At 32.7% G+C, this 62,585-nt stretch overlaps 2 protein-coding genes and 1 non-coding gene across 3 annotated transcripts in view; all 3 read right to left on the reverse strand.

The window, feature by feature from the left end:
• Positions 1-1,901: 1,901 nt before the first annotated feature.
• LOC119836714 (facilitated trehalose transporter Tret1-like) lies at positions 1,902-30,305 on the reverse strand. Its single transcript, XM_038362147.1, has 6 exons — positions 30,241-30,305; positions 29,984-30,024; positions 13,216-14,003; positions 4,896-5,061; positions 4,385-4,572; positions 1,902-3,106 (listed from the first exon to the last, which is right to left on the reverse strand). Coding segments are annotated over exons 2-6 (2,208 nt in total). The 5' UTR covers positions 29,985-30,024; positions 30,241-30,305; the 3' UTR covers positions 1,902-2,041.
• Positions 30,306-30,626: 321 nt separating this feature from the next.
• Trnag-ucc lies at positions 30,627-30,698 on the reverse strand. Its single transcript has one exon. It is a non-coding gene; the product is annotated as a tRNA-Gly (tRNA).
• A 6,989-nt stretch (positions 30,699-37,687) lies between these two features.
• Positions 37,688-62,585, reverse strand: part of LOC119836766 (facilitated trehalose transporter Tret1-like) — a 65,270-nt gene continuing 40,372 nt past the window's right edge. The window contains exons 2-5 of the mRNA XM_038362223.1: positions 57,614-57,778; positions 54,664-54,823; positions 44,118-44,305; positions 37,688-40,070 (exon numbers count right to left, since the gene is read on the reverse strand). Of these exons, the coding sequence (XP_038218151.1) occupies positions 39,039-40,070; positions 44,118-44,305; positions 54,664-54,823; positions 57,614-57,715 (1,482 nt within the window). The 5' untranslated portion in view covers positions 57,716-57,778 and the 3' untranslated portion in view covers positions 37,688-39,038. The remainder of the gene's footprint in view (positions 40,071-44,117; positions 44,306-54,663; positions 54,824-57,613; positions 57,779-62,585) is intronic.

The raw sequence follows: 62,585 nt of genomic DNA on the forward strand, positions 1-62,585 counted from the left end.
GTAATAAATGTTATTTGCAGTTAACAATTTTCTTTTTTCTTTATTACAATATTTATGGCAAGACTAGGTATTTTATAGTTTTCGGCATAACTTTATTGTCATATGTTTCAAATGTATAATATTTAATATAATATAACTGTGTCTAACGGTCATTTAAAGGAGAAAGATACACATTTAAACAAATCGTCTTCTTATCGAATTAATTCGTTTTAAAAAATATTATAGCTTATTCATAGCTTGGATTTAAATATACGTTTTTTTTCGAAGGTTTATCAAACGGTTGCACTGTTTTGGAGTATTATTGGAAGAATTATATTAAATATGTGAAATTAGTTGAAAAACATATTTCCTATGCTATAACTAATATGTATACAGTGCCGCTAATATCGGAAAAAGGTACGAAATAAATTAATAAATATAATGTACATGTCACCACGGCATAAGTACTGTTTATTGGATGTGATGTGTATAAGATGATCTTTAAGAAATCTCACAATAATGCGAATTTCAGTTTCATTTCCAATGAAAATACACAGTAAACTTGTATTCAAAGATTCCGTTTTCTTTACCACTACGTTGTAATATTTTAATTTCAGTCACCAATAACATTAATAGTATAGCAAGTGGACTTTTAATTTCGTTATTGGTTCATATAATTAAACGAACATTTTACAATCGTTGTAATGTTAAAACGTACCCAGTAACGTAATGTCAATATGCCTAAGCGGGATTTTAGGTACACTATCATTTATCTTGGATCATAGATGTGTGAGTCAATTTTATTAAATATTCTAATATATATGATTCATTTTGTCAATTGAAATGGAATAAACATATGATCACTTATATGATCCAAGATAAATGATAGTGTTAAATCCCCCCAAGCCACCCCTTTGCATAGCGTACCATAATTGTTTTTTGTAACATCCAATATCTCTGCAGTGTTTTTCCAAAGGATTGTACGAATACGTCTAGTATACAGTATTTTATGTTATATACTTCGCATTCGATACCTAAAATTGTTAATTCTTTATGGCGATATCGAATGTCTATAGGGAGGAAAATACTTTCATATATTATCTACATCAATATGTAATATAAGCCTACAGTCTAAACTTTATTGTCTTATTTATTGTCACGTTATTCAATAGATTGAAAGCTCGATTAAATAGTTATAAGGGTTAACGCATAAAGATTCTCATTGATATAAGATAACTGTGAGATAATTTCTCGTTAAATATGAATTCGCATATGTTACTCAACTCTGCAGTTGTGTGTTTTTTGAGCCAATAAGCGATTAGAGATATATTTCGTGTAGCGCTATTGGTCCCCGCGGTGCTGATACCCTCCGTTCCTCATACCTCACCTCTAATGAGTCCTATAGATTTAAGGCCATCTAAGACGTGTCTTTCTAAATACTACTTTGACTATTTTTCTTTTTCAAAGTTGAGTAACTGAGTAACATTTGAGATTTCGTTTTTCTAATTGTTTTAGTTAATCTAATTGGATTGAATTAAAAATAAAAGTATGGCTTCTTTGTCTATTAGGAATATAGCTAATAATTTAAATAATAAAATTGTATATTATTGGACAGCTAAATAGAGAAGTTATTTACAATTTTTTTAATATATATTTTTGTTGGTATTTTTTTCTAATTTTTTATTGTAACTGAGACGTGTATTTAATAGTTCAGGGCTTTTAAAATCAATTTGAAATAAGATATGATAAAGGGATATGTAAGTATTTAACTAAGAGTTACAATGGTAGTAGATAAAAATTGAGTCAGTATTTAATTTACTTAGCACAGCCAGCATTTTGCAGTGGACTCGATAGTTTAATCTAATAATTTTCAAAAAGATTTGTTTTCACTGATCGAAATTTATCATATTAATTTAGATGTGTCTTTAAGGGATATATTAATAAATTCAGATTGTATATTTTAAATCGAATTTCTAGAAGCAACAAATATAAATTCATATTTAAAGAAAATCGATAATGAAAAATAATGGATCAAACGCAAACGGCTAATGGCAGTGCCCAATTACCTCTTGGGGCTTAAACTTTGGACATAATTGGGGTCCATTTCATCCAAATCTCTACCCTTTGTCTCCGGTACACAACATACGACAAAACAAAGCCCTCCCACACTTATAGATGCATATAACCAAAATGCCCCATACAATCCTAATGCTTGTTGAAAATCTACAAACGTTTTAACCCCAACAAACGCGCAGAGGTAGCTAAATGCTGTAGCCATAGCACTGCCAAAAGCCCTGTATTCTAAAGGGAACAGTTCACTGATCAAGAGCCATGAAATGGGACTCATTCCCAAAGAAAAGGCAATCGTGAAAACAAGCACACACAATAGGGGGATCCAATCGTTCTGCCCAACGGTCTGATGAAACATGACATTCTGAATTCTCTGATTCCTATGAACCTCTTCGTAATAAGCATAACTTCCGAAACCAGCTAAAGCCATGGACATTAAAACAGAGCTGACTATAAGGAGTGGAAGACGACCGACTGTGTCTATTAGAAGACCAGAGAGGCATGATGCCAACAATTGTACAAAAGAAACAGCTATCGCAGCTCCGTGAGGATTCATACCTCCGAAGGTTTTTCTGAAAATCGGCACAGCGTAGAACGAAAATGCATGTGCTCCAGAGAACCTCTGGAACATCATTAGCCCACACGTCACTAGAATAGGTCCAAGAAGTCGATTCATCGTCCTAACGTCTAAAGAACTTATCAACTGGCTGCTAGACATTTGACTCTGTCGCTGACTGAAATTCTTGCTAGCCAAAACATTGGTGCGTATAGTCGCTAACTCCTGGGCTACGTCTGAGTTTGGACCGCGTAACCATAGCAAGCTCTTGTAGGCCTCTTCGTCTTTACCGATTAGCACGAGGTAGCTCGGTGTTTCTGGGATGTAGAGGACCGTACAGAATAATAGCAATGGAGCAGCTGATATGCACAAGGCTAATTGCTGCCAATCCAAGTAGGCTCCTATGGTGAAGCTGAAGAGAACTCCAAGATGGCCGACCACCTTCAGCACAGCACTGAGACAGCCGCGGATATCTGGTACGGATATTTCACTGATGTACACCTGAAATTTAATAAGGATAAATCTGTAATTTCCATATTTTTCTATACTGCATAGTATTTGAGAAATTTTGAAAGAATAGAAAAAATTTGATCACGAGGCAGGATCAAATTTTTTCTATTCTTTCAAAATTTCTCATTTATAAAGCATTTCAATGCTATAAAACTAAAAACTAAATGCATAGTACTTCTTAGTATTATTTATTATGTTAAGTTATTGGTTAGCTAGTTCTTATATTATGTTAAGTTTTTACTAATAATTCTGATTTCAAATCGTAGCATAAAAATTTTATAGTAAATGAAAGATACACAATAATATGCTAATATTGTTGTGTATCTTTCATTTACTTTTAAACCGACTTTAAAAAGGAGGAGGTTATTTTTGGTTTTGTTATCACAGAATTTTCGATTGGGTGAACCGATTTTGATAATCTGTTGTTGCTGATAGCTGGTGCCTCCCATGTGATCTCATTTATATTTGCTAGTTCTGACAACTGGGGGGCGGTTTTGTTTTTAGTTATATTTTTTCTTTTTTATTGCAACAAAGCAGCCTATACAATTATATTATTGGGTTACTGCTAATCTAGAATTTTCACTTTCATATTGTATTTGTAGAGTTGTTTATATTCAATTTGATCGAGCTGCTGCAAACTCCTATCAATAAACAAATTTGAGGATCCGTATGGGTTGAAATCGATGTTTATCATTCCTAAGTCCTTTACTCACTCTCTAATTAGGAATGAGAAAGCCCTGATAAACAAATACACACAGAAACTTTTTAAATTACGCTATCTCACCAACGAATTCCCTAATACAAAGTTTGAAGGCTGGAATTAAGGCTCAAGCTTTGTATAAATAATAACCTTATCTTGTAAAACTTTTCCTTTTTGGGGAATTTTATGAAATTAGTCAACGGGACTCCGTAAGGGAATTCCGGAGAGTTCTAGAAAGTTCTTATAATCAATTATGGGTGGGGTGTGGAAGTTATTGCTTTTAATGTTGTCATTACTTACAGTAGCTGTATAAGAATGTGGGCCAATTTCCTTTCTGTAATTGTTCGAAAATTTTTAAGACTCTACGTTTAATGGAGATATTCATTTCTAATAAAGAAAAGTAATAGGTTTTTTTAATATATTTTTGACGATGAGGCTGATGTTATATTTGACATCAGGTATTACACTTCTAGATTGATGTAATAAAAACACTTGATCAGTCGCCCGCTATTACATATAAAAAACACTACAAACACAAATAATTAAGTTGTTGATAAAACGCACGTTACCTGCGATAGCATAGTCAGTATGGAGCAACAAAAACCTCCCAAGAAAGCAGTTATGCACATCATTCTCACAGACGTGGCCAGCACAGTTAGAAGCCAGGATAGACTGCAAGGGGCTGCAGCTAGTGAGAGCACGCGGCGTCGGCCGTGTCGCATGGCTGCGCCCCCAGCCATACCACCGAACAGTGCCCCTGGGGAGTCATTATTAAATAATTGACAAATAAACAACTTAGACTTTTTTCTTTCGACACACATACATACTTCATAAAAATCTGTTCTTGATTATAGTTTACAGGGTTTTGGGATGAGAAACTGGTACCTTTGGTAGGTTTTACATATTTTCAAATGAAGCACTACCACAGATTAATAAACAGTAATCGAAATACTACATTAGAGTATATACTAGTAAAAACAGATATAGAGTAAAGTTATATAAATAAATTTTAATAATGTCTTATTGCAAAATCAGATTAAATATTTCTTTACGTAAATTCTAAGACGAAATATTTCTCACCCAAAAAGGACAGTGACGCCAGCCACGATGCTTGTTGGTCTGTCAATTGAAAGTCACGTCTAGTCGCATTTGCTGGACCCTGGAGTGATGCGATTGCTGGGGAGCTGTAGCCTTTACCTAGACCCGCTGAGAACGGCGCTAGGGAGACTGCTAGAGCTGCTATCACCTAGAAATATTGATATAAAACATTACAAATAAAAGATATTATATATTAGATTAATTATTAGTTGAATCTAATTGGAAATGACACTTTGAAGCACCACAATAATATTGAATTCATATCCACATACATAATGTTAAGAGATCAGTGGACCATCTCTCGATAAGACTGAAATCTTAATGTTAATAAAACTTAATGGTATAAGATACCATTAAGTTTTACCATACCAGGTTTATAATTTAAACAATGAAGACATTGTTTAAATTATAAACCTTTGTATACTGATAACAGAAACCTGAAGTGTTTGTTTATTTATTTCAGTGTTAATCTCAGGATCTACTGCATCTTGCAAAACTCGTTCACCATTGAATAGACCAGTACGTGAACCCATATATATATAATATTAATTAAACACTTTCTACAAAGATTAAAGGTTCCAATTGAGTAGGTGTATAGTTTATTTAAAAAGATAACGGATTCATCACCCCCGTTTACAAAATAAGTACATAACACCTAAAAGAAATAAAAACAAAAAGAATTCCCTGTCACGTACGCTACGTGCCTAAACACTGATGGATTCTGTTTGTCGCTCCTTTAGGTGCCAATGTGCTTAAGATAACTGGTGTTGGTCGGTGTGTGGCACAGTAAATTATATATTGTACTAGCTGGAGCCTGTTACTTTACCCGGTTACAATGTAGCCCATATATTAATCTAGACTATGCTCTATCTCTGTAGCAAATTTCATTCACATCCCAAATGAGGTTATTGCTAAAAAGAGAAACAAATATTGATACATTTTAACAAACTTTCGCGTTTATTATATTAGTAGGATACGGGGCACTTATAGGAGAAAAATATAGCCTATGTTACCGAGTGAAGATTTGGCTTAGTTTTTTGTAAATATTTATCAAATCGGTCGAGCTTTTTTTGGTTCAATCGTTACCATAAATATGACCCCTTTTTTAAATAAATATTGTATATAATTTGAAATATCTTCAAAAAACTGCGATTATTGTAATTTGTAAGCAGTATGTTATAATATTTTCTTGTGTTTGAAATCTCGCGAGTATGATACATTTAGAAAGTAAAGACTTTTTAACGAATTTTAAACGCGATTTATTCATTATATTATTAACTCGACGTTTCGAACACTTTTCAGCGAGCGTGGTCACGGAGAGACTCGTCTGTCTGTCTCCCCGTGACTACGCTCGCTGTAAAGTGTATAAATATTTTTTTTTTAAGTTTACAATATCTCGGAATTAACAATTTTACGGTGATAAATGTCGCAATTGTAAAAGGGACGTTTTTTAAACAGATTTCATTGTGTAATTATGATTGGAAGTATATATAAGTTTACATTAAAAATACAATAATTTTTGATCAACTCTTGTATTCATAATTTATGAATAGCTGGTCCCAGTATTAAATTTTAGAAGAAAATAATTTTCGAACTCATTTTCGAAAGTAATTAATTATGATCAAGTTGGGAACTTAATGAATTTTAATTAACATGCAATTTATATAGCCTATATACAAATAGGTCAATAACCTTTCCGTTAAAATTTTTCCTTCGAAAGCATCGTTAACCCTTTTAAAATTGGATCCTTGAGTTCGGAAACGTTCGCAGAATTATTAATTTTGGATACGCCGATTTTACTGGGTAAGTGCGATCAAGTACCTACTCCATTATAAGATGTTTTTTGTTGTTGAGTTTTGGTGAATTTTTTTTATATTAGTTTGTTGTTTACTTGCGAACTATATACCTATTCACATAATTAAACTTGTCTATATTAATAGCTTATATAAGTTAATTATTATTTTCGACTGTCATTTTACCATAAAATTATTTAAGTAACCTAAAATGTTTGAGATGGTAAAGTATTGCAAATGATTTTAATTCAAATTATGAAGTTATTTTTATGTATGTGTCTTGATGACTTTTTTTTATGTCATAGCGGGCAACTGGGCTGGTGGTTCGCCTGATGGTAAGCGATCACCACCGGCCATGAACATTCGCAGAGGTAGTGCCTCTGCAAAGGTGTTGCCCGCTTTTAAGGGGTAAAGGAAAAGGAAAGGATTAACGACTGGAAAGAAGGAATGGACTGGGACGGGTGAGGAAAAGGAAATGGGCCTCCGGCTCCCCCACTCACCGTACGAAACACAGTGGCATGCCACTATTTCACGCCGGTTTTCTGTGCGGGTGTGGTACTTCCCCGGAGCGAGCTGGCCCAATTCGCGCCGAAGCGTGCTCGACTCCCACAATAAATTGATGACTGATTATTATTACTAGTTTGTGTGCTAGCGTTATAGATCCTGTGTTTTTTTTCTTTACCTTATTACGTTCTTAAGGTGAGAAATGCATAACTGTAGTATTAAGAGCTAGGCGTAAAAGTACTTTAATTTCAAAACAACAAGCGCTTTCGTATACTTCTGTATCAATATTTCTATCTTCACAGCTATCGGTTACCGCGTCCACATTTCCCAGTGCCCGTAAACACGATGACGTAAGCAATTTTGAACTTAACCGGGTCAGACGTTAATGCATCCAAAGTTCAGCCTTTTTCACGATAATTCGCGTTTCGGACGGAGTATAACGAACATTGAAACGTTATTATTTTGCGAGCGAAATTAATAGCATTTGAGGCTTAATGGAGTTATAATATTCGTCGTTAATTGAGACGAAATATTTCAGGGGCGTTGAAAGTTTAAAGCACTTTTATAGGCTGGCATCAGTGAATTGCTAATCATCATCATCAGCCCATGCATGTTCCCACTGCTGGGGCACAGGCCTCCTATGAAGGTTCAGGCCATATCTCACCACGTTGGCCTAGTGCGGGTTGGCAGATGTCACATGTGGTCGAACTTTTGATTCTCGGACACGCCGGGTTCCTCACGATGTTTTCCTTCACCGTTAAAAGCAGTGATGATGTTATCCACATGTGCAGATAAATTGAAAAATCAATTTATTTCCTGCGCACTCGCCTGGTCTCGAACCCCGACTTATCGATTTTGAAGTCTGAGGTTCTCACCACTGAGCCACCACTGCTTTTTTAAATTGAATTGCTAATGTATCAGATTATCAACCAATATATTAATAAGGCAATAATAACGTTTATTCTACAAGCCTGTGCCGATAAATTAGACTTCGTGGTTGGTATTCGACCTACTCTCTCAAACGACCCTCACATACATTCTGCACTACGGAACAGAAATTTTTGTTCGTGACCCTGCATGTATTACTATAAAATATATATAGATTTGACAGATCTGTATTAAAACAACGATATTTTATAATAAGTATTAAGCGATACATATAGATGAAAACTATAAAACGTAACTCGCAATTATGTTAAAATAAAACCCCTTAAAATTTTCACAGCTACATATTTTAATAAGACCACATGGGATTCAGCATTCAAATGAAAAAAGATAATAATCAAAAACAAAGAAAATTTTAGTGTCGAATTCAGAATCTCCTCCTTTTTGAAGTCGGTTAAACAGACAACCCATTGTTAAAAAGCTGAAATTTTTATTTTTTAATTACTTACAAATTTCTTATTCATAAGCATGTGGGATACCACATTCATACATTTTCTGTAGCTAGAAACTGTAGCACTTCTAGGTTTGATCTTCGATATAGTATTTTTATTTACATCTAGAAGTGATATCAATGTCAAAACATTAAATAATGGAAAATTTTAGAATGATGTAGAAAACATCGCGAGTCCTACTAAACCACCACTTTTTGTGTTTGTTTTATTTATTTTTATAAGCGAATGAAATAAGGGTATTATTATAATTTTCTGTAATCACCACTGCCTATTTATATAGTAAACCTAGTCTTCATTACATTATTTAAGCACTAATATCACATGAGCTGAAATGACTCATTGTGTGACTAGGCAGGCGGTTACAATGTCAATATAATTTGGGCTTCGTTTGAGGCGATATGAGACATAATCAAACATATGCTAAGAGAAACTAATTTGACTTCAAGGAGCTTTAATAACCGACTTGTGTGTAACTTGGTAGAATTAGATTTATAGTAAGACAAGCCTGCCGTTAACGCGAAGTAATATTATATTATATGTGACTGAGCCTGGGTTAACCCCGGGCATAATCCTACTAATATTATAAATGTGAAAGTTTGTAAGGATGTGTGTGTGTTTGTTGCTCTTTCACGCAAAAACTACTGAACCGATTGCAATGAATATTGGTACGTAGACAGCTGGATAATTGGAATAACATATAGGCATTTTATCCCGTTATTCCTAGGGGATACGGACTTACGCGGGTGAAACCGCGCGGCGCAGCTAGTAAAATATCAATTATAGTCCTACACGCCAAAGGACACTATTGAAAACAGATTAAGTTGTTTTGTTAACAAACAATAGACAAGAGATGAATATTTTCTCTTCTCAATTGTTTTTCTGCTTTAGAATATCTTGTATTTAGATTTGATTAGGTTGGGAAAGTTGTAGATTTTTTACTTCTTCTTTTGTAAAAGTTCAAGAGCCAGATTCCACGTAACATAATGATAAGTTTCGATTATTGTAAAATTTACGTAGAAAGGGTCAGCCGTTTTAATCGTTTTGTAAAACTAGAATAAACGTTTTGTTTAATTTTTAATTCACTTATTTTTTGAAACCGCACACAGCTCGGATAATATTCGTAGTTTACATAATTATGCAAAGGTCGTATTGCTAATCCACAAAAAAAACAAATGTATTTCTACAGCTTCTGAATAAGTTTATAAGCGTAATTAGATTTTATGTAAATTAAATTGATATGTATTCACATAATTCAATTATGTGATCTGTTAATCTATATCATTAATTTGTGGCTTAGACATTTGATTAAAACATGTTTTATAATATAGAATTATACATCCACTCAATTAAAATAAAAGAAAAATAAAACAGAAAAAGGTGTAAAATGCTTTAGATTATCCATATGCTACTTTGATAATGCGGAGAATACATAATGCCACAAATTTGATTCAACAGAAAAAATACAAAAACACCTCTAAATATTTCTTTTAATTATAAAAAAGTAGGAAGACTAAATTCTGTTTAGTCACGTAAAAATATAAATTTAATGGCATTTCTTTACCTATAAAACAATTTCTAGGAAAGCTGTGGAACTAAGATTATTATTTCAATTAGCGCGCTCTCATAATTTCAAAACAAAAGGCAGACGTCCAAAGGCAAATTGTATACAAAGTTATGAAGCGTCTGACCATAGCTCGCATTCATCGTGAAATAATTCCCTTAGGAAGAAATCCGGTAAGCGCTGGACTTAGTGGTTACTAAAGACTGAGCCGCGCAAGCAGCGTTTATTGAAACGATTCTCTTTACGCGGTACGTTCCGTCAAAGTCAAATCAATTTTACTGTTTCGTTTCGATAGATTGTTATCTTAGGAAATCTTACGAAATAGTGCGTTACATTGTAATTATAACGGATTACAGTTTGTCGACAATTTTGGAATTTGATACATTAAAATATAACAATCTAACTGTGTATAAGGTGAAATCTTGGGTAAATAATTCTGTTTAGACTAGTATAGTATTATGTCATCTGTAGTTTACATTTAATTACTCTAAGGTTTAGTGAGTGACAGGCTCTTTTTTACCGCGGTCAAACATCTCATTCCAACGTGAACTTCCTTTGACCATCTGGCGTAGTTGCGGGCGAAAAGCAAGTACGAGAATACATGTAGAGAGTAAGCCCACCACGCCCAGTTTTCTAGCTGTCATGTCATATGAAAGAAAGAAGAAAAAAAAGAAATAAATTTATTGTCTATAAAATAAACAGCACTGCACATACAAAAAAAAAGTAAAAAAAAACTCTATAAATAAATTTACAATCAATATCTACACTAAAAACTATTACACTAAAATAAAACTAACAAAAACAAAAAAAGAAAAGAGAGTAAAAATAGTACCATATCATGAAACATGTCAGAGAACATTCTGAATCTTTCTCATGTTAGTGATAAAAACACAATTTTTTCACCACTCTTTTCTAACTACGTATAGTGAAAATCATGAAATAATTAAAACACCATCGACATGTGACTCCTCTAAAATCGCTGTCCGCTTTCTCGCACGCTAGTTTAATGGCGTTGACCTAATTATTAATCTGCCACTAACAGAGAGAATAAATCATTTCTGCGTCAAATTGTAACTTGATGAGTCAATGCGATTGGGGATCTGAAGGAAGCTTACATCACAACTATCGTCAGAATCAGTTCTACTTATAGAGACCCAAGTTATGAAAGAAAACCGACTTTAGTAGCGATATTCCAAAAATAACCTAATTCCTGGTTAATGAAAATTATAGAGTGTTATACAATTTGAATTTGTTTATTAAAATTGTTGCTATGTGTTATAGTTGTTTGCGTAATAACCTATATTTGAAGTGAAGTTTTATTCAACCTCATTAAATAATTATTGAATGCAGGTTTAAGTTAAACGTGCTCAATAAAATTTTAGGTTGTAACTTGTGGTATTCTATTTTCTAGTAATATATTAAACTTTTCATGGTCGGATGCATGGTATTTTTCATTTATCAAATACAGCACCACCGCAAGAAGCCTGACTTTCAAATGAAAACCGCGTTAAAATCTAGCCATTCGTTTTACAATTACAATCACACAAAGAGACAAACATAAGCATACACGCACACACACACAACATTTAATTTTAAAAATATTAAGTCATCAAGTCAGGTTGGCCAGTTTTGGTCTCAGGTTAACAAAGAAAAATTTTGCCTCACCTCATCGGTCAAGTAAAAATCAATGAAGATTACGCTCCGCCCCTAATATCAGATAAATGTTAAGTCAACACTAAGAAATATGTCGTAAGATTACGTATTTATCCCGCCTAATAACTTATAAAAACTATCGAATAAGTTATGATATTATTTATATTATATGCTCGTATATATGCAATACTATCCTACTTCCTACTAATAATATAAATGCGAAAGTTTGTAAGGATGTGTGTGTGTGTGTTTGTTGCTCTTTCACGCAAAAACTACTGAACCGATTGCAATGAAATTTGGCACATATACAGCTGGACAACTGGAATAACGTATAGGCAACTTTTATCCCGATATTCCTACGGGATACGGACTTACGCGGGTGAAACCGCGGGGCGCAGCTAGTATTGTTATAATAGTTACTAGATCGTGTAACATTGCGAATGATTTTTATCGTTGTTCAAAAATTGGGTAGGTTAAAATATAGATTTTAATGTACTAATACTTAGTGATTTAAACGGTCGTGTATTACATAGTGATTACATAGACCCTTCGGTCAAGGACGCATCCCAACTCAACATCGGGTCGGCTGATACCCGTAATTATCCCCATCTTGGCTAAAGTTAATGGCATAATCTATATAAATATGTTTGATAATCACTTTATATGTCATAATGTTTGTATCGAAAATAGCTAAATGTTAACGGGTGCAGATACAGCAAGTTATCTTTGATTTGACGAAAGATTTAATTAGACTGTTGGATATTCATTGTTGACTACTTAAGCGCTATGGGTGTTTTATTGCTATCTTTCTAAATCTTAAATGTCAAATATGGTGAAAGCTAACGATAGTGAATATTACTGTAAAGGTGTATATTAAACTAGCTGCGCCCCGCGGTTTCAGCCGCGTAAGTCCGTATCCCGAAGGAATATTGGGATAAAAAGTTGCCTATATGTTATTCCAGCTATCCAGATATCTATGTACATGTGTAAATTTCATTGCAATCGGTTGAGTAGTTTTTGCGTGAAAGGGCAACAAACACACACACATCCTTACAAACTTTCGCATTTATAATATTAGTAGGATTATTTTAAAGGTTTCACTAACGGCACTCTTCATTTCAAAGATGAGCTTGTGGCATTATAATTATGGTTATGTCATAACACGTCGTAGAAAGAGAATGTTTTGGTAGTAAACGTTTATTATACAAAAAGGAATAAGGTTCTATATATCTTTAAATGAAACGTAATAATTGCGAAACACTGGCCATCTTCTCAAAATGATGCCAAAACTGCAAATAGCTGTTTCCCTCAACTTTTCTTGCCAACCGCAAATATGTACAGCTTAGCATATAATATAATATGGGTAAAGATAAAATCTCAAGCGAGATACATACCTGGGGCAAATGCCGGTATCTGCGCGGTGCCGGCGTCTCTGCAGATAAGCACTTTCCGTTCGGAACTTTCACTGTATCATCCTTTTTATCATTTAGTATCGGAATATTATGCTTCTCGAAATAACCGTTCTGTATCATTTGGTCCAAGGAGACCTCTAGCTCCCTAGCTGCTACGGTTTTCTTCCCGCAAACTGGGTCATCGACCACCATTTTCTGGCAACCAGACACCTCGGAGAATTTCACGATTTTCTTCGTTTCATCCTTCTTTTTTCTCTCTTTTGGAATGTCTGTCGTCCAATACCGTACGTTTTGTTCTGGTAAACGAAGAGGCTTGCAGACAGCCACATTTTTCGGCTTTGCGTATTCAGTTCTGCGTTTATTTCGTTCATAGTCATACGGCTCGCGCGGTCTCCTTTCTTCAATTCTAAAGTCATAATAGTCTTTCTTATATCTTCTTTCGTTGTATTGAGGTCTGGGTAGTGAGTTGTATTTAGTATAATTAGTTGGTAGGTTTAAGTATTCTGGTCTAATTGGTCTGAATAATGACAAACGGCCCTGCGCTTCGTCGAAGTCGGAATATATGTCTTCGTATACGTAACCGTTTCTACGTGGACGTTCGATTCGTTGGAACCTTTCACTTCTGTATCGGTGTGGTTCGGAACGGTTTACTTCTGACCGGCTTGCTTCATAGCGGCTGGGCTCGTAGCGTCGTCTTCTATCATATTCATAGTCAAAATCTGATCTTCTGTCGTACAGTAACCTTTCACGCGACCCGGCCATCCTGCACACTGAAATAAAAAGAATATTTAGTTAAAAATATATAATATTACACTTCTTATGCACTTGTCATATAGTTTGTCACTTTATCTTTTTTAGTTATGTTATATTTCAATCCTACAATTTGTTGATAACACAAACAAATTTCTCTCTCGTATACTATGAATTGAAAAGTAAATGTGAAATTTAGAACAATGTCGAAATAATTCACTAAATGCGAGCTTTCTGTTAAAATAACGAATCGAATAAATTGTACTCGAAATTTATTTAGATTGACAATTTGCTTGAGTCAATGGCCATTTAAGAAGTAAGATATTAAATTTAAAGCCCCTGGGGTTTTGGAGTATTAATACAAAATACTTCTTGATAAACGAACAGCTCAAGTTAATGACAGCGATTTGACTGGATGCTGTTGAGGCTTCCCAATTATATATCGTTTATTCTTATGAATTTAACAGGATTCTATTACAGACGAAATGACACAGTTATAGGAATAATATAAGCACAAAAAGATTATATAATTCCTATAACTGTGAGGTTAAATGGGGGGTTAAACTACATATCATCATCAATCCATTTAGTTCCCATTGCTAGGATACATTCTATTAGGGTTCAGGCCATAATCTAGCACGCTGTCCAAATGCGAGTTGGCAGTTTTTAGCGTAATATTTAACTTTTTAAATTCCAAATGTTCTCTGATAGTAATAATTATGCTTTCAATGTTAATAGGCAGTCATACATAGCATTTCATTTTAAACAATATATCTACGCACAGTCATTTCAATAAGCAACGAAAATTACCTGTTCTTTCATAGTATTGACGATTAATTTATAACATCACAACTACGTACTACGAATTTTTTATTTACCTACATACACGTGTAAGAGATTTAGCTATAATGCATAAGTAAATCAAGTTTTTCGATATTTAGTGTTTAATAATATATTTATATTATGAAATATATATATATATAACATTTGCAGAGGCATAAGGTCCATGGCAGACCTTACGCCTCTACAAATGGATTGCCGACTTAAATTGGGAAGGGATTAAGAAAGGCGAGAGGAATAAAGGAAAGGAATGGAAAGGGTGAGGAAAAGGATATGGGTCTTCGGGTATATTTTTGCACCTTTTTTGGAACCTTTCAATTTCAGTTGGTGACCGTAACCACTGAACCACTGCTTCTCCAGTATATTTATTTAATTCAAAGTTTCGGTCCGATGGGTCGGAATGTGAAATTAGTGTCGCATAACGGTAAACCTTGAAACTTTCGTGCGGAATGAAGCGAATTTTTTGCGTTGTCGCGACTCTGCCAAATATTACAATTGCTATATTATATGTAGCATATTAAATAAAATATGTGACCATTCTTGTGTGATTTTACTTGTTGTGATTTACATATATAAAGCATTAAATTACTGTCAGAATAGATTATCACTAGACAAGGTAATTATCATTTTAATAATCATTCAATTTAAAAACATTAAAAAAAATTAGACTACACGGTTGACCCGTGTAGAAACTTTGTAATAAACACAATAAAATTTTTAATAATATATGATGAACGTATATGAAGTAATTGCTATTTAATATGCATATTTTTATAGAATTTTCTATGTCAATCACGTAAAAGCTGGAACGCAGATTTTTAACAAAATTTTACATGGTGATACACCAAAATAAGATTAGTTCTAGTGTCATTGTTCATACATACCGGGGGAGGTGGGGGGGGGGAGGAAGTTACAAATATTTAATTGAATGACGTGTCGTTGCATAGGTCTATAATACAGAATAGAGGTTTAAAATTAGATTTTTAGCTAAAATAAATACTTGTCGAGATATACGCTCATAGCGTCCTCATGCACATGAGGATGATATAATCGTCTTTGAAAATACACGAGTTACAAATTTTGTGACGCACACGAGCTAAGCCTATAAACACAAAAAATACACTTCTCTAGCAGATATTTAAGCTACCATACTGTCTATTGTTTCAAAATTAAAGTAGCTTTTTCAGTAGCTGTTTATTGTTATTTTAAGTAGTGCACGATTTTTTTAAATATCCAATGCGGAAAGTAAATCTTTATAAACAAAAATGAATCGTCAGATGTGTTACCGAGTGTAAAACTCGAGAAGGGCTCTGAGTTAATATTTTTAACGCTTTTGATGAGGCACAAGGAAGGGTCTTATGGAGAGAAAAAGTGTTTAACGTACCACGGAAAAAACCGGGGCGGCCCTCTAGTATGATGTTACAGTTTTCGAAACTGAATTCAATAAACTCAAACAAACTGCATTGTAATCGTCTTAGGAACTGTCAAACTCGCGGAGTCTATAGTCATTGGCCTATTTTTTGTACCACTTCTTATAAAAAAATCGAAATTGGTCCAACTAGGGAAATATGCATTCATGTATAATGTAGGTAATAATACAGTTGGTGTAATAACATCGCAGTCAACGCATCGCTCAATGAATTAATTTGCAAGCGAAATGCAATTATTGCGAGTGGTAAATTCAATTGATTTAACATAATTGATAACAGCCAACGCTCTGAGCGGATGCAAACCGTTTTATTAGATGCCAGGGAAATCTGGAGCACGTTTAGAATAGCTCGTATTTCCAGTATATATCAAGCACTAACTTGTCGCCCGTGGCTTCGGTCACATAATCAAGCAAATTCATATGGGAATAAATTAGTCAAAAAGGTTGCTGTTGGTATCAGCTATGCTAAGGTATGGACTAAGCTTGCCAGAGCACCTATGGTACAAGCAATCTTTAATTTGTTTATAGTTAATATTTTGTATTGCTGTCGCATTGGGCGTGTCCTGTAATAGCAAGTGATCATTTTAAATAAATAAATAAAAACACACCTTCGCATTTATAATGTGTAGCTTTCCGCACGTGTAGTCAAAGGAAATTCCCATCGGAATGAGATATGTGATGTCACTGTGGGAAAATATCGCTTATGTCACTCTCTCGCCTCCTAACTATCCAGACATAAAAATCATTTCATAAAATCGCTCCGACGCGACGTGAAATAGCGACGTAGCATAGTCGCATAATTATAACAATATATCGAATTAAATACATTTATAATCATGTAAGTTGAGGCGGTATCCATTTTGTTCGATAATTATTAGAAAATTGTGTAATACATTTCTTTATTATTTTAAACAAGTCTTAATTAAATATACAAATAGCTAAAATTTGTCCGACTTAGACAGGGTCTAGACAATATCACGATTTGTATCATAATCTTAGAAAATACTGGTCCGATTTGAAAAATTCTTCCGGTGTCGTATGGTCTATAGAGTATGGAGGAAGGCTATATAACTTCAAATACGACGTGAGCGAAACCACGGGGCACATTTAGTTATAACGACTAAATGAATAATATAAACATAACTCTTTATGTATAAATGTGAGATATCTAAGTATTCGCGACCCTTCTTCTTGCTAGCCATAATAAAACATATATTATGTGTAATGATACCCCAGGTTTTCATATAGTTACTACGATATTTTGTATCAGAAGAAGAATAAAAGGGCCTTCTCCTTTCTACTTGACACTGACTAATTCTTCTTGCCATAAGAGATAAAAAAAGAGGAAGGAAGGAATATCCTACGAGTAGTATTGGCAGATAACAGTAACTAACAGCTGACCCGGCAAACGCTGTTCTGCCTCACTCCTATCATTAAGGGGTATGAAAAATAGACGTGGCCGATTTTCAGACCTACCCGATAAGCACAAAAAAACATCGGTCCAGCCGTTTTGGACGAGTATAGTAACTGATATTGTGACAAGAGAATTTTGTACATATAGAGATATTACTAGCATTGGTGACCCTACGTGCCTAATGCTATAATAATCCTACTAATATTATAAATGCGAAAGTTTGTACGGATGTGTGTGTGTTTGTTACTCTTTCACGCAAAAACTACAGAACCGATTGCAATGAAATTTGGTACGTAGACAACTGGTCAACTGGAATAACATATAGGCAACTTTTTATCTCAATATTCCTACAGGATACGGACTTACGCGGGTGAAACCGCGGGGCGCGCCTACTATGCTATAATAGTATAATGCTATAATCACGATACGTTGTATCAGGTTTTCGAAGCATTCAAAGGAAAAATTGTATGTATGAATAAATTCATTTTTACACTCATACGATTCTGAGATCGTAAATCGAGGCGTGAGGTTGACGAGCTAAAAATGATCTTTGACGGGACAACTAGTGTTGTACCTTGTCGATGTTTTTAAATAGCTCATTCTTTGATACGTAAATGTGTTGTTGTATAAATATTATGTTTTGGTACATAGAGAATAATATTGTTACCAGAGAAATTAATGAGAAATCTATTGTAATGACTTTATAATATGTTAGTTTTTCTCTAGTGGTGCGTTTATTGGATATCGACGAAAATATGCAGTGTTTTTTTTATTTAAAGTATTGTAATTACGAATTACAATATATGAGATAACCTGATAGATATCACGTGCATTATAAATTGACATCAGGATAATCCACACGAATACCAACGATTTGATAGACATATAATTGCGCACATGAAAATAAAATGATAAAAAAGTGCGCAAGTAATGTTATGTTTGTTGTGAAAAAACGACATTTTAGAAGTCTTTTTGAATTTCCGAATATATCGATGAACAAAACAGGACAAATTCACACAGACAAATATAGAACCACTCTCAATTTGTAAGTAGGTTAAAATACTAACAGACTGTCAACTAAATATCGATAGATACCGCACGACGCTACAAGTGTCGCAGTGCAGTACGAATCTTTACGTCCGATAAGCCCCAACAAAGCATTTCCTAAACGGATGACGTTATTCTGAAAATCATATTTATATTGGGAACGGCTGAACATCTGCTGGTTATATTCAAACAAAGAGGATCACAGTATTTTCTTGTGTTTGATTTTACGCGAGTATTATACATTTAGAAATTAAAAACTTTTTGACGGGGAGACGTGACCACGCTCGCTGGAAAGTGTTCGAAACGTCGGGTTAATAATATAATGAATAAATCGCGTTTAAAAACCGTTAAAAAGTTTTTAATTTCTAAAAGAGGATCACATTTTATTATTCGAACGTACAAAAATATACTGGTTATTCATCATCATCATCATCATCATCCTGTTAAACCTATGCCTATTTTCATTCCTATTACTTAGAAGAGTCCAATTCGTATTCTGTTAGGTTAATCTTAATATAAAAGGGACTGACTAACTGATATATCAACGCACAGCGGAAACTATTAGACCGATCGGACTGAACTTTGGTATACAGATATAAAAGAGGATGACTACATAATAGCCATAATAGTGGACATGATGTAGGCATCCGCTTAGAAAATTCCGTTAGTTTCATGATTTCTACCGCCGAATGGGATAAAATAGAGGGTGATAGTTTACAACGAAAATTTATTTTAACCACGCAGGCGAAGCTGCGGGCAACAGCTAGTGTTATTATAAAACCATGCTGGTTGAATCTAATGTCTACCATCGGTTATGAAAGTATTTGATATAACAAGGTTTTCTTAGATTTACCTGTTTGCTTGTATGTAACCATCTCCTTTAGACACGATTGCAACCCTCCTTAAACGGACCGATTTAATTCAAACTCTGTACACGATCAAGAATCTATGATAATATAATAATTTCAATTTATTTTATCATCCTGATTAAGATTTTTAAGATAAAATAAATCGTGTTTTAGTACTTTAAACTATATTTAAAACATGCCTTTAAGTGTCACCGATAAATAACAAGAGGAGGAAGGAAGAAGGAAGCAGAATTAGCCATAATTAAAATTGCCACCCAAGAGTGCCTCCTACCTCGTTATTATTATCCTTCGCCGATGTGATGGAGCAATGTGAAATTTATTTAAAATCATACATACATATTAATCGCTGCTCGTGTACTCGAAACAATAAAATGTTGACTGTTATTTGTTCTAAACTCCGCTTTAAATTAACGACCCGAAAGCTTATTTAATTACATACAGCTTAGTTAATGCTGTGCTAGCTATAGATATGTGGGTAAAGGTAGTTAGCTCAAATGTTACATTAAGCTTGGTTAAAGACAATTTAAAACAAATCTGTGTAGATCTGACACAATTTTTTGTCTGACTTACAATATTGGTTAAGATAAGGAGGCATTTCCTTTCCCTTACCCTACTTAATTCTATCCTTTATTCCTCACGGCAATCCTTTCGTATTACCATTCCATTTAAAGTCATCAATCCATTTGTATAAGTGTAAGGTCTACCAACTATCTTACGCCTCTGAAAATGTTCATGGGCGGTTTTACCGGGTAAAATAATAAACAATATGTTTATCCAGACTATAATCTATCTGTATATCTATGTACCAAGTTTCATGAAGATCCGATCAACTCTTTTTGTGCAAAAGTGTAAAGATCATCATCATCATTACAAAACGCGTATATTTATTTATTTATAAAAATCTCTTGCCATTACAGGACACGCCTGATGCGACAGCGATACAAAATATTAATATTGGAGATTAAGGCAAATGTTTAAGACAAAACTATATTTTAAACATTCCAACCGCTAAGAGATAAGCTTTTCTGCATACAGGTCAAGGTTACAAGATTTGGGAAGCGTACGTTTGACTGTCGTGTACTGGATTTATAGTCATCCAGTGATTATACGATAGTGAAAATTCTATTATATATGTTAAACTACAATTATTTATACGACGATGTTATTTTCTTTCGATAATAAAATAACAATCAATAAAATATTTGTCCCTTCATCTGTATTTATCTGTTAATGCCTGCAATATCTAAATATTTAAAAAGGAAAAAATCAGTTATAGTCGGCAATGGAGTTGGTGGGTCGCCTGATGGTAAGGGCTATCACCGCCCATGAACATATGCAGAGGCGTAATTAATTAGCAGAGGTGTATGTATCTGCAAATGGATTGCAGACTTTAAAATAACAGACAGAATAATGGAAAAGACTGGTCAGGCTAATGATAATCGATTAATATAGAAAAAATAAGTAAGAAAAATAAACCTCAACTCTATGTACCAAACAAACAAGTAGACTTCGCAGTGTTAAGAGAATTGAAGATGGCAATGCTCTTCTTAACCCAGTTTATGTAAGATTTTGGTTACAAAGCACGTTCGACCTTAAGTTTTAATTAGGTTATGATGAGATCACTAATAATGCCTCAGTTCTATTGTAAGAAGGTCAAAGTTACTATTTTAGTTTTAGATTATTTTTAAGAACATTTTTCAAGGATATGGTACAAACAATAAATACAAAAATATGAAAAGATGGTAATCACAATAGTAAAAAAAATTGAACAGTACTAATTAAACAATACAATACAAATACAATCTATTGTGTATAATATGTCTACATACTTATGTAGAAACAGAGTGGCATACAATCTATGATAGAGATATACAATGGGCGAAATAAATATCATAAACAAAGACAATAGCAATTATGGTATAAACTAATAGTAAAGTTAATAAAGAGGCCCATATCCTTCTCCTTACCCTTCCAAGTCCTTTCCTTCATTCCTCTCATCAATCCTTTCTTAATCCCTTTCCAGCTTGAAGTCGACAATCGATTTGTCGAGGCGTAAGGTCTGCAATCAACCTTAAGCCTCTCTAAATGGTCATAGGCGGTAGTAGCGTTTACCATCAGGTGATCCACCAGCTCCATTGCCGACGATGACATAAAAAAATAATAAATAATAATAACCGAAACAGCTGTGAGTTGTCCAATGTCAAAATATTGACTTATATATTTTGAATAAACGATTTACACCTGTATCGAATTAACCTAAATCACTAAAAATGTCCTTAAAAGTGTTAAAATTTGACCCGTATTTTTGTAAGTTGCTTTTTCGAGGGAGATCAATTTCCGATCTCCTATCTTCAATAAGGATATTTAAATTGTGCCTTTTAACTTTCCTACAAGATTTTTTGCCCGCCAACAGAAATAGCGCTTTCAAGCGAATTCAGGATAAGGAAATCAATTTGTTATTTGACTGTTCTGCGTTTATTCCCTACTGAAATGTGCTTTAACGTCTAAAGACTTTTTATGGAGCGCCGTTATGCCGCTTCATATTAATTTTTCTTTTGCTACAATTAAATAGGCGCTTTTTAGTAGAGAATTTACATTTCTTTTTTTTTTAATTTCCATCACATTTATGAAAACAAACCAGTCTCTAAAACGTGTGTAATCATCTGTCATTCTATGAGTTAACAACTCAATTCTAAACATTTATTCATTCAACTAGATTTTCTTCAGTAGAGCTTTTGAATCGTCAAAATACTGAAATATACCTCATTCGGAGAGCAGTTGCTACAGAGAAGAGCCGGCCCGAAACTCTGTAGTTGCTGTTTTAAAACTATCTCAATTATATATGAGATATATAAGATGATATTGATGCCAAAGAACTATCCTGTGGTTCTTACCCACAATATTTTATTCACATACCGCTCATTCATTAATTCCTGAACTAATACATTTTTCATATAGGTTTTAATTTTTAACAAACCTCTAAATGCTTTAATATTAACAGGATTCTATTGAAATAGCCTTGACCCATGAATGTTATTTTTTTAGTTTAGGAGCCGGAAATTAATACATAAGGGTTGTGATGAAAATATAGTGAATGTAACAATAACAAATTAAATATATATGAGCGTGAATGTGCTTGCTATGTCGAAGAACGGACCTTTTTCTGACCCCTATCACTTGGTTGCACTGTTGGTATACGTGTTTGTTGTACATAGGGGATAAAATGTTTTTTTAATTATTAAGAAACTCAAAAGCTTGCTAGTACTATAGCTAATACTATTTATTAACAATATCAAAATTGAAAACAGGTACTTAGTCCTCTAGTCACAATAACCTAGGCTTACATAATCAAAAATTTAATAACTCAACTGGCCTAGCGGGTCCGATAGGCACGTCAATTAATAAAATGCCATTTGGCAGGCGTGTCGTCGCACTGCGACAGTAATGCTGTCTTTTATACGGAAAATATTATCAATATAAGAACTGACGAGATGCTTTGAGAGAAGTCTTAGACTCTATCATTGAAAGGGTATATACCAACGTAGTTGGAAGTGGTATCGGGTGAGTTTGAAACCTAGATGACGTGGTCTTTAAAGAAGATTAGTAAATCAACCTTCTAGTACTTTCTGATAGCCTTTATCAGAAAGTACCAGAAGGTTGATTGTCTTGTTCATGTTCTAGCTTCGAAAGCAAATCCTGAATCCTATATAGAAAAAATTGGCAGCATTCTATGTAGTATGCTCCCTATGCTTTAATTCAGCACAAATTTTCTACATACACTACGCAATTTAAAAGTATCTGATTTGAGACATATTTAATAATTCATGATAATTTAAATGTTGAAATTGAAATTGGAAGGTATCATGGAGACGATAACTAAATAGGTTCAAGGGCTATACATATAATACACAGTATATCTTTCAGTATTCCTGCTCTTTGGTGCAGGCTTGACAAAGCACTCTAGAACCATTAAGAAATAAAAATACAGCATCGTATTTAATGTCGGGGAATTCAATACGTAATTCAACATTTCTTGATTGTAGTATTGTTTGTCTTTGAAAACTTTGTTCTCAACCTCACAATATACCCGTTATTATTCTTTCAGTTTGTTTAAAACAAGAAGAACGAAAGTTTTTAATAATATTTAGATGCCCATATAAAATATAAAATAATTGCAAAATAGTTTTAGTCGCAAAAGTCGTAGATATAAAAGGCAATTTTGATATTACATGTGTATAGCGTAAAGCAGTGATGGCTCAGTGGTGAGAACCTCGGACTTCAAAATCAATAAGTCGGAGTTCGAGACGAGTGTGCAGGAAATAACCTGATTTTTAAATTTATCTGCACATGTGAATAACATCACCACTGCTTAAAACGGTGAATGAAAACATCGTGAGGAAACCAGCATGTCCAAGAATTAAAAGTTCGACGACATGTGATATCTGCCAGCCCGCACTTGGCCAGTGCGGTGGGTTATGGCCTGAACCCTCATAGGAGGCCTGTGTCCCAGCAGTGGGAACATATATGGCTGATGACATAGCGTGACAATAACACACACTATTACACTACGTAAATAACAATACATTTCCCCGACGAGTACAATCTGGAGGTCTTCAAGAGAAGAGTGAAAAGGTACCTGCTAGGGGAGCGCGCTCCATCTTAGACCACATTTTAGCTTACCATCAGGCGACATCGTGGTCAAGCACTGCACTTATTATAAACTAGCGGCCCGCCCGGGCTTCGCCCGTTGAACATATATAGCCTCTAGCCTTCCACAATAAATGGGCTATCTAACATTGAAAGAAGTTTTCAAATCGGACCAGCAGTTCCTGATATTAGTGCGTTCAAACAAACAAAATTTTCAGCTTTATAATACTAAGTATAGATATGAAAAAAGAAACAAAAGGATTATTAGAATTTTTGCTAACAGTTTGTTATTCTAGTGCAATCTGAACTTGTGTGACATGGGCAAACTACACACAAAGACGTCGCTTTTTCAAATTTCGACATTTTAGCCGCGACCTCGGCCGGTCCGAAATGCTCCCAATGTAATATATCTTAAAGCGATCGGGTTCGTCTTACATTTTATAAGAGAATAGTTCCCAGTTGGTTTAAGTAAATCGCCTTTATATTCTCTTGTAAGTTTATCCTATTAATATTATAAATGCGAAAGTTTGTATGGATGTATGGATGTTTGTTACTCTTTCACGTAAAAACTACTGAACCAATTGCAATGAAATTTGGTACGTAGACAGCTGGATAACTGGAATAACATATAGGCAACTTTTTATTCCGATATTCCTACGGGATACGGACTTACGCGGGTGAAACCGCGGGGCACAGCTAGTTTGTCATATATGTATTGCAGTGTTATTCCTTTGCCTTCAAACGAATCTATATTGGAATAAGACAATATTGTGTTACTCACACTAAGTGAAGTCAAGTATAGCGGAGTTATAACGATTTTTTATGAATATGTCAAATATTTCAAGTATGTCGAATATGTGTAAAATGTTAAACTTATCAAATATGTCAACGTAGGCTATGTAAGTTTGATTTTTCAGTCAACTTAGTTTGTAATTTTAGGCCAATAATTTTGGAACTGATATTAATGCAAAATCATACTAGTCCTACTAATATTATAAATGCGAAAGTTTGTAAGGATGTGTGTGTGTTTGTTTGCTCTTTCACGCAAAAAATACAGAACCGATTGTAATGAAATTTCGTACGTAGATAGCTGGACAACTGGAATAACATATAGGCACTTTTTATCTCGATATTCCTACGGGATACTGATTTGCGCGGGTGAAACCGCGGGGCCCAGCTAGTAAAACATAAAATTCCAACAAATATCTCAATAAATGCGGACGAGATCCCCTCGGTAGCTAATCCCACGTACTTTAATATTTTAAACTTCGGGCATCGAGTCTTATCCCGAAAACGAAGACTAACTTCCATTATCGATATCATCAATAACAAATTAACTATATTTTCCACAATATCAATCAACCGAACGAATCAAAGCAAACGCGAACAATCAATCAAACAGCCATTAAGATTGGCATCGTTCAATCGATCTAATTTCAAACTGGCACGTCTGGGCAGAATTACGGTTCTTAGCTTAAACTTATAGAAATCTAGTTAAATCTAATACTATCTTATGGCAACGGCTTCGCTCGCGTGGTTTGACAATCGCTATTTGCAAGTACTTTGTTAAATATTGTTAATAATTCATATAAATTGAACATTATATAGAGCAGCAAATAATTTGAACGCACACACACACAGAAATATGTACATATGCTGCACACACACATAGTATCCGGAAATTATTGGATCGAAGCGGATGTAACCGGATTATTCCGGATCACCTGCATACGCTTTTAGTTTGATTTGATGGGAATTGGTTAAAAATTTAATTGGTATGCGCAATATTGAATTGTTTCAATAGAGTACGTAGAATTTGAATGGTATGAAATAGATTAGAATGAAACAATACATTTACCAATACTCGTTCTAACGTTCAATCAATAAATGGGTGAACAATAAAACAAGTGAGTTCATAGCAGTAAGGAAATAATTTAATTAAACTATGTATTTGTTTATTCTTTACAGACTGTAGCCTTAAGCCTAGAACAGAACAAACATATAAACTTAGTTGTTTATGAAGTTGTTGACTCGGTGATAGGTATATAATTGTTATGAAGAAATTACGGAAAGCCACCGCATTTTTTATATAAATATAGAGATATATATACTTATTCCAAAAATGGGTTAAGGAACCTACAGGTTCTATATTATAAAAATACTTAGCATTTAAGATCTTTTCACATTTTATTATCATTTTCATGTCCATAAATTCTAAAGTTAATGACTGTAAATTATAAATTTCATTAAATGGGCAAATTCCAACAATATTAAAAAAAGAGCGATCAAAAAAATTACTTATAAATTTGATGCGTCAATAACGAGATAATATAAATTCATATCCTGCGTCCTTGAGACGTAACGGGATACGTAAGGAGGCTGTAAATCAAAACAAATCCAATTATTGGCTTCCGAGCGACAACAATTTATTGGTACACATTGTCGTATCTTTTTATCACCCGTGTGTGTGTTTTGGATGGATCTTCGAAGCGTGCATGGACTAGTTATTTTGGAGGAATATTGTGTCGATTTTGTGGAGTCTATGGTAGATGTATCAATAACACTTTCCAATGTTTCTCTTCTTCTATGAGACAATGATCACCTTTAAAATAAATCTACGAAATTTTTCCAGTACGGTAGATGAGTATGGAAATAGATTTCTAGATAAATATACTGTTAAAGTATATGCCTATCTTTATGTTATTTGGTATGTCCTTTTACGCTCTGGCAACACATACGTTACAGACCAACAAACTCAATATCTGTAGAAGCTGCCGCATCTTTAAAATAAACAATAAAAATAGTTTAAAAAACAAATAAACACGCTCTCTAATGACAGAATAATTCATCATTACATGGAATATTCGTAAGGGAATTGTTTAATTCGTGCGTATTTAGGATACTTAGACAAACTCATGAAATTATTGGTAAGTGTACAAAGTTAAATGTCCGTTGAAAATGGGTTAAAATATAGTCTACAGGAGACATTCAAATACCCAGAAGATAATAAGAGCGTGTTAAAAATTAGAAACGTATTTGCTAAGGTCAAATCAACTAAATGCGTATGTCATTATAACTTTTAAAAGCGAACTCAACTCTCAACGGACAAACACTTTGGTGATTTTTCATAAAACTTCAACGTTACCTAGTTCGTGAAATTCAGTTTCAAAATTACAACTTTCCACTTCGGCCATTCGTTGCCTACGGTCATATGATATTAGTTCAAAACTCGATTCATTTTTACAATAGTAAAAGTTATTTATAGGTACCGATAGAGTATGCCTTATTTATTGCAACAAGCTGACATTCCCGATTTCAACTATACATAGAGAACATTTTTAAGTGATAAGGCTGCCCAATAAATTGTAGTTTTTTTCAACCCCATGTTATATAAAAGTTTTTGTCTTTGTACAATTTTGTTGGAGAGTAAATAAATAAATAAACTGCTTTGAGATAACCTTTATAAACTAAGGGTCAAAAATTCCTATATGAATTGGTTCGCTACAAGAATAATAGTTTTACATAATAAAATAAAAGTTACACATAATATTATGTACGTGTGAAGTATACATATATAATGGTGCCTAACCGGGCATAGCATATGGGTATTCAACGAGGAATAAATTGGTTATATTGGGTGTATGTTTGTTACTATTTCAAGTAAAAAAAATGCTGATCGCATCTGTATAAAATTTCGTATACTGATCGATTATAGTCTGTAATTATGACTTCCACACGAGAGAAGCAGCGGCTTTGAGCTAGTATGACTTTATACAAATCATCGATGTGAAATGCATCTGCCTCATATACACATTATACCATATTATACTCAAAGAGCAAAACCCCTTCCGGCGCAGTCAAGTAAAACTACTGGTAAGCCTTGGAACAATGAAGCTATGAAAAAAAAACTTTAATTCATTAAGAACAAAAGTAAATAACAATAGAATCGTTTGAGGTAATATTTATGGCGGTATATCCAGGCGTTCTTTGTTTGTTTGATTAATTGATTTCAGTAATGCATTGACTGATTGCATGATTAATGATGCCTTAAATGGATTGTGTTGGTAATAGCGTTGAATATATCTTAATGAATTTAATAAAAATGATCTACCGTTATCTCAAAATAAACGCTTCCAAAAAGTATTTGTTGATAACGTTCTAAACTCTTCCTGGATCTGGTCTCCGGGTAGTCTCTGGATGGCTGAGATGATTTTAATGTAACTGTCCCTGATGGAAAGTTTTTATTTTTCATCACCATTGATCAATTTGGTGAACGAAAACGTCAATAAATTGCGCACGTTCAAGAATCAAAAACGTCTATGGCATGTGACAATTTACGGATAATTGGCCACCATCTTATTATGGTCTAAATCTTCATACTAGAATGCATATTTCTCTGCAGTCGAAACACAAATGATGACACAAATACATTTTAAAGTTCTCTAAGCCTTTCAAACTCTTAATCGTTAAACAACGTAATTGGTAGACGAAACATAACCTTTAATGATATTTAAATACATTACATTCCGTGTAATGTCTGGGGCCCGCATTTATAAGACATCTTCAAATTGAATCACAATATTAATTCAACGTTCAAACAAATTTCGTCATAATAAATGTCTTATACTTTCCACGTCTAAAATGATATAATTATAATATATTATAGGAAAATACGCGTGCTTTTCTTACCAAGGATCTGATATAATGTTGGTTCCGGCTAAGTGTCATGGTAGTAGAGAATAGATAATAATAATCTTTATTTGCATTGATACTATCTTCTTACTACATAAGAATAATAAGTAGTAACATACTACATACTTATCTACTGCCTACTTGGTAGCGCTCATTGTAATTATATTAATTTATTTTTCGCTTTCTTCTTAATTGATGAGAAGTCTGTTAAATTTTTGTTAAAACAATTATTACGGACTAGCCTCTCGCCTCGGTGATAAAGTTTCCCGAGACATAAAAATATATCTTACAAATCACTCAGTAATAAATAACATAGCTACACATAAGTAAATAGCTTACTACCAGTGAAATAGTTTAAAATATTCATTGACTAATTTTTTATACTCATTCGCTTTACTATATTTGAAGACATAAAATTGATCCTTATGGTATTTATTTCTGTAGATTATGTAGAGCTGAGATAGATTCATTAATATTCATATAACATGGAGAAGCAAGAAAATGGATTGTGTTGAGCTGTGCTTCGTAAAACCTCTACCAGTTCTGCTCAATATATATAACAATTATTAATATATATATATATATATATATATATATATATATATATATATATATATATATATATATATATATATATATATATATATATATATATATACTTTATAGCATACAACTGAAAAAATAAAAGTGGAAAGTCTAACTCAAACTTTGTCATACATTAATCGTATTTGGGAAATACAATATTTATTATGTTCATATAAAGATCATAATTATATTTCCATTCACATCACATCTCTATTTAGTTATATTTGAGTGTTATTTATACGAGTATTTAGAAGTTTTTGAATTAATTGTTTCAAAATGGATGAAGCTAACTTAGTGTTAGTGGAATAATAAAATTAATAATTATTTATGTTTTTCCATACACACGAATTCGAAATATATAGGTAAAATAATATATTGGTGTTTTGTTCCTTTTCTTCACAAATTAGTATAAAAATGCATACTACTTTAAGAGTAATTAAAAGCATGAACTGTTTTTTTGTGCAGATATGTACTTACTTAATTGATGCTCAAGGCATGACGAACAAACAAAACACACCCTTAAAAAGAAACAACACTCGTTAAAAAAGGTTTTATTGCGAAAAAATCGCAAAATAGTTTATGTATCCGATCCGCTAGCCAGCAATCGCATTTAGACCTTATATTTATAATTTAAAATAAAAAAAGAATAACGAATACAAAAAGGTTCAATGCGATTATTGACTGGCCGAATAGGATAATATTTATTTTAAAATTTGAATTTGGAACATTGGAACCTTTTTCAAAATGGCGTAGGCTTCGCCGTTTCGCGTCCGTTCGCGGCAGTACGCCGCTGCGACTGATCCAACCCCCTGTAGGGGGTGTGCTATACTTATGTGTTTACATCTTAAATGGGGTGTGCATAGAGAAGCTTTGGCCTAGACATTATTTTTATTATATTGTTGCACTAAAATTATTCAGTGTTCGTAATTAATGGATGAATAAAAATGAATAATAAGAACATAGTAATAATATGAATATTAAATTTTAACATACTTTTTCTAATAAATAGGTGGAAAAATAATGAAATCGTTTAAATATTTATTTGTCTCTACTTTCCACTGCAAGATACAAACATACAAACAGTAATAACTTGAAAGAAAATTTTCCAAAATAAAAAGTGTGCGTTGGCCGGGAATCGAACCCGGATCAACTGCTTGGAAGGCAACTATGCTGACCATTACACCACCAACGCCTCTATTTCTAGACATAAAATCTCGCTTTAATAGAACATAGAGCTATAAATTTATAAGGTATATTTTTTTGACATAACATTGACACAGTTGGTTCAAACTCAAAATCAAACATTTATTAATGGACTAAACTTCTTTTAGGACTGCTTTTGAATTATCGAAATACATAATTAAATAGTTGCCTTCAGTTCGGAAAGCATTTTCTATAGAGAAGAGCAGGCGACAAACTATGTAATTGTTCTTCTCAAATCTAATTTATAATCTAATTTATAATCTAATTTATAATCTATTTAATCCGACTTAAAAGTCGTATTTAATATTGTTTATCATTACCAATCCTCACTTTGACCTAACCTAATATCCGGAGAATTGAAATAACCGCTTTTCAGATTTCCCTACTCAATAATCTTCATAGGTAAATAAATATATACTCTATTATACATAGAGTAACAACAACAACTAACAACATCTTAAGAATCATTATGTTTAGCATAGCTTTGCATATAATGAATTTATTTTCCACGTCTCTGTACCTTCGTTACTCTTTACCCGCTGTGGTACAAATATACAGTATAAAGTACTACGGATGTTATTATTACTGCTTACGATTCGTTGCGGAACTCAAATTATATTAGTACCACGTATTTCTTACCATTTTCAATGATTTATCTAGAATAGTATTTCTACTTCGCTCGTGTTGGCAAAACAATTAAAACCATGGGAGAGAGATGTTTCACCGCAGTAATAGCATGCAAGGCATTGTTGCGTGCTAAATAAAGACAAACAAACAAAATAACTTTTTGTTACTAGTAAGGATATTGCAACGTAAATGTGATCTAAGCAGATAAGTTCTTGTCTCACGTCTATAGAGCATTTATTAAGTTTAATAGATCTTATAATACATATAAACCTTATTTTTGAATAACTCTATCTATTAAAAAAACCCCATCAAAATCCGTTGCGTAGTTATCAATCGGATTACAATTTATTTGATGTATTTCGCAACATTATAGTGTGGATATAGCAAAAAGTGTATGGTATTAAACTATATCTGTACAAAGCTGAAGAGTTTTAACGATTTTTACCATGTAGAAATACACTAGGACCTCAAGAGTGAAACGAGAGCAAATATTTCTTTGGAATAAATATTTCTTTGAAGGTAGTTTTTTGAAAATTTAAAATCGAAACCACTGGAAATCGAAGGTGCCATAGACATTCTAGTGTGGTTGGTACAGGCGTGCATGTTCGACATTTTAATTAAATTATTTTATAAACATTTTAGTTTTTACCCTCATCCTCAGCCTGATCCTTCATTTTCGTTATACGAGAAGGATTGACAGGTGGTATAATTGCGATTTGTTTAAAAGACGTTGTCTTTCGAATTTAACCGACTTCAAAAAAGGAGGTTCTTTATTTTTTTTGACGTGACAACGCCTTAAATTAAGTTGCGACTCGCAGTCACTCATGAAAAAGTGTAACGCCCGGTAACGTTACGATGAGTCACCGAACTATGATCGGTCCGCCGCGCGCGCAGCACTAGAGAATTAGGCGCATTGAATCGGCGCGTGCTTGTGTCTCTGTCTCTGTCTTTTTAGTAAACAAAATATATTTTCTGTAGTTAAAATTTGTGCAATTCTTATTTTCATTCAATTCCTTGTTCCTATTGTGCAATTTAATAATATTCATATCAATAAATATTCTACCGAGAAAAAGACGTTGTCACGTAAAATCTTCGCCCGTAAAACCGACTTTACAGGCAACCATTTTTTTTTTTTTGAAGTTAGAATAGAAGAATTTGTAAGTCATGTAAAGACATATGAAAAAAATTAATTAATTACAAGTAAAAGACCATTGTTTCTAATGCATAGCTAGACCAGTTAATAAAAGCGAAATTGGGGCGAAGTCGGATTAGTGGCAGCAAAATGAGTTGTTTTTACATGTGTGATGTGACGTCATGTTATACAGGCAGATTTGACGTTGCATTAGAAAAGCTATAATCGTTGAAACAAAAAAGTAATGTTTTAATGAGCTTAAATAATGACTTACCTAAATATGTATCATGTATAAGTATTTATCAGACATATCTATTTAATTTATTAATTATAAATTCTTTACAATAACATACTCTAAAACTTAGAACACTGAATCAACTTCATAATTATATTTTAATAACTGTTATGGAAACAAAATTTTGAACCTTGGTTTCTTTCATAGCAACATTGTCAATGACGCACACGTGAACGTTTGCTATTATATTTATGCAGGCGCACTTAATTTAAAATTGCAAAGTATGTCGCTATAAAAATACTTAAATAATGACTTAAACACATATTATGATAAAAAAATGAATGCATATTATATTGCATTAGATATACCTTCTATAAACAATATTTATAATGTTAATATTTATTACGTTTTCAATTGAATGTATATTATCTAAAAATTTGACTTGAAGCTGGTAGTTCGCCTGATGGTAAACGATCACCACCACCCATGAACATTCGCAGAAGCTCAGACCTCTGAGAATGCGCTGCCCGCTTTTAAGGGAAAGGATTGATGACAGGAAAGAAGGAATGGACTGGGAAGGGCTAGGAGAAGGAAATAGGCCTCCGGCTCCCCCATTCACCGTACGAAACACAATAGCAAGCTATTATTTCAAGCCGGTTTTCTGTGGGTGTGTGGTACTTCTCCGGTGCGAGCTGGCCCAATTCGTTATACGTATGCAATTTGATGAGGCTAGGCTAAATTGCGTACCTATATTGAAATCTATATTAATAACATCTAGGAATTCTTGTGACATACTATCTTGACATTTGTAAGATATGAGCATGTCTTAGAAACAAACTCAATATCTAGTAAAAAATCTCATTAAAATTTAGAAGTATTTTAAGAATTTAACAAATTCGCACTTGAGTTTTTTTTATATAAAGTGAGAAAATACAGTTTATAAATAATTTAATGCAATCATGAAACTTTTACCTATTCTGTTAATTTCTAGATAATTCTAAACGAAGTAGATATTCTGAACACTGCATGTATTCAAAACACTCTGTATATAATATTTTTTAACGGCCCAGTGATTTCGCGCCTCGGCGGCTGTAAGCCGTATCATGTTTTTTCAGCTTAAGACTTAATATCGCTCACAAAGTTTGTTGTTTGCTGAAAATACAGGGTGTATTTACTATTGTTTTTTAATTTCATTACTAGTCCATGTCATTTCTAAAACTATAAAGGTAATACTAGCTATGCAGTGCGGATTCAACTGCGGGCAAAAGAAAACAAGTAGCACTTGTATAGCTTATATATTTTTCTGGCATGTAAGTCACTGCATAGTATCATTAAAAACACTGAACGGATTTTAGTGATACCCATTCAGTGGTAAAAGAGTCACGAACATACATTCATAAATTTTTACAAACATTCGCGTTTATAATATTTTTACTGTTATATAAACATGAAAATACATTTAAATTTGGATTTTATTTAAGTTTGTATCAAGATAGTGATAGTTTTTATCTCATAAAGATCTTTCTTTCTGTCTTATGTGTATTCGAAACATATCCGAAAACATTGAAATGATTTCTACCATAGATCGAACCCAGAACCTCTCAATTGTAAAGCTGTAACCACTTTAACAAACAGGTCATAGGGTACAATGTTCTTAAATGCATGCGAGAAACATATTTTCCACTTAAAATGCACCTGTACATTTTCAGTATAGTGCATCTCGCTCGCACCCATTGTTTTACATATATCCGTTTCAAGTAATCTCTGAAGCGATCAATTATTGGCCGTCGGTCGATCGAGTTTAGGATAAATGCACTTATTTCTCGTGTTAAGTCTTGAGATACAGATTTACTAAAATTATTACTTTAATAAATAAAGATATCTATGATAGATATATGGAGGCCTGTATCTTTTTTCTAATCCTTTCCTTTACTCATTAATCCAGTGGTAGTTTGAAATAATAATTATATGAAATTATTGCACTTGTAAAATTTTACGGCATTAAATAAGTTTTTTTGAGGAGTTTTAATAATTACATTGATATATTTAACATATCAATATTTTATTCTCGTTTTGAATTTTCCTTATTCAGACATTCCATTTTATTACATCTATTGTCTGGCTTAAACTTAAACCAATGTACATTGAACAGCTGTATCCTCTTCAACTAAAGAGCAGCACAGAAGGCGTCGTTATCACAAATAGCAATTTCTTCCAGATAGTAACAATCTAGAAAACGATTCTAGTGTAATCGCAGATACAAATGTTTTCATTTGATTAATAATAATCAATAACGCCAATGACTAATAATGACTTTGTGAACATATCTAGTCATGAAGAACATATGGAAAACTGAAGGGACGTCTAAAAGAATGATAGATTCTTAGCAAATAACATAGATTGTCATATATAGTAAAAGAAGTACCAATATTCAAAATATGAATTATAAACTATAATTTACTCAGTGTTGGCATTAATTTTATCGTTGACTTCTAGTGAAAGTGCTGATAATATAAGAACATTATCATAAATCTTCAGATACGTCCCCTCAATCATAGTCGCATGTTTTTCCACAAGCCGAGGGCATTGACGCTTTCCACTCATCGGAAAAAACCATGTTCCTACCTCACTACAACGTTCACAGAGTAAAATACTGTATGAGTGTTAAATTATAGAAATACTAGCTACGCCCCGCGATTTCACCTGCGTAAGTCTGTACCCCGTAGGAATATCGGGATAAAAAGTTGACTATATATTATTCCAGTTGTCCAGCTATCTACGTACGAAATTTCATTGCAATCGGTTCAGTAGTTTTTGCGTGAAGGAGCAACAAACACACACATATCCTTACAAACTTTCGCATTTATAATATTAGTAGGATATTATTGAGAATCTTTTTATAAAGAATTTACTTTTAAATGAATTATTGAGATTTTTCATAAAGCATTTGAAAGCTACAAAAAAAAAAGTGTTGAAATTAATATTGTGTTCATTGTTAACTAGAGTATCTCATCACAGTTTCGATAAATCGTAATTTTTACATACGCATTTTAATATTGACATTCTCTTGTCTTATTTGTATTATGACTTATTAATCGATCGTATAGGCTTAGTTGACAGCTAAATTAATAGTATTAGACGTATACGATTGAGACTGATTTATATTTTAAATAGTTTGTGGTAACTTCTTAGGTCTTCAGCATAAAAATTACAAATTTTGCACTAAAACAAAACTTAGCTAATATTGTATGTTAGGTATAATGTTGTGGTATTTATCAAAATGAGTAGTTTTACAATTAAAACGAACGACATGGAACTAACTCAAAATTTTATTTTTTATACATATGTACATGCTTAAAACGGTGAAGGAAAACATCGTTAGGAAACCAGCATGTCCAAGAATCAAAGTTCGACTACATGTGACATCTGCCAACCAGCACTTGGCCAGCGTGGCCACGTGGTTATGGCCTGAACCCTCATAGGAGGCCTGTGTCCCAGCGGTGGGTACATATATGGGCTGATGATGAAATATCCGATAATTTAATTTGGATTGAAGTTTTAAAAGCATTTTTAAAATTCATAAATTCATAACGAAATTTAGTATGCAAACGTGTTATAATTATTATTTATTACAGAACTAACAAACGACACATAAATCTATTACCAAAACACACTAACCACAGTTTAAATATTTTTTATAATACAACCCTAACAGTAAACAGATTGCACAGTAACCGTAGAACCAATTTCTCTACCCTGTGGCAACGTATTAAGATAATAGTACCGCATGCATCAAGTGCACTTGAAATATAAATTTACAATCCTCGTCGAGTGGATTCTTTAAAGCCAAACCTATTTGAACACTTCATCTGATTTATTACTCTAATGGACCAGTATGAAACGCGATGCATCATGCTAAATTAACATGTCATGGTAATGCAATTAATTAATTGTTCTGCATTTGCATGTGAAATTAGTTCGCGATTAACTTCTTCGTTGAGATTCTAAGTGCCTGTAATAATATTTTATCGCAATGCTCATTAGCGCGGCAATGCTAATAATATACCACAGGCGTTTATTTTTTGTATTTTAATTGCCTCTGTGGTTGTTCTGTCTAGCTACAAAATATATTTATATATTCACTCCTTTTTATTTAACAAAATATTCTGCTATGAATGTGGGTTTAGTGTCTAATAACATAGGTATATTCTAGTAAAAGCACTCTTTATGAGGGTGTACTTACTTTTAATACTCTTTGTAGCAGACCGAGTTGTATTTATAATAAAAACAGAAATCCAGTTAAAAGTTATGAGTATAATATTCATTGTAAAAGATACGGGTCGTATTAAGATTTGAACGTCCAGCCCGTATCATGAAACAGAAAATAAACGTAGAAGTCAAAACCAAGGACAAGTTTGAATGAAGCTTTACGCTTTTAAAACTGAATTTTTGATAATTTATATTCTATACATCTGTAGGCATATTACTGAGTTTTTGTTAAACTAATGGCGTCTCAAATTCGATTTTCGTGTATGGTATTTTATGAGTAACATCGTTTTTATCTTTTGAAATGCCTTGGCCTGTGGTCCATTGGTGAAAATATTAAAATGTTCTTTTTTAGACTCGAGTCGGGCGTGCCTGAGTAGGGTCGTGTGGTGTTTTGAGAGCCATTTGGGTTATATGGGATTTAATTAGTATGGAATGTGAATTGACTATATAATATCAGTGTAGCTAACAGAAAATCTCTTTTGCTGGTATTAAGCTTTTGTAGCTTTTTTTGACTGAGAAAAAATATCTACGATAAAACAATTCCTAAAATTGGTGTGATCATTTTTTAAAGTAAATCCTAACATACAAATTCCCTTAATAAAAATAATCGCTGAATAAATCAATATTTTTCTCTGTAATTATGTAATCTGTATCAATTGTTACTCTCTTATAAATAGATTTGTAGGGTTAAATTACAAACAAATTAAGTTTGATCTTTTATTAAAACACCTACATCATTAAGTACATAAAAATACATTGTGTACACCTGACAACACTCGCTTATACTATATACAATCTACAACACAAGTTTATAAATAATATCTGGAATTTAGGCACCGTATAGCACCTAGACATATCAACGATAGTCTATAATTTCGAAGAAGGCAATGTGATTACAAATTTCATAAAATATTCAATATAATATAATATAAATCTTTTAATGTTATGTACGTAAATACAATTTGTACAAAACTCTATAAAAACACTGTAATTAACTTCAAAATGGAAATATATTTTATTTAAGGCATTTTTATATAAAGAATATCGAGACTTTGTCTCTAAAAATCTGAAGCCCCACGCTGGTGGTCATCTATATAAATTGTTTGAATTTTACATAAATTTCGTATTTTTATAATAAATATCGAACATCTGTTAAATCACTGGATGATAATAAACATTTTACTTATTATAAATTGTATAAATATTTATTGTCTACTCTATTAATTTATATACACGCATTTTTATTTTTTTAAGCGGTATATATCGTCATATTATCTGAAAATCTCTCAAAATTATCTAAATCTATTTACAAATGAAAATTCGGATCTATTTGGCAATACGAATGATGCTTAATCTATTTTATTTACAATTAACAACAATTTATCTTAATTGAACTAATTAAATATATTCATTTCTACTGTTTTCAACTGCATGACTAAGTTGAAGTGCTTTATAATATAATCATAGAAAAAATCTCATGAATAAATATATATTAAAATATAATTATATTTAATATACATTTGCAATGAATTAAGATTTTTGTGTTTCGATACTACAGTCGATTTATAAAAAAAATATAAAACTATTCTACGGAACTCACTGACACGTATACTATCTAACGAAGGCGATTCAATTATATGAGAGAGTCTGAAAAGTAATACAGTTTGATAATTATTCTTTCACAGTTAAATGTACATTTATATGAAATCGAATACCTCTCAAACTGCTACGACCACCGATCTCATTATAACAACCAACTTATTACATCTTATATTTCATAAAAGCTACATGCTCATTATATAATATAATACTTTACAATAACAATTGAATTAACGTTCAACAAAACATTTCAACATTAACTTTCTTCCCTTTTCTCAACAAAAGCAATTCCAAAACTTCCTCCTTCATCAGATAGCAAACTAAATGAACACTGTGATGCATTTGGAAGGAACTCGATAAGGCACATGAGGCAACAGAAAACTTAAAACTAACTATAATACTGGTTGAAGGCTCCTGTGTAACTATTTACAAGTATCAGTCTATTTCAAATACTATTACGTTTAATACTATCGATTAATACACAAGGATTCGACGTATTTTGGGTCCATTTCGTCGATTTCACGACCTTTCGTTTCAGGCACGAAGAGGACTACGAAAAGAAGGCATAACACTGATATACCTGCGTATAACCAGAAAAGACCATACAATCCGATATGGTCCTGGAAATCTGCAGCTGTTTTAACATTCACAAAACCGCACAGATGACTGAAACTTGTGGCCAGTGCGCTTCCAGTGCTTCTGTATTCCAAGGGGAATAGTTCTCCAATAAGTAAGGAAGATATAGGACTGATCCCCAATGAGAAAGCAATTGTGAACGTCAGTACGCAGAGCAACGGTATCCAGTCGTAAGAACCAGGCTCTACATGCGTCAGATCTGTTGAATTTCTGAAGACATCTTCGTAATACGCGTACGATCCAAAGCCGGCCAAAGCAATAGACATCATTACACCACTGATCATCAATAAAGGCAATCTGCCAACGTTGTCAATCAACATACCAGACAGGCAAGATGCTAAGAGCTGAACCACACTAGTCGCAATAGCTCCTCCGTGCGGATTCATCATTCTGAACGTCTTTTTAAACATTGGAACTGCGTAGAAGTTGAACACATGTGCGCCTGTGAACCTTTGAAAGAACATCAAACCACATGTTATCAGCACTGGCCTGGTTAGCCGTTTGGACAGAAGCACTTTGAGCTTGCCTGCTTTCCCATCATTGAACTGTTTGCTTGCCAAGATGTTGGTTCTGATTGTGGCTAATTCCTGACGTATGTCTGCGTCAGGGCCTCGCAGCCATTGTAAAGATTCTGCGGCCTGTTCTTCTTTACCCCGTAGGAGGAGAGATGATGGTGTTTCAGGAACAAACAGAAGAGCCACGAAGAGAAGTACTGGTGCTGCAGCTACGACTAAAGCCAACTGGTGCCAGTTCAGATAGGCTCCAAGGGAGAATGATATGAGGATGCCGATCTGGCTCAGGATTTTTAGTACTGAGCTGAGGCAGCCTCGGATTTCCGGTACGGCTATTTCTGTTATGTATACCTGAGGACAAAGAGATTAATTAGTAATTTTTGATCCCAGAAATAAGCATTCTTATAAACAGAATATGGTTAAACTAAATCGTTTACTAGAGCTACTGCTCAAAAGATATACTGCTGTGTTATTTTCAAAAGCAGCAATTAGAAGTAGACCTACGCTGATTTAATTAAAAAGTGATTGTTTATTGTTCAGCCTGTGGAAAACATGTTTGTTCTTTTGTTTCTGTATCATTGTTTAAAACATATTCATGAAGATATAATAAGCGTACCTAAAGAAGATGATGCGTGAGTAAATCGTGGTGAATGGTAACAAATTCATGAACGAAAATTAAAGTATGTGATGTCAAACAGCTTTTAATTTCAATGAATACGAAGATTTGTACCGTAAAATTGTAACAATAATTCTTTGTTATTTACATTTTCGACTGTTATTTACACGTAGTAATTTAACGTCATATGTAATAACAAAGAATATTTCTATATTCAATACATTTATACTATATTGAAAATGTAATTTTGGAATAGGGAGGATGCCTTATATAATTAAAGATCGTCGCTAGCCACTGTAACAAATGTATCATCATTAAAAGTCTTAAGATTTATGTCAAAAGCATTATCAAAAAATATTGTCCAGGAAAATAACTGTTATAACAAATTCTCATAACGGATTTCTAGAAATTTCTAAACATAATATAGGAAAATCTAATGTGTATTCATTTTCGAAGAAGCAAGGTTGTTACTATCACCAATATCCTCCTTATAAATATGAGAAGATAAGAAAACAATAAAACATAACGTAATCACGCTTCCTGGAACATCATATTGGATGTTTTGCTTGGATCAGTGGTAGGGTTGTCACCTGTTTATATATTTTCATTGTTTTAATGCTGTTTTGAACTCATACCTTGAGAAATCTTTAACAATTTTATAAAAAAAAATTGAAAATGAACGATCATATTACTCAGTATTAATTCTCTACCAGAAAAATAGTGTAACAATAATAGAAATGAAGTAAAAAAAATCATTTCAAATGAACTACAACTTGATCTGTATAAGGGCAATAATTGTATTATCGACTTTTTGTCAATAATTGTTTCTACGAGAGCTAGCACCTATAATAAAATCTAGTTTATTTTTAAATACATTCTCTGGACGATGAAAATTATGCATTAAAGTAGAACTAGTTACGAGTTATTAGTTAATGTAACATTATGTGAAATTTTTTCACAACAATGTATTCAACATCTTAATATTATACCAATATTGGCTTATTTATACGAAAGGGTTGACAACCCTAATCAGTGGTGAAGGAAATTGGATTCATATCGAAATAAAATATTGATAACAGTGAAATGAAATTCTTGGAAATATAATTTGTTATATTTTACTGAATACTTGAATTGTGGTGGGTGGATATCTACCCTAGAGGTTTTATTTAGTAACATTAGTGTTTAGATATGACTATTGAGGAAATGTGCATTAATAAATAATATTATAATAAATAAACCCCGACATACCACCTAATAATATTGAAATATATAACCTGCAGATAATAATTTTAACAAAAAACTAAAATTGAAATGGGACTACATAGCAGCCACTAACTAGCTTTCAAGTAATAAAATAATTATAAAAATCGGTGTAGCCACACAAAAAATATAACCGAATTGATAAACTGCTTTTTATGATATACACCAAAAGATCTTAAACTATCCAATAAACCGGATCGTTCTAACTGCTACAACGAAATTAAAACTGCATTAAAATCGTCCCAGTAATTATTACGAGATACTCAGACGGATAAATGTTCAGATTGTTTATACTTAAAGTAATTTACGCAACAGTAAAAGAAACCGCTATTATTCTCACATTACAACTGTTATAATAATTACAATCAGTTATGTCAATTTCCAAATAAGGATGGATCTATGATATATCGTGGGGAATAGATCCACAATGGGATTTCTATGGATATGGTGGGATACATATTTCTCATTATCGATTGAGTAAGATTCACATTTGTTACCTATTTGGTTCTATTCCCACTGAGGTCACTTATCACCTACGCGAATAGTTTATAGAATTGATTTTCTATTAAAAACTTAACTCAATTTTTCTACATTGATTTACGCACAAACTCTACGTTATTTCCATGTAGGATAGGCTTTATATTGGCTATAAGAAGCAAAAGTATTAGTGGACATAAAACAAGTGTTTTTAAAGGAAATCGTATGGAAACTTTTACAATAAACAAAAACTAGAGAAAATTGAGAATCAAGTGTACTCGAATAAATGAAACTTACAACAACATAACGCTCTCTTTTAATTAGTGCTGTTAAATTTACGAATGTTTATTTATTTAATATTATCACTAAATAATATAAAACAAAGTCGTTTCCTCTGTCCCTTTGAATGTTTAAATGTTTAAATGTTAAAAAGCTACACAACGGATTTTGATGGGGTTTTTTTTTTAAATAGAGTGATTCAAGAGGAAGGTTTTTATGTATAATAGCATCTATAAAACTGCTCCGATTGTTACGTGTGCGAAGTCGCGGGCAAAACTAGTAGTACTATAAATTCACAAAAGTCATACATACATATGAGCAAAAACAACGTACAATATAATAGTCCACACCTGTGACCCACATTTATCTGACTCTGACCTCAGTTATATCACAGTCTTTATTTGTATGTTATTTGTTATTTATTATTATAGTCTGTTTAAATTGACGACCAGTGCTGTGGTTAGAGGGTTGATCTAGGGGTGTGGGTTTGATAGAAGTGCGATTACACTGTTTTAGTTTTGGTTTTAAATATGTATTATGTATACATTTTCAACCGACTTCACAAAAAGGAGGAGGTTGTTAAATGAACCGTTTGACACTTCAGAATTATAAACTAAGTGAATCGATTCTGTTTATTTGAAAGCTAGTGCATCGCGCCTGGCCTGGGTTGACCCACACCGAGTTAATTCATAAATCAACATAGCCTATGTCAATCAGTTGCAGAAAACGAAAAGTTTCAGAAGTAGAGGATTTGTTTCTAAATTTATCCATTTCGGAATTTATTCACAAATAAACATACAAACTGTGTAATTCATATAGATCACGAATTGAACCTCGTTGTCTGTATTACTAGAAATGCAATTAATGTAAAACTCGAATCACCAAACCAACGGATTCTAATAATAATTGATAATTATTTAATCAAACATGCCAAATTCATACACTATGTTTTAATTAACTATAATTTTGCATAGAACATATACCTATATATTAACATAATATGTACTTCTAATGATACGGTGCCTTTGTACAGCGATTAAAGTAATAATTTATAGCATCTAGGTCCAGTAATTAATTCTAGACAATCATTAATTAATAAGTACGTAGCAATATCGAGATAACAGCATCATAAAACTAATTTTACCCAAGATTGATGAACGAGAAGCCTCATATAATTACAATGTTGGTGTTTGCCTGATATTTGCTTTACTTTGTTACGAATCTAAATAGCTGTTTGGATGACGATGTTGATATATTGATTTATTGTGATTTTCTTCAATTCCGTAAACAAGAGGGGCGAGTGGGACCCTGTTTGACAGATAGTCAGATATTTTGTGTTATAAGTTTAACAATTAGAAAATAAAGACTTTTTAAAGAATATTAAACGCGATTTATCCATTATATTATATAACCTGACGTTTCAAACACTTTACAATGAGAGTATTTTTAAATCCATTAAAAAATGTTTAGCTTCTTAATGAACAATACTCACGTTAAATCAAACACAAGAAAATACAATGATAATAGCAAATAAATGACATTTAAAATACAAGTGTAGGAATGTTTTAATTGTATTTTCCCTTACGAGACAGTTTTTGTAGTTTGTGGAATGAATGAAAGAGTCTCAATAATCGCCAATAATCTTCATTAGGAAGACATATATCAGATTAGATTGTGATTTATTGAATGTTTATATTATCTAACTTGATGCTTGATATTGTATATGTAATATTTATTACTATTAAAGTACAAATTCTTTGAATTACCTGCGTAATCATGGTAATGCAGCAGACGATCATGCCACCACAGAACGACGTGATGGAGACCATGTCGACGCTCGTAGACAGCGCGGTGGCGAGCCACGCCACGGTATGTGGTAGAGCTATGGCGAGCAGAACCCGACGCCTGCCGAGACGCATCGCCATACCGCCAAATATGCAACCGATTAGAGCACCTGGGAAAGATAAATTTCATTAGAATAATCAAATACCTTAGTATCTCTTAAGATAAGGTCGCCTTAAAACTACACAGACTGTTTTTTGTACATAATAGTAATAAGGTTATTTCATGTAAAGTTATTTTAAAGAGTTATCATCATCATCAGCCCATATATGTTCTGCTGTGACAAAGGCCTCTTATGAGGGTTATAAATAAATGAAAAAAAACAAATAAATTCAAATGTACAATGCGATCCAACTAAGAATAGGAACGTCAATGACCTTTATGTGTCAATTGCGTGTTTATTTATTTATTCCATTAAGGATCACTAACTTGACATACCTAGGTAACATGGCAGGAAAGCATTATCAAATGACAATTATAAGCTTGCTGTTACTATTATTACAACCACGTCTTTTATAAATAACATAAGATCGCAGAAGCACAGTGTGATAAATACTGTGATTTTATAAATGCAATTTACTTGGAATTTACTTGGATATCCGTTTTGAATTTCTATAAAATCCATTTATTGCCTCACTCCCACATAAAATTGAAATACAAACCCTTTTTTTAATTTAATATAATACTCAATTCGTATGATATAACGCCTATGACGTCACATTGGCAAATCTACTCATATTATTATCAAACAATAACGATAAAAAAAAATTGTTTGAAATTTTATCAATAATAAGTGTGAAATGTGAAATGTGGTAATCACCAAGACTATTTGTTATTTAAATAGAAAACGAATATAACGTGAAATGGGCGCGAGTGTTCAGACGAAAGCTTGTAATTTTATATTCCCCTTATTTCAAGGGTCTGCCCGTTGAAAATCCAAAAGTACATAATACAGCTATTTAACACTACAAAGTGAGTCCATTGTGTTGCCTCTAAGAAACACTTAAAATATTCCTTCGTACAAACTCACAGTACTTGTGAAGTTTTAACAATAACTGTTAAGTTTTCAAGTCTGCTTTTGTTTAAATTGTTGTGGACGCTAACATAGTCTTAAATCGAAATGAACTAGCTGCGCACCCTGGTTTCACTCAGGTTGAAACGCTAACGTTGCATAATTAGGTAATCTATATAAGGCTATTAGTAAGCATTCATTCAAACATCGGCTTCTTAAAAATCAACCATGTTAAATAGAAGAAAATAAATTCACATAGTTAAAGAAACAAAAAAAAATATGAACACAATTTAATTCTCACTTGCTCTGAAACAGAGAAGTAAGGAAATTAGTTATACCTGGCGATCCTAATCAGGACAGATAAGATGAACTCATGAAATTATTCTATTGTCACCGACCCTTGATAAGTGTACAAAGTTTGAATTAAATCTGATTATTTAATAGGGGTCAAAATCTATTCTATAGCAATCTGTTAAATTCTAAACATACAGGTGAAGCTAATAAAAGCGTCTTTATAATATCCGTGGGTGAATACAGGAGGCAGAACTACTATACAAATATATAGCGACTAGCGACCCGCCCCGGCTTCGTACGGGTACCATAATACATGATACGTACACATAAACTTCCCTCTTGAATTACCCTATCTGTTTAATAAAACCCCATCAATCTGTGGCGTTATTTTTAAGATAAAACAAAGACAGATGAAAGCGACTTTGTTTTATACTATGCATTGATACGCATTCCTCGGTGAAGCTGGTATGAATAAAATTTTCTTACTTAAAACATTAATTTATGTACTTACTAGCTGCGCCCCGCGGTTTCACCCGCGTAAGTCTGTATCCCGTAGGAATATCAGGATAAAAGGTTGCCTATGTGTTATTCCAGTTGTCCAGCTATCTATGTATCAAACTTCATTGCAATCGATTCAGTAGTTTTTGCGTGAATGAGTAACAAACATACATACACAAAAATCCATCCTCACAAATTTTCGCATTTATAATATTAGTCGGATAGGATGTTTACACACTGTTGCCAAATTCAGCAGGGCAGGCGCCACAGTCATACCGACACGTCGGGACACACAAATAAACACGTATTTGTGGGACGTGAGTAAAGGAATTGTCTTATTTTGTACGTAAAATATTGGATTTTAAACCGATTTATTGTTTGTTTTACGGTTAATGTAAATATGTGTCGCTCGTTAAGACATTTATTGTTTGGCGCGTTTGTGTTGAATATAATAAATTATTATTATAACAAGACATATTTCTTGAATATTTTTTCATCTACGATCACACATGAACACGTGATTGATTGATTGATGAATTTTAATTAGATAATACTAGCTGCGCCCCCCGGTTTCAACCGCGTAAGTCCGTATCCCGTAGGAATATCGCTTAAAAAGTTGCCTATATGTTATTCCGTTTCTATCTTATATACTATAACAAATATCGAATCAAAAATTTTTTAGGAAATAAACGCAAAAAATAAATCAACAAAACCGATTCCGCATTTACCATATTAGTAAGGATCATTATTTTATAAGAACTTCTATAAATAGTAAAAAGAACGTGTGTGGTTGCATGTATTTACGTTATCAACAAAACGACTGAATCGATTTTGATGAAGTCTGAAACCACCGACCGAACAGAATGTTATAAAATTTAACACAATGACGAAATACGTCTTCGGTAGCAGATTTATCATAAGATTTTTCTAATTTTAACTCCAGACGCAGTGTTGTGACGTCAATTTTACTTGTGTAGGTATTTCTGTGTGTCTGGAGTCTGGACCGTAGTTAATTTTAGTGAAGATAAAGAAGCCATCTTGTTCTAATATTGAAATATTTAAAAACTTGCCGGTGAACTAGGTTTTTTCTCAGTATTTTCTTGCGTTTGATTTCACGCGAGTATTATACATTTAGAAATTCAGTCGGTCTTCCCGTGAACACGCTCGCTGTAAAGTGTTCGAAACGTCGGGTCAATAATACACGAATAAATCGCGTTTAAAATCCGTTAAAAAGTAGTTAACTTCTAGGTTTCTTCTTTTTTGAGTTTGCTCTATTGTATTCTTTTTTTAAATGTATATAATAATCGTATACTTATCACCATAAACAAACAATAAATGAACAATAGACATAATATGTGCGTAGCCCACACACCTCGTAGTGGCAAACGCATTCGGTATATTTTCTTTGTAACAGCGGTCTACACGAATTCCATTTGAGGCGAATGCATTTTACTTCCAGAAACATCCAAAATAACTTAAACAAAACACAGAGTGATTTACTGGAGATTTCAATCGATTTTGGAATGTCGATTGATAGATCGCGCGCCGATTCGAATTTCGAATAATCGAATGATGTGTGTTAGAATTATATTAGTATAATATATAATAACGTATTTGGACTAAGCGTTTTTCGTTATTTTTATAAATAAATTTATCATTTTTCGGTCTTCCTGCTCATCCTATCCTACTAATCGTACTAATATTATAAATGCGAAAGTGTAAGGATGTGTGTGTGTTTGTTGCTCTTTCACGCAAAAACTCCTGAACCGATTGCAATGAAATTTGGTACGTAGACAGCTGGACTACTGGAATAACATATAGGCAACTTTTTATCCCAATATCACTACGGGATACTAACTTACGCGGGTGGAACCGCGGGGCGCAGCTAGTAATATTATAAATGAATAGTGTTATTAAACATATTAGTATATATATATATATATATATATATATATACCTAATTTCGATTATTTTGATTTTATGCACACACAACTTAACTCCACCATCAAATAGAAAAATATCTACACCACAAAATAAAACACACCCAACTTACACACACAGGCGCATACGCACACGCACACACCCAAAGAGGAATAAAACACAAAACAGGGTATTTCGCACCTCAAACAAAAAAAGCAATAGATTTCAACCAATGGAGATAAGCATCGTTTGCGAGAGTACAAACCCATAATCTCTTACAGTATCACGGTGTACGGTAATTCAAATAAATTGCTCTTATATTGAGAATTTTAATTCATCCCAATGTCAGCCGAGGGCTGTAATTTTGAAAACGCGTTCGCAATTTGTTGAAATCAATTGGGTATAATGTATAGGTTGTTTTGAAGGATGTTCACACTTGGATGTTATAATATTGGACAATAGCAATAAGGGTAATTTTAACCGACTTCTAAAAACGAAAACAAGGAGGTTATATGTTCGTCTTTATGTATATTTTTGAGTATTTAACAGGCTTTTATTATTTGTCCCTATGATTGTATGTAACTATGTATATATCTTATTATCCTGATTGGTATAAAATAATATCCTTACACATTACAGAATGTTTATTAGTTTATATTAACTCTATTTATTATTATAAATATTTAATCCACCTCTTATAACAATATTAAGCAGCTGAAAAATTTGTATGTTTGTATAATGGAACGTGCATACCTCAGGAACGTGTTCGAATTGTAAAAACAGTTTTGTGTATAGCCCATTTATCGAAGAAGGCTACATGCTTTATAGTTGTATAGCTTAGTGATTAGTGTCTTATATAAAATAAAAATCTATATATATAAAATTCTCGTGTCACAGTTTTCGTTGCCATACTCCTCCGAAACGGCTTGACCGATTCCTCTGAAATTTGGTAAGCATATTGGGTAGGCCTGAGAATCGGCCAACATCTATTTTTTATCCCGATATTCCTACGGGATACGGACTTACGCGGGTGAAACCGCGGGGCGCAGCTAGTTACTATATAAATATATATCGATGATTAACATTCAAAGAATGAATACTGAATTACAACAATTTAGCAAGAAAACGTAATAGCGAGATTGATTTATGAAAAACTCCACGTGAATCATAAGCAGGTTTTTTCCCGATAAAAAGACAAACAGACTAATAAACTTTTCTATTTATTGACAAGCCACATGTGTGTCGCATTTTAATTTAGCTATTTAATTTAATAAGCATACTATTTGTTTCCAAGTATCTAAAATTATATATAAAATTTTTATTAACTTAAAGTTTCTCCTCAATTATAGAGGTTTTTATTTGAGTTAATACTATTTAAATTCCTTTCCTTCCTCTTTTCCAATTTTTGAAAATATGAGATTTTTATATTCAATAATAATTCATACCAATAATGATTACCGTTTTTATATTTATGCCATAAACTATAAGGAATGTGTTCATGAAATAATGTACCTAATTTCTCAAAAAAATACGGTTAATTTTTACAACAATAGCTTATACAAATAAATTCTATAATATTCAATTATAATTATTTATAATGTAACAAATTTTAATGTTTTTTCTTCACGCACACGCAAACACGTAGACAAGTCTCTAGCACATTCAACCTTTGTTTCTGGTAAGTGAAATACAATGGCTTTCAAATACAAAACTATCATAAGACTGCCGATTTATTGTATGCGCCTTGGAATATATTTAAAGCAAGGATGTCTGGCGGAGATGTGTTTATATTCTCGAGAAATAAAGAAATGCTAAATATAAATACGTTTTCGAATATAGTTTCTTTAATCAGATGATCTTTTTAAAGGTATCATCAACAGCCCATACATGTTCCTACTGCTGGGGCACAGGCCTCCTATAAGGGTTAAGGCCATAATCCACCACCCTGGCCAAGTGCGGGTTGGCACGTGTCACGTGTCGTCGAACTTTTGATTCTTGGACATGCCGGTTTCCTCACCATGTTTAAGCAGTGTTGATGTTATCCACATGTGTAGATAAATTGAAAAATTAATTTATTGCCTACACGCTCGCCCGGTCTCGAACCCCGACTTATCGATTTTGAAGTCCGAGGTTCTCACCACTGAGCCACCACTGCTGTTAGGTATACATGTTATGAAATTAAAGGTCTTTATTCCCGATGCAATTAAATCGAAAATATACTATAATCTAATTGTTGGAGCTTATCGTTTTGTAAATTCCAATATTAATTTTAAACCCTCCGACCATCTTGAATTGTCAGCCATATTTAACACTAGCTGCGTCCCGCGGTCTCACGCGCGTAAGTCTGTATCCCATATTAATATCGGGATAAAAAGTTGTCTATGTGTTATTCTAGTTGTCCAGCTATCTACGTACAAAATTTCATTGCAATCTGGTAAGTAGTTTTTGTGTGAAAGAGTAACAAACGTACACACATCCTTACAAATGTTCGCATTTATAATATTAGTAGGATAGGATTATGTATTTTATTAGTAATTAAGGGGCCCACCCTTTATTTGATACCCATATTGTGGGAGTTGTGAAAAAATATACAATCCGATATTGGATAAGGATACTGGCTTTAAAATAATGTATTGAAATTGATCTGTAGGCACATATCATAAGCATCACTGACAAAATAAAAAAAATATCAGATGAAAACATAATTTCTTTACTGTCTTCATTTAGCATTATTCCTCTAACTTCATTGCTACTGAATCGATTTGGCTGAAATTTCGTATGCAGATAGATTTTGGTCTAAATAATATATTATACCAAATTCGCAAGCAAAACCGCGGGCTAAGCTAGAATGCTATAATTGCAGTAGTTAATTTGTTATAGAACATCGTATACATTATATCACAAGTAAATAAAGCTAATAGACATCCCTGTAACACTCCTATTACGTAACAAGCCATTTAAAACCACAGCGCCAAAGAAATAAGGTTCATTATGCATTCTGCTTTGCATAATGCATTCAGCCTATTATGATAATTCATGAATAATAAATAAGCTTTTACTTGTATTTAGGCCATAGCCCTTTAAAACTAAATAAATACTAATAAAATGTGTTATATACAGTTCTTAACTAGCTGAGCGTCATGGCTTTGTCCGGGTTAAATCGGATTTTATATGATAATAAGGACATTATAATTTTATTGTATTAAAATTATAAGTGACTAGCTACGCCCCGCGGTTTCACCCGCGCAAGTCCGTATCCCGTAGGAATATCGAGATAAAAAGTTGCCTGTATGTTAATCCAGTTGTCCAGATGTCTACGTACCAATTTTCATTGCAATCGGTTGAGTAGTTTTTGCGTGAAAGAGCAACAAACGCACACACATCCTTACAAACTTTCGCATTTATACTATTAAGTAGGATAGTTGGAAGTAGGATTCCAACCAGGAGTTGCAATTAAACACAAACTCCATATTTGACGCATGAAATAAACAGGAAAAATTAAAAAAAAATATAGCATAGTGGAGCTTTTCCAGACCGGAAGCCACTGTGTTCTTAAATATTAAAATAATACCTAATAATAGTAATTTAAAATAAATAAATGTACAAAATAATTGATTTGAAAAATTCGATAGTAAATATGAATAAAAGCTTCGTAGGGAAATCATTAAAATGCAAAACCTACCTACGCTGGCTATTAATGCTGTCACAACTAATTACGTATGTTTGTCTGTTTGTACGTCCAATGTGTTTGACTAGCTTTGATGTTTTTGTTGACTGTACATTAATTGCTTTTGAGGTATTGTGCAAATATGAATAAATCATGCGGGTAAATATAATTAATATTACGCTTTTAAAGTGTGGTCAAAGTCTTTATGAGATTTTATAACCGTGCCTTATTTATATACTAGCTGCCCCGCGGTTTCACCCACGTAAGTCTGTATCTCGTAGGAATATCGGGATAGAATTTGCCTATGTGTTATTCGAGTACCAAAGTTCATTGCAATCGGTTCAGTAGTTTTTTTGCGTGAAAGAGTAAGAAACATACACGTACACATACATCCATCCTCACAAACTTTCGTATTTATAATATTAGTGGGATAGGATAGGATACACTAGTTGTGCCGCTCGGTTTTCGCGCCACCAAGAATAAGTATTTCAATAGCTTGTACTACCTTATACTGGTACTTATACGCGGCCAAGTATTTCAAAGCATCTACAAAAAGATTGGTCACCCATCCAATGGATGACCGTTCTTATCGTTGCTTAACCTCGCTTTTTATTATTTGTCGTTAAGGCCGAAACAGAATTACGGTATCTCTTAAAAAATTAAGTTCTCTATCACGGTTCATGATGATATATAGCCTGGTGCTAGACAAACAGACAGACAGACAGCGAAGTTTTACTAATAGGGTCCCGTTATACCACTGGGGTGCGGAATCTTAAGAACTCGCATCAAAATTCCTACCCTAATTTTTAAGATCCATGTATATCACACTAATATTATAAATGTGGAAGCTTGTTTGGATAGATATCCATCAATAACGCTGAAGCTGCTGAACGGATTTTGATGAAATTTGGTGTACAGACGAGCTATGAGCTGGCTTGGGTGATAGGATACTATTTATCCCGATTAAATGCTCCCTTGGGATAAAACAGGAATCTTTATATTCGGGCGGAGCCGGGACGAGCGTCTAGTATAATATAAAAAAAATAATTGAATAAAATTATACTTATACAATAGAGTGTATGAAGATTTTGTTTCAAGCAAAAAGTCTAGAATCCTTAAACGCCTTAGGGCTTACGGTTTTATATAATTTAATAGAAACAGTAATTGAAAATTCACATTGAAAATTATCTAACTAATTTATATGGAAATGAACTTTAGTAATAATTATAAATCTTACATGTTATACGTACATTATAATATGAACAAAGCATTTTATGGCTAGTTGGCTGAATTTAATGGCTTGAGCACTATGAAAACAGTACTAAAGGCCTAGCTTAGATTACTATTGTTACAAGCACTAAACTGGTTTAGTGCTTACATGGCATGGCAGCAGTATTGCATCTTGGCTTCCGATATTTGCCTGTATAATCTATTTATGTGTGATTCTTAATGTTTTAGACTAATTGACTTATTAGTTGTGTTAGCGGGGAAAGAATTTTGGATAGGTGCAGTTGTTTCTGTGATTAACACGTTCAAATAAACAAACTCTTCGGCTTTATACTATATCTAAGTATAGGTACTAGTGTAGATACTCTAGTTTGTATCTGTTTGTGTGTCTGCTGCTCTTTACACCAAGATGAGCGTGATAAGGTCAAACTTGATTAAGATTCAATGAATACATAAAGAAAAACAATATAAAGTTGTGAAATAAAAAACGTTCATTATTTTTATACTAGCGGTCCGCCCTGGCTTCGCCCGTGGTACATATATGTACGTGATACTAACCTAACCTAACACTGAAAGAATTTTTCAAATAGGACCATTAGTTCCTGATTAATGCGTTCAAACAAACAAACTCATCAGCTTTATAATATTAGTATAGATTTTATGAAATTGTACCCAGAACAGTGAAAATTAATAGACACATGCGGAAAATTCTAGAAAAGTACATTTCCATTAGCTCAGTTAGAAAAAAACATGAAATGTTCTATGTAAAACGCTCGCAATCAAGCCATTACAAATGCTATCAAAACAATATAATTTATTACATTTAGAAATTAAAAACTTTTTAACGGATTTTAAACGCGATTTATTCATTATATTATTAACCCGACGTTTCGAACACTTTACAGCGAGCGTAATGAATAAATCGCGTTTAAAATCCGTTAAAAAAATTTTAATTTCTAAATGTATAATACTCGCGTAAAACCAAACACAAGAGAATACTAATTTATTACAATTATTGTAATTAGACAAATGCACCAGTAAACCATAAACAAAAGGCAATTTGAACCAGTTGTATAAACCACGATGTTAACTTTTACTAACTTTTATGCGTTTAATCTCGCTGGGAATGCATAATCTTATAACCAGTATGCTTATTTTTCTGTGGCTATACTTCTGAGCTTTACTTATATATTAGACTAGACGTTCGTCCCAGCTCCGCCCGGATATCAAGATCCCTGTTTTATTTCAATGCATTTGAACGGGATAAAAAGTATCCTATCACCCAAGTGTGTTGATACACTGTCTGTATACCAAATTTCCTGAAAATCCGATCAGTAGTTTCAGCATGATTGACGGATAAACATCTAAACTTATATTTAATGTTTTTTTATGTTTTCTTTTTTTCTATTTCTGTTTATGTTGTTTTAATAGTGTTTTTTCTAGTTCTAGTTATCTATCTAGTTGTGTTCATATGTTTTTGATTTCCTTATGTGATGTAGACAATAAATGGGTTTATTATGCTTCCTACCTCCTACCTATTATTATTATTGTTATTAAACAAACAAACTTGCACATTAATAATATTAATATATACCAATAAAAGCTGTATCCCATTATTATAAATCTAACAATTTGTGCGGATGTATGGGTCTCATTTACACAAGAACAGCTCGGATCTGAATGAAATTTGGCACAGGGATAGTCTGCTTGGCACAGCTGCTTCAACCACACTGGTAAAGAGATAGAATTTGATCTAATCCAGGCTATAATCTCATCGAATAGCTGTGATTGCATACAAGAACTCTTAAAAACTCTTGAATATTAGGGCGATAGAAAAACCATATTTCCTTACCTAATAAGCTCAAGCTAGCAATCCAGCTCGCCTGCTGGTCTGTCACCGTGAAGGAGTCATGCATCTTGGACTCCTGCATCGACGCGATCGCTGGTGAGAGGTAGCCCTTGCTCAGACCGGCAGCGAAGGGCCCTAGGGACACTGCTAGCGCTGCGAGGACCTGGGAAATTTAATATATTCATTTAGCTTTAATTAACTATCGCCGGTGGATATAATCTTGTAATAAAAAAAATTTTACAAACAAATAATATTTCAACGCTTTAAGAGTTGTAAGAGACTTTAAAAACAAAAGAAAATGAAATCTTCCACTTCCATCCTCATTCAAATCCCATATTTTTGTCAGTGGTTTAGCTAATGCGTAACAGACAGATAGACGTGTATACATCCATATAATTTAAAAATAAACACATTTATAATATTGATATTGATAAAGACATAAAAGACTACCCAACCAAACGAAATAGACATTTTAAAACTGAATAATTTGTTTATATTGATATTATATGTATTAACTACTTTTTTTTCATTTTATTCTCGTGTAATTGATTTTTAAGATTTTTTTTATATAATTTAGTTATGTTATTACACTTACGAGTAATAACATAAACATTACATATTCATTGTCGTTTAATATAATTCATATTAATAAATTTTATCAAACTATCTATACTATATTAAGTTTGATGGTGGTAATGCTAAACAGATAACAAATGAAATTATTTATTGTTGTAAATGGTAAATTACTGTTTATTTTATTACGTGTGAACATCATATAATGTATTGCAACTCCAGAACAGAAGAAAACATAATATATATCTTATAGATATTCCCTTTTTAATATATTTAAGATATTTCCAGTCTGTGGGGCAATGACCTATTATCTAATAATATTAACGCTATATGTCAAAATAATTAATACCCCGCTGAGATATACGTTAACTAGTGATGTACACGACTGTTCGGAATCGATCAATGTTAAGCGCCGTGTTCCAGTGATACAGATTGCTAGTGACGTTATCGCGAATTTATCGATATTTTACTGTGATAATTTATTTGTTTAAGGACCCGATTGGAAAATTTGTTGAAAACTGAGTTGTCTTTTGTAATTTTGTTTTAAATTGCTTTGCATGTAGGGATATATAAATGAATATTTATAAATTATTGAGTTTTTGTGTGATAAACCATTCAATAATACATGTTTAATTATTTGAAATTTTGTTATGTATAGATTATAGCATAGCCATTTTATTTCCTCACATTTTCTCTTCAAGCTAACGATATCGATGTTGTTCAAATAATGTTGTTTATCACTGACATTTAAATCTAATAAATATGACGTCGTAAAGTTGATGACATCTGGTAAAGTGCTGTCGACGCTAAATATCGTTAAATTCTATTTAGTAGACGTCGCTTTCGTAATTTATGGTATCCATAATTAGGAGGTGGCATTTCAAATATTTGTACATAGTACATATTATATTCTGAAGTTTTTAAGTGGATGCAAACGTTCATCATGGATAAAAAAAATATATTTAAAGTATAAATTATACTGACTCCATAATTTATAGGGTTTTATTATAAATGATATAATAATATATAATAAACCTGTCGTACATATTTCCAACGATTAATTTTACAGAGAATATCAATTATAGCCACTAACCATTTTATAAAGCGTTTATGTATAAATTACGCACAAACATCAGAGCTAAAATATTCGTCTTTGACCCAAATACATGTTATTTTAGTTGAAATGTAGACCGGCTGTAAATCATCGACATGTATATAAATCATCGACAACACACCCGGAAGCGAACATCACTAGTGACATTATCTAAGCGCTAGATTGAAACCAACATTTGGAAGGGATCAATGAACGACACAGTGACTTATATTTTGTCACCTGTTCTGCATGCGATAATCAGCTTTATTGCAACGCGTTAAAGCCTACTTTGTTGCCTAATTTAATTCTGATATGACATCTGAAAATTTATTGCTGCGCCGATGTTGTAGGAAGGGTTTTCTTTATTAATCATTAATCAAAGAAAATTATGATGTTTTTATATTATTTGACGTGAATTGGTGAATTGTGAAATATTTTATAGCGTACTTTTATAATGGGCTTAAATTCAAGCCAGTGAATTATATTTTAAATAATAACGTATCTTTATATCGATCTCTGGTAGATATAAAATAAGTGTAAAATTGTAAATATTGTAAGAATTTAAAAATGTAAATTTAAACAAATTGTGACAACCCTAACATACCTACATGTTACAGTTAATTTAACATGGTATCTTTTCATAAATAATAATATTTAATCATCACAGTTCTCATTTTGTTAATTTTAGATGAAAATATTTCTTTGTTTGTACCAATTAATCTTCGAAACATATCGAGCTATTTTGATAATAATTATATCTAATCGAAAGTCTGGAGCCTAGAGCCAGTGGCTAGTATTGAACCAGTAAATAAGCTATTTAGTATATATATTTTAAATCTATATATTCATCTAGAAAATATATTCAGATACGAGACTAATTGCTAGAACTTTTCCTCAATTAGAGTTAACAGACATAAGGTTTCTTATTTGATTAATGTGTGAAGAGCCATTAGTACAAAAGCAATGGATAAATAAACCTACGTGCTTATTTTTATTGTTTTAAGAACAATACTCTTTGTAATTTTTGATATTGAAAACATTTTCTAAAACGATAGAGTTATTTATAAGTCTATTTTACCATTTAAATATACATATTTCCCATTTTTTAAGCGTTCCTTTCCTACCCTAAAACGGTAAAAAGAGACGGAAGACCTCGTTGTATGTCTGTCTGTCTGTCTATCGAGTTTTGTATGATCATAGTTCTTAGCTTATTTTTTCGATTCGCACTTGACCTATTTTATAACATAAGATAAAAATAATTATACATTACATATATTAATCACTTACCTGGCGTCTATATCCCTTCCTGCTGTCATCAGATCTCATCATCATGATTCTGGTCTCAGGCGTAATGTTCGTCATTTTCTCACTCATCACCTTTTCACACATGAACACTGATTTTATCACACTTTCCACTTATCACTGAGTGTGTGGACATCACTTTGTGGATATCTGAAACAAATACAAGAAAGCGTCAGATGTTTTTTTTAATTTATCAAATTTATAACGCGAAGTATGATTGAAGTGGTTACGCATTTCTTGTATGTTGTTTTAAATATAATAAGCGATGGGTTGTTTTATCTGGTTTAATGTGTCCTTTAAACTATAAATAAAAACAAACACATCTCCTATAATTTATTTACTCAGTAATCGTAAAAAAATTACATTTATTATTTAACTCAATTTTATTCGTTGCAGCATACAACAGTTAAAATATTTAATCTCGTGCGTACGAACTCGTGCTATCTCAAAAAAAAAATTCAATTAAAATAGGTTACATATTTTTTAAGTTTTTTTTTTCATAAAATTCGCATTAATAAAACCTCTATTCACGGTCTTAATACACATTCAAATTTATATTATTACCGATTTAAAACCTCTCTAACGTCACTCTCACGTAAGACAAAACACGAAAACAATGCACTACAGAGTGACAATTGCTACTGAGATGGTATAGGCAAGTCCTATTGTTATATTCCGTACAGTAATTTGTTATTGCACTCCTTGGTGTGCTGTAAAAATATTTATTGTACGTCATAGCTGTATATCGATTACTTTTCAAGAGAATTTTATGGGATTTTTTATTTATACTTATTATAATTGACAGGCTTTCGCTTCACCTGTTTGTTTGTAAGTCACCGATTAATTTAGACTCGGTTTTGACCCACTTAAAACGGAGAGATTTCAGTAAAACTTTGTACACTTATCAAGGATCAGTGACAATACAATAATTTGAGTTTAACTTATTGTCTTCATTAGGATAGCTAGGATTATATAGTAACGTATATTCTGTATAAAAGCATGCGAGAAAATTAAGTTGACTATATAAAGCGTCTTGTTATATAGTTTGTAGGTATCGTAATTTTGAAGTCATATTGCTTGTATATGATTTTCATTTTTCATATCTTTTCTAAATGTTTTAAAGATTACCTTTCGTCAATTGTAATTAACAAGTTTAAAACCCGATAAATACATTATGCACCAACTTAATTATTCACAGCTCGACTATAATATTCTACGGCACAACACTTCACTTTCAGTGCCACCGGCTTGTGTCTGAAATGGGTGTCGTCACCGTCACTTCAGGGTAACTTTTAGAATAATATTCCAGGCTTCACTTTTAAAAGCTTATTAATTGAATTTTTATAGCTTTTAAAGACATATTTAACTATTAAAACTTAGATAGCACTAAATCGCACAGAGCATTCGAAGTAGTCAACAATGACAGTATTTAGTATGGAATTCGGTTAAATTTTTCGTTTTCAAAGATAGTTTGGTAGAACCGTAAAAGCAAGACTATTTTAAACTCCAGTCGCGTTTTGTTAATCATCTTGTTTACAATCCCAGTGCACTGAAGCATTATTCAATGAATATTTACATAAACTACGAGTAATATTTTCATTCCTATGTCCGGATAATAAACAAATTAATGTTATTAAACAAGATTTACGTCAGAGCAGACGTTTTAACATTTCACTCGGTGTGTGCGGATAATTTTGGTTCATAGAGCAATAATGACGCACTGCTGTTAGGTGTGTTTAGCTGCTACAGATATGATATAAGAAATAGCATCAAGGTAGCATCGGCTTAGTTATAAAAGCCTGTTATTTATTAGCTTTTACTGGCCTTGCTCGGGTTGACGCGTTATAAATGATTATTTTTAATATTAAACTTAACAGCCAAACTGTCAGAACTAGGCCTAATTTACACGAAAGTCAGCTATCAAATAAACATGAATCATCAAAATCAGGTCAGCTAGTCTAAAGTTAAGTTATAAAGAACCTTCTATATTTTGTCGGTCGGGTTTTAAAATCGTGTAGTTTTTTATTTAAATCACAGCATCTACATTTCTACACGTTAACCTTCACAATATTACTTTGGATACTAAATTAATGATAAAAAATGTAGGAAATACATTAAACGTATAGAAAACTGCAAACTTTTGTGGCAGACGAAAAATAGCATATGCCTAAACAAAATGAAGGGTATGTTAATGTATAAGTGTTCAACCATGATATTCAAGGAAAGACCTCCATTTTAAACTCAAACCTCTGTTTTATTCTTATTGTATAGTTTTACTTCCTATTTTGAAAATCTAAATCGTTGAGCTCCTACTGGATACATGTCAGCCCGCCATCTGGAACCTAGGTTTATATTAGCACTAATTATTTAGGTCGTCGCGCGTCCGAGTTCTGATTCTAACATTATTGTAATTACAAACAATTCAATAATTTAAATTTTAAAATAAATAACAAAATTTAAAACACGTTTAAATAATATAATCTATTAAATTGTGTCACTTGCTTTTACACAGTACGTTTGTAAGGATGTGTGTGTGTTTCTTACTCTTTCACGCAAAAACTACTTAACAGATTGCAATGAAATTTGGTACATAGATTAGACCTGGACAATTGGAATTTTTACACAGCTAGTTTCACTTATAAATTGCATCAAAATCAATAACTTCTCGAACTGTGTCATCATTATCTCTACAGTCATTGTACGGTGAAATATTAAACTAAAAACATGCAAACATAACGATGTAAGCTTCTTCATACATATAATATAACAATAGTCGTGATGTATGGTGAATTGCATTGTATTCCAACTTTTTCCAGATAACAGATTTTCTATTGAAACTGTTTTATATACATACGAGCGTGGAGGGAACAGTGATAAAGAAACACGCTGTGCATTTAGTTTAAAGGTTTTATTTACAACAAAAAGTTTTTTTTTAGTTGCTCAATATAAAAGCGAAGTTAATATGTAATAATTTGTTGCATTATTCAAAATTGTATATTGTTCTGGTATTGCACGTTCAGGGTGAGTGTTTTCAAAATGTATTAGGATACCATTTCTACATTATTTTATTACAAAGTGTTTTAAAATAAATTAGCAATATTAAATAAGGAAAAACGGAAAGTTACGTTGTTTTTCCTTTTATATTTCATAACAAACTTTTATATTATAGCTGCACCTAGGAAACGTTCATATAACTAAGACCTCAAGCGAATTAGGTCAATGTTAGCAGTGCGATTATTTTAAACCATATTGTGACCTACGTTTAGTATTTACGACTTTATAGTCGCGTCATAGGTTGTTGACGGAACTGGCGACAATTTAGCGACATTCGAGCGACAGGGTCGCGTGGTACGGGGGCATTTTTATATTTCCTCTCTTTAGTTTTTCCTGTTCGTACCTTGAATATATTAAAGGAATACTAATGGGCATTACGTAGGTACACGCCTAAAATTTTATAAGAGAACATTAACATTAGCACATCTTTATAAATAAGAAGGAGTTATTAATGCTGTGCAATGCTGGATTTTTCCTTTGTCTCATATTTTAATTTTAATAAAGCTACAACAATGAAGGGATAGAGAGTACATTCAGGGTACTTGTCTAAAGTTTCTTTCTAAATTAGCCGTCAAATTCAAAATACATTGCCCACATAAGCTTCATCCCCGCTATGTCCCCATTGCAATACTTCAAACAGTTCAATTCCAACTGGTTACGTTACTTGAGTTTAGTTCCGTGAAATACGGTGATATATTAACAGCGTCGCAGCAAACATTCTGTATGCGTGTATCACTTTTCAATACGTCAAGTTGATTGACACGTGTGACTTTAAGCATTTGGCTGTTTCTTTCGAAATTTTGTACGAATGCTATAAATAACGTGGAACGAACGAAAAGTGTTTCTTTTCCCCTCGTGTTGGATGTTGATTGAATGCAGATGATTTATATTCGAGGTGAAGCAACAATGCTGCAATAAGTTGAGGCGGTCTTTCTCAAAGTGGGCGATGACATCCACCTATGGGCGCTGGGCACCTAAGGGCAGTACGAGGTTCAGAAAAAATTGGGATGCGTTAACCCTGGACAGAGATCCATGGCCTATTAACAAAGGGAGTGTAAGACGAAATAAATTCGACTACCATTGAGTTATAATAACTTATACTCTTAGATAGAACAGAAGGAATAAACAGACGGACGGAAGGAGAAGGTTCAACTTGAAATGATGAATGGGAAGTTCGTGATCTAGAAAAATGTTTTGATATTCTCCTGCGTTATCAGGTTTTTTGCAGTCTTCTGCAGTTTCTTCATTGAAACTTCTCTATCGATACTATGTAAATGGCATTTCATGTGACGTCTTCGTGTACAACAGTATGTATTATTGATATTTCCCATAATTACTACATAAGAAAATAGCCGGCGTATATTTTAAATTAAAAGTGCATAAAACTCCTTTAAAATTTCACAATAACATAAACCGTCCGTGAAAAGAGGCGATAAAAATGTTTGACTTTATGTTGTAATTAACGACCGATTCGAAAGAGTTAATCTCTAAATATTTTGTAAACAGTTTCTGTAAACGGAAGGGTTCGTAAAGTTTATTTTAGTTGGATTCTTTAGGCATTTAACTCAGTAGCGACTGCATTTAAAGCTGTTTTTATTGTATTCGTTTGACTTCGTCTGAATGAATTTGGTGTGCACGGTTAATGCAAGTATTTTGTTAAATGGATTTTAAATTGTTCAAATTAATTGTATGTTGCTTTTGTTGATATTTTATTGTTAGATATAAACATTGCAAAATTTTATTTATTTAAATAGGTTTATCTTTTGGTATACAACGAGAAGACTAATTCTACTAGGCTATTGAATGGATTATAAATATTACCATAATTGTATACCTAGTCTTGCCATAAATATTGTAATAAAGAAAAAAGAAAATTGTTAACTGCAAATAACATTTATTACTT

This window comes from Zerene cesonia, chromosome 25, assembly GCF_012273895.1.
Source record: "Zerene cesonia ecotype Mississippi chromosome 25, Zerene_cesonia_1.1, whole genome shotgun sequence".
NCBI lineage: Eukaryota > Metazoa > Arthropoda > Insecta > Lepidoptera > Pieridae > Zerene > Zerene cesonia.

Excerpts from the sequence above, each read along its gene's own strand:
- LOC119836714 (XM_038362147.1), bottom strand. Across the intron at positions 4,573-4,895 it reads GGCGTCACTGTCCTTTTTGG|GGGCACTGTTCGGTGGTATG; the intron begins GTGAGAAATATT and ends ATGACTCCCCAG. Across the intron at positions 3,107-4,384 it reads TACTGACTATGCTATCGCAG|GTGTACATCAGTGAAATATC; the intron begins GTAACGTGCGTT and ends ATTAAATTTCAG.